This window comes from Nomascus leucogenys, chromosome 15 (genome assembly GCF_006542625.1).
Source record: "Nomascus leucogenys isolate Asia chromosome 15, Asia_NLE_v1, whole genome shotgun sequence".
NCBI lineage: Eukaryota > Metazoa > Chordata > Mammalia > Primates > Hylobatidae > Nomascus > Nomascus leucogenys.
The window spans coordinates 66,256,229-66,328,317 of record NC_044395.1 but is presented as its reverse complement, the minus strand read 5'-3'; the positions used below and the strand labels follow the sequence as shown (position 1 = coordinate 66,328,317).

Genomic DNA, 72,089 nt, shown 5'->3' with positions numbered 1-72,089 from the left:
CAGAAGTAATGGATTTTCCTTTTCCTCATTTTCTCAAAACTCCAAGCAAAAAAGCCTGACAAATAGTAAGTTAACAATAAAAGCTTGAGACTTAATGAAATTTAAATTTAAATAAAGCAAAATTCTATTTTTGTGGGTTAGGTAGGGATTACCTAACCCATATCTTCCAATTAAAAAAATATTATCCTAGGAACATGTCTTTGAGTGAGGTAAGCATACTCTCTGGTTTTCTCCAGATATTCATGGTTTACATCTGTTTTCCTTAGCATTATTATTAATGTTACCTTCTTTTACTCCCAAAAATGTTCTTGGTCAAACAATAAGTTGTTTATTTTTGTTTACATTTACCTATGAAGCAAATTCCTGTTATGTAAGAAAACAGACTCTTCCTAAAACTTGCTGTCCAGTGGTCTCACACCCAGAATTTATGACCATGACACTCTGAGAATGAACAGCTGACCAAAAGACCTCAACCGAAGCATGAAATAAAATATGAACAACCTCACAATGCCCAGGCTACAGATTCTAAGAATCTCAGCAAAAGCAACAAATTCTTCTTTAGTGGAATCCCAGGTTCTAATTTTAGATAAACACTTCTTGGCAAATAAGTCTGATATCACTCTTTCTGGCTATGCCCTTTTTCTATTTCCTCCCTTCCTTTCATGCTTCTGTGGCTTTACAATGCATGTGGTGCTTATATTCTTATCTGTTCCCCATCCTGCCCCTTCCTCAGCCCTGTAATCATGGGTCTAGTGGGTCTGCTCCCCTCTGCATCTGCCCATGTTTGCCTAGGCTTCCTGCAAACCTTGGTCAAATGGGAACGACCATCTTCTCATCTCCTAAACACACAGGCCTTTGTATAAAGTGAATTTATGGAACTGTGCTGATTGATCAGTGATTAGTGTCACTGATCATTCGCACTCACTTTGGGGCCTCCAATTACAATAAAAATATTGTCTTCACCACATATTATTCTCCTTGACTCATCCAGCTTACAAGGGTTGTCTTTGTAAGGTTGTCTGTGACTTTTTTTGAAATACTTAGTGTGTTTGTAGTCACTGATTTGTTCTTCCAGCCCACTGCACAGACTGAGACCCTGGTATTGCGGTGAAGAATTTATTGACACTAGCCACACAGGAGATGGAGTTATTACTCAAACCAGTCTCCCCAAATGCTCAAAGGCTGGGGTTTTTCAAGGATAGTTTAGTGGGCAGGGGACTAGGGAATAGGTGCTGCTATTGGTTGGTTGGTGATGCAATAAGAAGAATGTGGAAAATGGCCGTCATGTGCTGAGTCTGTCTCTGTGTGTGGTGGGTGCAGAGGACCAGCTGAGTCATGAGTTACAAGTCTGGATGGGGTCAGTCTGAAAAACATCACAAAACACCAATCTTAAATTCTACAGTAGCGATGTTAACTATAGGACCAATTGGAGAAGTCACAAATCTTGTGACCTCTGGCCACATCACTTTGAAGCAGTAAGGGACTGTAAAAACTATACCTACATTTTAGCAGAATTCAGGCCCCTCTCTTATTTCTAATCATGTGGTCTTTCATTAGCCTTACAAAGGTAGTTTCAGCCTCTGTACAAGGAGGTGATTAGTTTGGGGGAGGGACTATGATGGTCCTTGTTTATAAGTTAAACTCTAAACTAAATTCTTCTTATGTTTAGCTTGGCTTATGCTCAGAAATGAGTGAAGACAGCTAGCCTGTGAGGCTAGAAGCAAGATGGTGTCAGTCATGTCAGATTTCTCTCACTGTCATAATCTTTGCAAAGGTGGTTTCATATTTATGACAGTAGTCATCCAGTTTTTGTTTATGTACTTTCTAATATAAAAAACTAAAACTTCTATATATAAGCATGGATCATTTTACATGCTTTACTTTATTGTGCCTCATAGACGTTGCATTTTCTACAAACTGAAGGTTTGTAATAACCCTATGTTGAGCAAGTCTATCTGCACCATCTTTCCAGCAGCATATGCTCATTTTGTTAGCATTTTTAAACAATAAAGTATTTTTAATTAATGTATGTACATTTTTAGATATCATACTATTGAACATTTAACAGACTACAGTATAGCGTAAACATAACTTTTATATGCACTGGGAAATTTTAAATATGACTTTTTTTGCAATATTAACTTTATTGTGGCTGTCTGAAACTGTACCCATATTATCTCCAAGGTACACTTGTACCTTCTCAAGAATATTCAGATTGATATTTAAATTTTTTATGATAAATTTACTTAGCTGTTGAGCATGCCTTTTAGGATATACAGTATTATAAATATATTTAAAGTAAATTGTTGTATCACATCTTTAAATATCCAAGAAAATCTAAACATGTAATGTTTTGATATCTGACATGAATTTAAGAATACATGAACATGTTCTTTAACAGTCAGATATTTTACATCAGTACCTTTTTCCTCTAACTGAAAATTTTATTTTATCTCTATCAAAAAGTTTTGACCATGCAATGTATATTTATATTTGAAACTATTTTAGTATTCACTGTATCATAATTCTTTGCAATAAAAATGTACATAATTTAAATTTGATGTTTAAAAATAGTTGAAGTTGTTTTTATTTTCTAATATCATTCCTGTATGAAATATAATGCTAGAAAAACATTTTAATTACCAGAAGTTTTAGGTTTATTTTTCTCAGCGAAATCTAAATTTTGAGCTTCAATATTTTCTATGCTGGTTTTGTCAGATAAGTTAAAATTATTTCCAAAGATATTCAGCTTTATGTTAATTCATGTGTTTGTTCCTATTGGGTTGTCATCACTTCTAGGTGCTTCTAGCTTACAGAGCAAAAAAAAATATGTCAGCATACTAAACTGTGCATATACAAAATCTATAAATATTTCTGTGCCTATCTGCATCTATATTAGGCTAAAATGACATCATACTGATGTCTTCAACTCTAATTCATGGTTTATTCAAAGCTTTTCCCCTTGTGTCTGTAACCTTCTGCTTTAACTCTGAAAAACCTGGCTCATGCCATCTGTCATTCATTTATCTAACTGTTCAATTTCAGCACACATATGTAGGGGCAGGGAGAACGCTTCACTTTCATTCTCTGTGAAGATTCACTGGAATGACTGACAACAGACAGATTAAGAGGATAAAAGGCATATGAATTTATTAATGTGCATATGCATGGGAGCCATATAAAATATGAGACTCAAAAGAAAGGTTGGATGGTTGATATATACCATCTTCATAGGGGAGAAGGAGAAGGGGAAATGTAAGCAATTGTGAGGGGAAGTAAAGAATTTCCAGGGGAAATGAATAACTCAAAAGAACAATGGACTAGGACAAAGTTCCTCTGCGCTTTGGGGGAGGTGATGGGAAGAGGTGATTAGTGGAACTTCACTGTGAACAAAGGTTGTCTCATCATGCAGATAATGTCTCCCAGGTAATCTCTCAATGTTGTCTTCAGAAGAATAGATGGAAAGTTTATCTGGATGTGATGACAACTGACCTTAGTCTCTTTTCACCTGTGGTTAGTCTTTCCTGGTTATTTGATAAGAGTCCTAGAAAAGGAGTTTTAAGATAATTGCATTTTTTTTTTTCTGGAGGAAATTTCTTTAATCAGATGAGGGAACTTCAGATAAGAAAGGGGATGAGAAAAACAGGGAGACAGAGAGAGACCTTGGTTTTGAGGCTTATTTATAAGACTTTCAGTTTTGTTTAAAGCACTCAACATGCCAAAAAACTATACTGTAGGGGCTTGTTTTTTTGTGCCCTAACACATGTATAGTGGTTGCAGAAGTGTTAATCCACACCCCCATGAGAAACTGCTTCATTAAGTAGGGTAGAGTACATACTATACTTCCTTTTGCCTTTAGTCTAACATATTTCACCTATTTCCAAAGTTACTTAGGTCAGCAACTCCCCCCCCCCCCACTTATTTCAGTGTGGTTGTTTCATATATTTAATAACTATAAGAAAGATTTTTCTGGTCACATTGTGCATTTCATCCTGTAATCCTATAATGTCTTAAAAAAGTTTTAAATTTTGTTTCCATTAAACTTCATCCTGTAATGCTGTAAATTCCATAGATTTTGGTTAAGTGCACAGTGTTATGTGTGCACCATGACAATATGATAGAATGATTCCACCACCCTAAAAAAAAAAATCCTCGAGCTTCACCTATTCAGCACTTCACTTTCCCCAAAACCTTGACTACCATTGATTGACATACTCGCTATAGTTTTGCCTTTTCCAGAATTCTACATAAATACAATCATGTATTTTGTTAGCCTTTTAAGACAGGCTTCTTTCACTTAGCAGTATGCATTTTGGATTCATTAACATCTTCGTGCAGCTTGATAGTTCATTCCTCTTTAATTGCCAAATAATATTGCATTGTATGGATGTATTGCAATTTGATCATCCATTTGCTTACTTGGCAACTTCAAATTTTCTGTCTCTTTTCTTTTTACGCTAATTATTGCAAAATGATTCTTTGGTTGAAAATTTGTCCCTTCTTCTACAGTAGCAGCCTAGGCTATCTTCTATTTGAATTAATGGATCCATTTAACATTTCAAAAAATTAATATCCAATCTTATGTCCTCTTAAATAGCTTGCTTAAAATAATTTACAGAAGGTCAATAAGATATAAAGAATATTACATTCTTAGAATCATACTCTACATTTTATAATAAACACATTTCTATAATAAAATATGACCAGTATAGTTATTTGCATTTTAGGTACCCAATAATTTTGCAGACACATTTCTCAATTAAAAAAATTTACAAAAATGAAATCTATTTCAAAATCTAAACATATCATGATGTTTTAAAGTCATAAAGCCCTCCTCCCCTCGCCACACACACATGCAAAGGAAGAAGATAATAAACAGTTTATCTCAAGAAAGGAAACAGAAAAGGGAGAACAACAGATAATAAAGCAGATGACTTGATTTAATCTTCATCAGATTTCTAGTTAAGTTTTGACTTGTGAGGAGTTTATCTCTGACCACAAAATTGAATTGATAGATATCTGTCATCAAGACATTATTTATGGTAGCGTGTGCTCTTCTTTTAAAAAAATGACATAATCCCAAAATTTATTTGCCCCACATGCTGCTCTGGAGCATTTCCAAGCCTGTACATTGACAAAAATTTTCTTTTGACCCATATTTCTATCCATGTTCTTGACTTTTTTTCAGATTTGGATTTTCTGGTCTTAAATTCTATTGTGAGAATGCACATATTCCATTTTGCAATTTATTTATGCCAGCAGACTCATGTTTCTATGAAAAGAAAAATGCTAATCTTTAGGCTCTAGCAGAGAAAAAATAATAGAAAAATAAGGAGGAAAGCATGTACGAAGAGAAAGAGATTCCTTTGGTATTTGCTTTCTGCCTTTTTTTTTTTTTTTTTTTTTTTTTTTTTGAGACGGAGTGTTGCTCTTTTGCCCAGGCTGGAGTGCAGTGGCACAATCTCGGCTCACTCCAAGCTCCACTTTCCAAGTTCACACCATTTTCCTGCCTCAGCCTCCCGAGTAGCTGGGATTACAGGCGCCCACCACCACGCCTGGCTAATTTTTTATATTTTTAGTAGAGACGGGGTTTCACAGTGTTAGCCAGGATGGTCTTGATCTCTTGACCTCGTGATCTGCCCGCCTTGGCCTCCCAAGGTGCTGGGATTACAGTCGTGAGCCACCGTGCCAAGACCTGCCTTTCACTTCTAATGCTACTTATAGAGACAGGAGGCAGCCAAGGGTCCCCAGTGAAACCCTGCCTTCAACCCTAAAAAAGCCTAAAGGCTGAAAAACCAGACCGTTGGTCCTGGATGAAGCCTGACTTTTCCTGACTGATTCTTTCTGAATAATGCCTACCTGTGTCTTGGGAGGACAGGGTGCAGCCTCAGGAACTTCATGCCATTTGCAGGGAGGAATATCCTGGCCTCTCCTCTTCCTGTGTGGTGACCTGAGATTCAATCTGTAAGTCGGGAAACCTGGTAGCAGGACTCTCTCTCACTTTGCTGAGAGGTTTTTTTTTTTTTTCTTTTTCTCTTTTCCCTGAATAAATTTCATTTTCCTCACCCTTCTCTGAGTCTATGAGCCTAATCCTTCCTGGTTGTGTGACAAGAGCTCAGTTTTAGCGGAACTAAGGAGAAAGTTCTGTAACACTACCTTCCTCTGTGCTCCCACTGCCTATGTTGATTCAAATCTAAGTGGATCCCAATATTGACCACCTGCACCATGAATCCAGCAATCAGAAGCTGTGATCAAATTTATAATTGTCTCTTCAAACTGATATTTCTGGGAAAGTTTATCTTGTTTCCACAAAATATTTTTTTATGATCCTTAAGGTCATATCAGTGTACTAGAACATTTGCTCGTGAAAAATTCACGATGCCCAAGGGAATCTGCCCGTAAGAAGCAGAGCTACATTAAGAACATAAAAGTACAAAAAAAGTCTGCTCTGGTCAGAAAAAAAAAATGAGTTTTTCTTCCCACAAGAAGGAAGTTTGAATTCTGAATACTGAAAAACTCTAGCAAGGTAGGAGCTGTGAAAAGTCTTAAAACCATACACTAATGTTAGACTTCTTGCATATGTTCATTTTGTTTGCTGAGTGTTTATTAGGTAAATTAACCTAAATTACTTGGGTGTTAGTTAGGTAAATCTGAATTTACCTAATTCAGAGTAGGTAAGTGCTGGTGTTAATTAGGTAAATCTGAATGGCAGAAAAACTTGATGTGTCTATCGTCCCTCAAAATGTTATCATTCCTTTGCAAAGGAAAGTCCGATCACCTGTTAGAGTGATCCAGAACAAAAGATCTAAAGTTTACCAAATGCCTAAATGGAACTGCCTAAGAGAATAGGTGATGGGGCAACAACAAGATTTCCTTTAAACTTCTGGGAGTTTAAGTTTAAATAAGCCCATAGGAGAGAAAAATATCCAGAAAGAACGATAAGCTTCGAGGGAACTTTACTCAATCGATTAAACTCCTCCCATTGGGATAGCTGTTAAGATGTGCTAGAATTTTATCAATTCAGATCCATATCTCTTTTGTATAGAATCACTGCTGCTAGCTCACCTCAGCCAAAAATTCCATGCTGAAAGCCAGGGACATGTCATACTGCCTTAATATTATGATGAAGTTTTATTTTATAGTTTCCTAATTCTGAATATATTCCCCCCTTAAGCCTATGACTCATACTTCTCAGTAATTTAAGAAATGCATTCCCTCATCTTGAATGCATATTTTTGAGGGAAAGGAAATTTAACATTCCCCGTTGGATCTGCTTGTTCTTTACACTATAAATGATGGGGTTCATCACTGGGGGTGCCAGCAGGTAGATATTGGCCATGATAACATGGACCAGTGGAGAGGCATGCTTGGCAAAGCGATGAGTCATAGATACACCAACCGTGGGAATGTAGAGGACCAGGACAGCTAGAATGTGGGAGAGGCAGTTATTGAGGGCATGGAGTCGCTCAGCCCAGGTGGCTGTGCCCGATATTTTTCAGAGTAAGTGTATAGGAGATCACAATGAGCAGAGGATCCATGATAATAATGAGGAAGGCAAGAGCAAATCCATACCAGCTGTTGAGCAGCCTGATGTCAGCACAGACCAGGCGGATCATATCCTGGTGGAGTTTTTAGGAGTGAGAGAGAAGATGGGAGTGGCAGAAAGGCAGTCGCTTGAGTAAGAAAAGGGAGGGAAGAACTGCCAGAACACAGTGGCAAATGATGGCTAACCCAATTTTACCAATGACTTCATTGGTGAGGATGAAGGCATAATGGAGGGGACAGCACATGGCCACATAGCGGTCAAAGGACATAGCCAGGAGGACAGAAGACTCCATAAAGGAGAATCCATGAAGGAAGACGAACTGAGCAATACAGGCCTCAGAGCTGATTCTATGAACATTGAACCAGAGAAGCTGCATGACTGGGGGTAGGGTGGTGAGGGTAAGACCCAGGTCCGTCAGTGCCAGCATGGAGAGAAACAGATACATGGGCTGGTGGAGAGATGGCTCTGTGCAAATGACAGTGAGGATGGTGGTATTGCCCATGATGGAGATGGTGTTGAGACAGCAGATGGGGATGGAGATCCAGATGTGGGAGGCCTCAAATCCAGGGATGCCCGTGAGGCTGAAGTAGATGCTTTCTTGTGTGGTGGTAATCACCTGGGGCATGACTGATGAATGTGTCTTCAGATTCAGGATCTTCACTCAGGGAGAAAAAGAAACATTAGAAATAGTATCTCTTTGCCCATTTAATCCAAATTCTACTCAAATAAATGTTCAGAGTTGTTGAGGGTAACTAAAGCAAGATTTAAGAACATCGTGATACATGATATCCTTTCCTTAGCCCAATTCTGCAGACTGCTCCCACACAGCTAATCTTCCCTTGATGACGGAATATATATTAATTCATGGGTAACTCTAATTTTTCCTGCCTCCATTTTCCCACTCCCATTCAGTTTTCAGCACATTTAAATCTGCCTTTCATACAAATCTCACTATCAATACTGTTCTCACAAAGGCTAAAAATGAACTCTGTTGTATAAATGTAATGCTTAATATTCAATCTTTGTCTTTTTTTGATATAAATCCAGTGTCTTTTTCCAAATATCTCCTTTGACTTTTGTAGCAGCATTCTCACCTATTTCACTAGTTCTAAACCTATTGCTACTTTTTCTTCATCTCCTATTTTTTCATTCATTAAGGTTTTATTACTCTACTGCAGTCTTATTTCTACTCTGTCCTATTCTCATTAGCTAATGTCTTCTGATATTATTGATTCTATTTCTATGATATAAAAAATAACGAAATAAAGGGCAAGAAACATAGGAAAGAAGAGGAGAAAGAGAGGCAACAGTCAAAAGTCTGTTTAACAGCCCAGGTGAAGACAATCACATTTATTGAGTACTATCTACATTTAGGCACTGCTTTAAGTGCATGACTCGTATTAATTCTTCTTATGTTCTAATAAGTCATGTGCCCTTTTCTTTTTCCTGATGATTCACAGAGGAGTCTTACCTGTGGTTTCTCCTGCCTGGAGGTACCCTCTCACCATCTGTGGCTTCTGTTTTCTCAGCTTAGCTCAGAGAGCAGGCGTGGTATAAGCCCCTTGCAGATCTCTAGTCTGGAGGGTGGAAGGTGTGGCAGGTCGCTTCAGGATTACATGGAGGCATCGCATCTTGAGACCTGGATCCCACAGGGAGGCCAGTAAATCAACTCTGGTGGTGAGAGCCTTTGCTGCCCCTGAATCCTCACAGAGCAATAAGTTAGCCATATTGAATCACAGTTTCATTAGCTTGTTGAATGTGATTTGAAACTGCATGCTTGTGCTTAAACTGTACAATCTCTCAAAATTAGTTCTAAAAGACTTCCTTCTATAAGTACTCTGAAGCTGGGATAGAGTTTACAGGGTCAAGAGAGCTGTAGCTGACAGAAATATTGTGCATCAGTTTCAAGGGGCATTCATCTTGAGCCTCTGGAAACACTAAGAAAAAGGAAATGTTTATATATATGTGCAAGAAATAAGAAAGTGAAGACAGAAATCAAAACTGAATTAGAAAAAAAATTATTCAATAGTTAGCTATTTGGTGGCTTATCTCTCAATTCCCACAAAACTAATTTCAAAATGAATTAAGTAACTAAATGAAAATCAGTGACAAAAAAGAAAATAGAGAAAATAATATAAGCATTTAAATCTTTCCTTTGTGAAGACTTTGTAAACAGCAGCAATAGACAAGAATCACAGAGAAAGACAAATAGATATAATCTTTAAAAATTAAATTTTCTCTGTAACAAAAATGGTAAAATTTAAACATTTCAAAAATATTTATAAAAATACTCTATGGAAGAGATTACTATCTTAAATATCAAAAATTAAATATCTCAATATTAAGATAAATACAATAGATTAAGAAAAACTGTATGACAAAGTTAACAGTAAAAGAAATACAACTACAAAGAAGCATAAAACAATGTTCAACTACATCCAAAAATGCAATAATGGAAAGTTAAATCGTATCATTGGTGTTTTAAACTTTCAAAATAACAGAGGAATTTTCATGACAACATGCTATGCAAATAAGGGCATGGCAATGTAGAAACATTCATACTTTCTTGATTTAAGTGTAATTTGTATGTTAATTTCTGGAAAATGATTCGATCATAGATGCCACTTTAATTCAGTAAATTTACTTCTGGTAGTAAATGATAAAATAATTTTAACTAAGGATAAAACCTTTTAATGAAAATAGCCAGACTTCTATGTAGTAACAAAAGAGTAGAAAGAGATAAATGGTTCAAATATTAAAAGGCCTATATATCTATCACCTATCATGATAATTAAAATAATATGCAGCATTTGTTTTCAAAATATTATAATTAGAGCTTATGTTTCTATTTACATTTCAATGTGCCTAAGCACATTTAAGAACATTGTGCACATTTAAGAACAATGTGCCTAAGCACATTGAAATGTAAATAGAAACATAAGCTCTAATTATAATCTTTATATATGTGCTTACATTCTATTGTAATCAGATTACAATAGAAATGTGCTTACCTGTGCTGGATCTATGGTAGGTGCTATAAAAATAATTTCAGTTAGTGCTAATTATGACCCTTGGAAAAAGGAGCTATTATCATGCCCATTGTATATAAACTGGGATTTAAAGAGGTTATGTCCCTTGCCAAGGTTTCAGATTTTGAAAAAGAGGCAGGAAAAGTATTTGAGGTATCATCGTTTCTCGATATCTGTGAGAGGTTGGTTCCAGGACCTCTCCTGGATAGCAACATCTGTGGATGCTCATGTTCCATACCTAAAATGGAAGTGTTTGCATGTAGCCTATGCACATACTCCTTTATGCTTTAAATACTTTCTAAATCACTCATCATGCCTGATACAATGTAAACGCTATGTAAATAATTGATATTCTATATTGTTTAGGGAATAATGACAGGGGAAAAAATCCGTGCATGTTCAGTGTAGATGGAAGTTTTTTTTCCAATATTTTTGACCCAAGATTGGTTGAATCCATGAATGTGGAACCCACAAATATGAAGGACCAACTGTAGTTCTGTTGAATTCCAAAGCCAAAGTACATTACCACTATGTTCTTAAAAGCACTTCTTTTCTCTAGGTATGCCTGATAACTCCTTATTACCTGAGATGCTGAAGACATTTTCATTCCTGGATATAGATATAAATTGGGCACTATGAGTAAAGCATTAGCTTATCATCATGATCTTGGGATGTCTGTGACACACACGTGTGCCCCCAAAAGTCTCATTATGGCAAACATAGAGAAGATAAATCTATATCATTTCAAAGATAAAGAGGGGAATATTTTAGACAGTTTGAAGGTGAAGATATATCAAAAGTAAGTCCTCAGATGTCATCTTAGGATATAGAATTCATATACCTGCACACGACTCAAAAAATGAGCACATGCCTCAAGAAATAATCAGAAACTGCCCTATTACCGATATCAAGAAACACTCACCAAAGGATACTGTGGTGTCTCAAGAACTTCTACTGAGACCAGATGATGCTTTTTTTTTTTTTCCTTAATACTTTAAGTTCTGGGGTACATGTGTGGAACTTGCAGCTTTGTTACATAGGTATACACGTGCCATGGTGGTTTGCTGCACCTATCAACCCGTCACCTACATTAGGTATTTCTCCTAATGCTATCCCTCCCCTAATCCCCCACCCCCCGACAGGCCCGGGTGTGTGATATTCCCCTCACTGTGTCCGTGTATTCTCATTGTTCAACTCCCAATTACGAGTGAGAACATGTGGTGTTTGGTTTTCTGTCCTTGCGATATTTTGCTGAGAATGATGGTTTCCAGCTTCATCCATGTCCCTGCAAAAGAGATGAACTCATCCTTTTTATGGTGGCATAGTATTCCATGGTGTATATGTGCCACATTTTCTTAATCCAGTCTATCACTGATGGACATTTGGATTGGTTCGATGCTTTTTAATGCTTTCACTGTTAATGCTTCCTGGAGCCCTGAAAAAGACCAGGCATCTAGGATTTACTCAAGAAGATAGAGTCATATTCTGGCAAATGATTTGCATATCAGAAGGACTACCATATCTGTCAAGATCCATAGAGTATAATGTCCCTTGAGCAGAGAAGCTTGAATTTGAGGAGGAGGAGAGAAAGGTCTGTGCTGTTATATTAGTTTTCTGTGGTGACCAGAGCAAATTGCCACAAACGTAACAGCTTAAAACAACATTTTTTTTAAATCTTAGAGTCCATAGTTCAGAAATCTGAAATAGATCTCACTGGCTAAAATCAAGAGATTGGCTGGACCACCTTGCTTTCTCAAGGCTTTAGGGAAAACCCATTTTCTTGCCTTTTCCAGCTTCTAGAGGCCAACCACATTCTTGGATTTTTAGTCAATTTCTCTCTCTACAAAGCCAGCAACATCAGGCTGAGTCCTTCTGACACTGCCTTTTCTCTGGTACACTTCGGCCTCTTAGGACATTTCCCTTCAAAGGACACTAGTGATTATATTGGGCTCACTTGATTACGCAGGACTTTCACCTTATTTTAAGGTTTGCTGATCAGCAACCTTAATTCCATCTGCAGCCTTAACTGCCCTTTTCCACGTAAACCGACGTATTCAGAAGTTCCAGGGATTAGGATTCGGACTTTTCTTATAGGGGTGGAGACATTATTTGGTCTACCACAATTATGTTCCTTTTAATCATCCTGAATGCCCATGGATGGGGACTTATTTCATTTTCCATTCATTAATGTATTGTTAGAAATACAGTCATGTGTCACTTAGCAACAGGGGTATGTCCTGAGATATGTGTTGTTAGTCAATATTGTAGTTGTGCAAACATCATACTGTACTCGCACAAGCCTAGATGCTACAGCCTACTATACATTTAGGCTATATGATGTAGCCTATTGCTCCTAGGCTACAAACATGTACATGCTGCTCTACTGAATACTGTAAGCAATTGTAACACAGTGGTATTTGTGTATCTAAACATATCTAAACATAGAAAAGGTATAGTAAAAAGTGCTACAACAGATAAACAATGATACCCCTGAATAGGGCATGTACCATGAATGGAGTTTGCAGGTGTGAAAGTTGCTCTGAGTGAATCAGTGAGTGAGTGGTGAGTGGGTGAAAAGTCCTAGGACATTACTGTTTGCTACTATGGACTTTATAAACACTGGACATTTAGGCTATGCTAAATTTACAAAAAATAGTATTCTTTCTTCAATAATAAATTGACCTTAGCTTACTGTATCTTTTCTACTTTATATACTTTAACTTTTTGACTGTTTTGTAATAATACAGCTAAATCCATGAATGCATTGTACAGTGATACAGAAATATTTTTTCTTTACATCCTTATTTTACACATTTTTTTATTTTTAAAATTTATGTATTTATTTTTACTTTTTAAACATTTTTGTTAAAAATTAAGACACGAACACACACATTAGCTTAGACCTACACAGGATCAAGATCATCAGTACATTGTCTTCCACTTCCACACATTGTTCCACTGGAGGATCTTTTGGACAATAACATACATGAAGCTGTCATCTCCTAGGATAATGATGCCTTATTCTTGAATACCTCCTGAAGGACCTACCTGAGTCTTTTTTACAGTTAACTTTTTTTTTCTAAGTAGAAGAAATACTCTCTCAAATAACAATAAAAGTAAAGTATAGTAAATAACAAGTGATAGGATTTTTCAGCTTCATTATAATCTATGGAACCACTGTCCTACATGCAATCCGTTGCTGATTGAAAAGTCATTATGTGAAACATAAGCGTATTTTACTATTCTTTTAGTGATTATCTCGTAGATAACAAATTGCATCTTGACATCTTATAGTCTACTATAAATTACCATTTTTCAATTTTCCCAATAATGCTAGATAGATGCTCAGAACTTTAAAAACTCAAATGATATCTTTCTTTTTGCATTATTCCTGCCACAATTATAGTTCAAAGAATGTTTAAACCCCAATACAACATGAGTATTACTGTTTTCTTCAGTCAGTGTTTGCTTTCTTCTACATATTTACCTTTTCCAATGCTTTTAATTTCACTCCATATTTCTGTGCTTGTCTCTGGGTTCATTTTCCTTTTGACTAAAGAACTCATTTGATATAACGCAGGTTTGCTGCTAACAAATACTCTCAGTATTTGCTTATCTGAAAACTTCTTTACTTTTTCATTTTAAAAGAATATTTTCACTATATACAGAATGGGATGTTGGTGGTTATTTTACATAGATAAATCTATTATCTGTCAGCGTCTTTAATTTCTACTGAGAAGCCAGCTGTTTGTACTATTTTTGACCATTTAAAGATAATGAGACATTTTCCTCTGACTGACTTCAGTGTCATTTCTCTTTGTTACTGGTTTCTGTTAATTTAAATATGATATGCTTATTCAGAGCTTTCATAAACTATGTGGACCTTCTTGAATATATGAATTGATGCATTTTACCAGTTTAGGGGAATTCTCAACCATTATCTCTTGAAATAGTGCTTCTGTGACTCCTTTTCCTCTATTGTTTAAGTTTCCATGAATATTACATTTTTTAAGTATGTCCTATATGTATTTCACGTGTCTTTATATTTTCAATTTTTGTGCTTTCATTTGGCTACTTTTTAAACTTTTATTATTATACTTTAAGTTTCGGGGTACATGTGCACAACGCGCAGGTTTGTTACATATGTATACATGTGCCATGTTGGTGTGCTGCACCCATTAACTCGTCATTTAGCATTAGGTATATCTCCTAATGCTATCCGTCCCTCCTCCCTCCACCCACCCCACACCAGACCCCGGTGTGTAATGTTCCCCTTCCTGTGTCCATGTGTTCTCATTGTTCAATTCCCACCTATGAGTGAGAACATGCGGTGTTTGGTTTCTTGTCCTTGTGATAGTTTGCTGAGAATGATGGTTTCCACCTTCATCCATGTCCCTACAAAGGACATGAACTCAACATTTTTATGGCTGCATAGTATTCCATGGTGTATATGTGCCACATTTTCTTAATCCAGTCTATCGTTGTTGGACATTTAGGTTGGTTCCAAGTCTTTGCTGTTGTGAGTAGTGCCGCTATAAACATACGTGTGCATGTGTCTTTATAGCAGCATGATTTATAGTCCTTTGGGTATATACCCAGTAATGGGATGGCTGGCTCAAATGGTATTTCTAGTTCTAGATCTCTGAGGAATTGTCACACTGACTTCCACAATGGTTGAACTAGTTTACAGTCCCACCAACAGTGTAAGTGTTCCTATTTCTCCACATCCTCTCCAGTACCTGTTGTTTCCTGACTTTTTAGTGATGGCCATTCTAACTGGTGTGAGATGGCATCTCATTGTGGTTTTGATTTGCATTTCTCTGATGGCCAGTGATGATGAGCATTTTTTCACGTGTTTTTTGGCTGCATAAATGTCTTCTTTTGAGAAGTGTCTGTTCATATCCTTCTCCCACTTTTTGATGGGGTTGTTTGTTTTTTTCTTGTAAATTTGTTGGAGTTCATTGTAGATTCTGGATATTAGCCCTTTGTCAGATGAGTAGATTGCAAAAATTTTCTCCCATTTTGTAGGTTGCCTGTTCACTCTGATGGTAGTTTCTTTTGCTGTGCAGAAGCTCTTTAGTTTAATTAGATCCCATTTGTCAATTTTGGCTTTTGTTGCCATTGCTTTTGGTGTTTTAGATATGAAGTCCTTGCCCATGCCTATGTCCTGAATGGTATTGCCTAGGTTTTCTTCTAGGGTTTTTATGGTTTTAGGTCTAACATGCAAGTCTTTAATCCATCTTGAATTAATTTTTGTATAAGGAAAGGATCCAGTTTCAGCTTTCTACATATGGCTAGTCAGTTTTCCCAGCACCATTTATTAAACGGGGAATCCTTTCCCCATTGCTTGTTTTTGTCAGGTTTGTCAAAGATCAGATAGTTATAGATGTGTGGTATTATTTCTGAGGGCTCTGTTCTGTTCCATTGGTCTATATCTCTGTTTTGGTACCAGTACCATGCTGTTTTGGTTACTGTAGCCTTGTAGTATAGTTTGAAGTCAGGTAGCATGATGCCTCCAGCTTTGTTCTTTTGGCTTAGGATTGACTTGGCGATGTGGCCTCTTTTTTGGTTCCATATGAACTTTAAAATAGTTTTTTCCAATTCTGTGAAGAAAGTTAGTGGTAGCTTGACGGGGATGGCATTGAATCTATAAATTACCTTGGGCAGTATGGCCATTTTCACGATATTGATTCTTCCTACCCATGAGCATGGAATATTCTTCCATTTGTTTGTATCCTCTTTTATTTCATTGAGCAGTGGTTTGTAATTATCCTTGAAGTGGTCCTTCACATGCCTTGTAAGTTGGATTCCTAGGTATTTTATTCTCTTTGAAGCAATTGTGAATGGGAATTCACTCATGATTTGGCTCTCTGTTTGTGATTGGTGTTTAAGAATGCTTGTGATTTTTGCACATTGATTTTGTATCCTGAGACTTTGCTGAAGTTGCTTATCAGCTTAAGGGGATTTTGGGCTGAGATGATGGGGTTTTCTAGATATACAATCATGTCATCTGCAAACAGGGACAATTTGACTTCCTCTTTTCCTAATTGAATGCTCTTTATTTCCTTCTCCTGCCTGATTGCTCTGGCCAGAACTTCCAACACTATGTTGAATAGGAGTGGTGAGAAAGGGCATCCCTGTCTTGCAGCCTAGGCACATTTTCATTAGGCAGTGCAGTGTGGTTAAGAGCAGTGTCTCTGGGACCAGATCTGTATTACAATCATAACTTCAATAGCTCTTCACTCTGTGATTGTGCAAATTATCTGATTAATCTTAGTTTCTTCATCTGAAAAATTGAGACAATACTACCTACTCCATAGATTAGAGAGCCATTCATATGCAATTTTAAATGGAGTACAGTTCAAATACTCAATGGACACATTTTATTAGTTGTACTTTCCAACATTCCAGTGAGCCATGTTGCAGTGAGCTCTAAGAAAAGATTGAAAATAATCTGACAACAATGAAGCATAAGATATTTGGAATGGGAAGCCATGAGCTCTTGAACAGGTTTTTGGACAATCCTTCCATATGGCTTTGGCAAAGTTACTGAATCTTTCTAAACCTTAGCTTTTTTACTATGTTGAAAGATTTCCACATGGGCCCTGCCTCTTTTTGAGATAAATTATTAGGTTTAATGGGGCTGTGGAAGAAAGCACTCTGAAATGTTAGAAGCCTCATCAATTGGAGCAATTGTTGAGATTATGTTTCCTTGCCTGCCACAACCCTGTATTACTCACTACAAGGCATAGTCCAGTAACAAGTCCAGATCTGTCTTCCCCATCAAAAACATCATGGGAGATATGACAGAACAGCAGCCCTAACAACAGATTGGCCATCTTCCCGGAAGCTGCCCTATTCCATAACCCTGCATATAGTCATGCTAGATAAGGGATATTAGAGAGGTCACTCCAGTGACTTCCTTTATCCACAAAACAAAGGACCTTCAGCAACTTACTGGTCCCTTCTTCTCTGTAGCTTGTTTCCCGTGCAGCCCTTCCACTCCGTGCCAGCATCTTCCATTTGACTCAGGATGCTGTTCTACATGGGCTGCACTGGCACTTATAAAGCTGTCTCTGTTCCTTGGGTCTTTGGCCCTCAAAGGAATCTCCCTAGATGGATGCAGACTTGATGAATGTCAAAGAGAGATTAGCATCCTCCTAGACCGAAGCATTCGAGATGCCCAGTTATCTTAAATGGAAATTTAGTGAGCCATGACTACCTCTAGGAGGTATTTCAGTGAGCCAGATAATCCTTCACTGTCTTCTCTCCCCAGCTGCCAACTTCATAAGAAAATTTATTGGGTGCTTCTCAATCCTCTTTTTTGTCTTTCTTTTCTTTTCTTTTCCCAGACAAAATTCCCCTTGAGACTGTCTTTACAACCAGGTAGTTATTCACTGTCATTCACTGAGCAAATATGTAAAGATCACAAGCTTTGGGTCAGATATTTGAATGCAAGCATTAATAAGACACAAACTCTGTCTTTCAGAAAGCATTGTCTTCTGCAGGAGGTTGATGTGAAAAAAACTAACTTTCCCTGATGAAGCAAAAACAGGCTTCCCAGATGATACAAATATTTAGCAAGCTTTCCTTACTAATGTCTGCACTATTATTCAAAATAGGGAACATTTTAGATAGAGGGGAAAACATGTACAAAGGCTCAGTTGTCACAAAGCAAGGCATAAAATTATGTGAACTTCAATTACATGAGCCATCTGTGTTTTACAAATACAGTATCAATTTCAAAGGCTTAGAGAGGCTTGTGGATATTAAATAACAGGGGATAGTTGTAAAGATTTTTGCCTGCAGGAATATAGGCTTGTGCTGAGGAATGGGCCAGACCATTTAAAGCAGATACTGTCATTAGCAGGAATATGTACAGCTTTGGCTGATTTTATGTTTTTGTTTGTTTGTTTGTTTGTTGTTGTTGTTGAATCAGTGGAGCCTAGCACCACAGTCAGAACTGTCAAACTTGGTATAATATTGGGCAAGATATTTTGTCTCTGAGCCTCAGTGTACTTATCTGTAAAATGGGTAATCTAGTAGTACCCATCTCATAAGGTTATTGTCAAGATAAAGTGACTTATAGTGTATTATGCCCTTAGAATAATACCTAGGTTATAATATGTGCTTAAAAAACCATGATATGCAAAATAGAAGGTACTCAGTACCTTCTACTGAGTTTTTCTGCGAACCTATAACTCTTAAAATCAAGTCTATTAAAAAGTATTTAATACAATAATTTTATGTTACTGTTTTCTGTTGCTATCTTTTCCTGATACTAAATGGAAAAATAGATAATATATTCTAGGAAAGGAAACAAAAAAGTTAGGGAGAAGCCAAGTGATAGGACTTCCTTCAGTGTAACATGGAAAACATGGCCCTGAAATGAGTGGCCCTGTTTGGAGAGGAGGTCCAGCATAATGGTTTAAGAAAATCAGACATGCTTGATATTGAATTTCAGTTCTGACTTATGTTAATGATTTGACTAAGGAAAGTTCCTTTCCTCTGTGAACCTCAGTTTCCTAATTTTAAAACATTGAAAATAATAATACCTTCCTACTTCACAGGTTTGGTGATAAAATTAAATGAAATAATGTAAAATAATGAAAATAAAAAGTACTCAGCCTTCTCTACCGTGACTTAAATGCTTAATAAATATTAGCATTTATCGTGATCGTAATTATCATCTTCATTGTCATCTTCAGCATAATCATATATAACCTTTTATAATCATTGTAAAATGCTCTTTTTAGATTATAAAACTGAAATGTCTTCTTCAGAAAATTTGTATACGGCAAAGATAGAGAATATATATAGAAAATAAGATTATGTATAACAGCTGTTTTTCTTTTGATACAAATATTTATAGCCTTTTACATAGTGATTTTTCTGTACATAATTTTGCTTATTGTTTTTATTTAATATTTTGCTAACACAGTTTCCTAAGCATTTAAATGTCATTTTAATAATAGTGTATCAAATGAATATGCTTTGATTTATGTAACATTTTTATTCTAGACATTTTGTGTGCTTACATTCTTAAAATTATGAACAATAACACAATTAAATTATAATATTCACTTATTAAATAGTTCAACACATATTTATTGATCACTGACCTAGGAGATGGATTTAGAACTGTGAGCAAACAGGAAAAAAGTTTTGCCACAAGCAGCTTACATCCTAAATTTTTAATTTGTCATTTATTTAGGACAGATTTTTAGAAGTGGCATTTCTGAGACACAGAGCATGAATATTTTCAAGTCTTTTGATGTATTTTGTTTTTTATAAAAGGCAAATTAAATTATGTTTTCATTCTGGTATGTGAAAATACCTCTTTTATCACATACTTAACAGCACAGATATTGATTTTTTTGTTTGTTTTTGTTTTTGAGAAGGAGTCTCGCTCTGTCACCCAGGCTGGAGTGCAGTGGCATGATCTTGGCTCACTGCAAGCTCCACCTCCTGGGTTCACGCCATTCTCCTGCCTCAGCCTCCTGAGTAGCTGGGACTACAGGTGCCTGCCACCACGCCTGGCTAATTTTTTGTATTTTTAGTAGAGACTGGGTTTCACTGTGTTAGCCAGGATGGTCTCGATCTCCTGACCTCGTGATCCACCTGCCTTGGCCTCCCAGAGTGCTGGGATTGCAGGCGTGAGCCACCGCGCCCAGCCAGATATTGATTGTTAACTCTATTCTTCAATATTCATTTAGTAACAAAATATGTTAATTTGCATTTTAAATTTGAGTAAGGTAGAAGTTTTCAAATATGTTATTACCTGTATGTATTTCCTAATTTGAAAAGAATGAAATTTAGATGTCAGTGGTCTATTTGTTAATAAGAGGCAAAATGGGACTTCAATGCTAATCTAAATCCAAATCCTACATTTTTTATACCCCATTCTACCAAATGAGAGCCATAGAATAGGAATTTCCTCTCAACATGGAGAAGAATATTCTAAGTCTCGGAACTGCTATTGAGTAATGTGGCCTACTAAGTGGACGTAAATTAAAGTTTAGAATGGAGCCTATGTTTAAGGAGTGCCAGCCTGTAAGGCTGGAGAAACTGCTGGGTTCCAGAGGACCTCCCAAGCCTGAGAGTCTGACAGCACCCACACATACAAACATGAGATACCGCACAAACATACATACATATTTTTAGAGTTTGGTTCTTTTTTAAATTTCACTTTGTAATTTTGTTTGTTTTCCTTTTTATTTTTGAAATGGGGTCTCACTTGTTCACCCAGGCAGTAGTGTGATTATGGCTCACTGCAGCCTCAACCTCCTGGGCTCAAGCATTCTTCCCACCTCAGCCTCCCAAGTAGCTGAGACTACAGACGTGCACCACCACACATGGCTAATTTTAATTTCTTTGTAGAGATAGGGTCTTGCTATGTTGTTCAGGCTGGTCTCAAACTCTGGACTCAAGTAATCTTCTTGCCTGAAGTTGGTCTCAAACTCCTGGCCTTCAGCAATCCTCCCACCTTGGTCTCCCAAAGTGCTGGGATTACAGCATAAGCCACCGTGCCTGGCCTCATGGTAATTTTAACCTGTAGGAGAATGGGTGGGAGGATCCAGAGGGCCTGAGTAAAGTAGAACTGGGACGATGAAGACACCACCTTGATGGATGCCAGCAGAAAGGTGTCTTCTTGGGCTTCTGACTGTGAAGAGGAGGAGTTCCTCGAGACAAGAAGAGAACTTCTGTTAGCTCTGGATCCCACTTTATGTACCTATATGTCCACGCATACATTTGATATTTATTGAGTATATAGCATGTGCTAGGCATTGTATTTATATACATTTACTGGTGAGCAAGACATGCATAATTCCTCCAAGGATCTTGATTTAGTCATTCTAATGGACACATGCACACACCTTCATAAACAGGACATTACTGTGTGACAAATGTTACAATAGGAAATGCAGGGCACCGTGGAAGGAAACCGATGGAGCATTTGGTGCTCCACCATTGGAAAGGGAGGAGCTATCTGTGAAAATGTCCTTGAGGAAGCAACTTCAAAGCTGAGACTCCTGCAAGGATGGCATTTAGTCACTCGTAGGGACAGGCTGATCAGCCAATGTAAAGTTTATTTCCTCCTGAGCATTGGATTGTGACTTCAATATGTTTGTGAGAGTTTCCCCGGCTGAAGCTTTCTTACGTTACATGTCATTGTTCAATATCACACAACTAAAACACCTACAAGTAAATACTGACTTTAGCTTAATGTCAGACTTGAGGTTGTAAGGTAAAATCAGAGATGCGAGGAGTCAAGGATAGGGTCAAAGTCTCTTCTTCTAGAGGAATATGGTCAGGAGAGAGCACAACCTCAGAAATTTGGAGGGGGGATGTTGCTTGAAACAGGTGTTGAGGAAGAATGCAGGAGTTCTGAGGTTTCTGATGTGACTTGGGGGTCTGAAAGTTACTGCTGACCAGGATAGAAAAAGATGAGAAGAAACTTGGCCAGGTAGAGAAGATGGAACAGTCCCAAGGAACCATGGAAGGAGGTGTATTTCCAGAGGTGAGTTAGAGCAAATGGCATTTACCTGGTCTCTGCCAGGCTCTCCTCTGGGTGCTCTGGTATTTATTGTTCTTTTTAGTTTTTATTTAGTTTCATTTTAGTTTTAGTTACATTGATGATGACCTTCAATAAAGTTGCCTTCTGGATAGCTTTGATGCTACCCAAAATGCCAGTTCTCAGCTGTAGGAAGAGGCATTAAAATTTAAACAAGAGACGTTCAGTTTTTTTAAGCCACAACTCCAGAAATAAATTTGCCCATATTTTATTTAGGACAGGTGCAAAAAATCTTTAAGAGCATGCTTATATACTCAATACTCCAAATTTTCAGTCCAATTTGGGGCCTTCTTATAGGGGGAGTTTTAGCCCCAGGACTCAGAACTGGCCTTTTTAAGACCTAGGAACTTGATAATGGCACGGCGGATCTCCTTGGTCTTAATACTGTATATGACTGGGTTAAGCATGGGAGGCACAAAAAGGTAGACATTGGCCATAAGAAGATGAATAGCAGGTGGGGCATGCTTCCCAAAACGGTACACCAGGGACAGCCCCATCATGGGCAAAAAGAATACTAGCACAGCACAGAGATGAGCGGTGCATGTCTGAAATGCACGGCGCTGCTCCTCTTGGGAGGCCAGGCCTGCTACTGTGTGCAGGATGAGTCCATAGGACAGTGCGATGAGCACTAGGTCCAGCATCACAGTGAAAACTACCACCATCAGTCCATACAGATTATTGAAGGTGGTATCTGTGCAGGCCAGCTGTATCACTTCCTGGTGCAGGCAAAATGAGTGGGAGAGGACCACAGATCCACAGTAGGGAAAAGCCTTCAGGAGGAGGACAATAGGGATAGTGGCCAGAGGTCCCCGGAAGATGACAATTAGGCCTGCCCTGACCACTCGCTGGCCAGTGATAATGACCGAATACCTCAGAGGGTGGCAGATGGCCACAAAGCGGTCAAAGGACATGATGAGGAGCACTGAGGACTCCATGAAGGAAAAGGAGTGGATGCAGAACATCTGGATTTGACACGCTCCAAAGTAGATACTATGGGAGTTAAACCAGAAGATCCCCATGGTGGTGGGCAAGGTGGACACACACAGCCCCAGGTCAGTGAGGGCCAGCAAGGATAGTAGATAGTACATGGGTGTGTGCAGACGAGGGTTGGTCTTAATAATGATCAGAATGAAACAATTGCCTGAGATGGCAACCATGTACATAAAGAAAAAGGGGATGAAAATCCAGTGTTTGAAGGCTTCCAATCCAGGAAAGCTGGTGAGATAGAATATGGGGCTAAACTGAGTAATGTTGGATAGCAGCATGAATTGAGGACTGAGCAAATATTGGGCTGACATTCCTTGGGGATTGAGCTGAAAATAAATGGATATTTCTGGTTACTAATTATTCAGCTTCACTAACATTCACATCACAAGCAGTACCATGTTCATCATCACCTTTAGTATTATCTACTCTACCCTTATGAATTCCGCCAATCTCACCACTTTACTGAACTTTCTTTGATAACATTGCCCTCACCAGTTTTCCTCTGTATTTCTATTATTTCAGTTCCTCTCTGCCTCTTTGCTGGTGTGTCTTTATTGCTCCACCCTTAAGTATAGTTCTTCCCATCCTTGGCAATTTTCTGGCCATATTCTATTATTTCTTCTTAATGTCATCCACTCCCATGATTTCATTTACCATCCATACATTGATAAATAACAAATATATAATTCCAGAACTTGTCTTTCTCTCTTTTGATTTCCAGACTCTAGCAACATCTGTACTTTTCATTATCTCAGTGGCACAAGTCAAATGTCATGTTTTATGTTAGACTTCTCCGTATCACATCTCTCCGTAGTATCTAATCAACCAATCACCAAGTCCTGGGGTTTCTGTTTACTGAATACCTCAAGTCTGTTTACTCACCATCACCTTCATTGATGCTATTCTAATTCAGATCACTCTTTCTGGACTATTCCAGTGACTCATCTTTTGTACTACTCTATTCAGTTGATTACTATATAGCAAGAGAGACATATACATAAACAAGTTTTTAATGAAGTAAAAAAGGTTTAAAATGTCATTCAAGACCCTACCTTATTTTCTCTCCATATATATCCTATTTTCTTATCTATCCTAATTTTCTCTGTATATTCACGGTGTTAATGACACTAAACAATTCTTCCAGTTTATCTAGTATTTTTGCTCATAGGTAAACATTTGTATTTTCATTCTTCCTGGAATAAAAACATTTTTTCCTGAAATAGCTTTCCCTTAATCTTTGTCTAGTTAACTTCTACTAATATAACCCACCTTAGCTTAGATAAGAGGTCCTTCAGAAGGCCTTCTTAAATTCCTCAAGTTTAGTTTGAATACCCTCTCCTATGTGTTCCTGTAGTTCACTATGCACTAATTACCATGATATTTTCCCTGCAGCATTGTCAATTTCTGTATTGCCTCTATAATGTGAATTCCTTGTGGACATAAACCATGACTGTCTCTTTTTTAATTTTAATATTAGCTCTAGGCATTGACTTTTTTTAGCCACCACATCATTGGAACCCTTTAAATATTATTTGAATAAATTATTAAATATGTATCATTACCATTAATCTTATTTCAATAATTATTAATTGATTCAATAAGTACATATTGAAATTTTATTACATGGCAGACATGATTCTATTAGGTTGGTGCAAAAGTAATTGTGGTTTTTACCATTACTTTCAGTGGCAAAAACCGCAATTACTTTTGCACCTAGGTACTGAAAATACAATGAACAGAAACAGAACAGAGACAAAAGTAAACACATACATACATACTACAATGCAAGGTAATGTAATGCAATAAAGAAATATGGAATAAAGGAGGAAGGTGAGAGTGATGCATTTTATATAGGGTAGTCAGAGAAGACCTCTCTGAGGAGGTAATTTTAGAGAAGCAATCAAAATCAGAGGGCAAGTGTGTGGCTATCTTAGAGAAAAACATTCAAGGAAGGAGGAAGAACAAGTGAAAGTTCCTGAAGCAGAGAGCAGCTTGACAAGTTTAAAAGACAAAAGAAGGCCAATGTATATTCAATGGAGGAAGCAAGGTGGGGAATGGTGGCAAATGCCCTTGAAGTAGCAGCTAAGTGCTACGTCATGTATGATCTTGCAGGTCACGCAAGCTACTTTGAATTTTATTATACTTGTGAGTTTTGAGTTGAGAGCAGAGGTGCTGCATGGATATAAGGCGTACATCACTTTGGCAAGGGGTAAAACAATAGTCCACGTTTATCTTTTCCGTTTCTTCACTTCTCAATTTACTACTCAACCAACTACCCTATAATGTTTTTTTTATAACCCACTTAGCTAAAGCAATGCTCTTTAAATTCACCAGTGACTTCTAGGGGCCAAATGCAACGGAGAGTCTTAATCATACCTGTTTTTATTGATTTTTTTGTGCAATAGTTGTGTGCTCTGATCATGCCTTCCTTTTTAGAGCTCTCTGTAGAAATTCTTAATGCCAAGATCTGCTGGTTCTCTTCTGATTTTTGTGATAGCTTCTATGCACTCTCTTATTTCCATTGCTCAAATATTTATGTTACTCAGTTTACTGTCCTTGAACACCTTGACTTCTCATTCATTATATTATCTATTATTACTTATACAGTGGTGGCTCTTAGACATTAATCTCTAGTCCAAATAACTCCGTTATATATCAGACCTGAGTTTCTGCCTTCTCACTAGGTGTTTCCAAAAGGATACTGATGAAACTCAACACGTCTAACATTGAGCCCAGCATCCATCTCTTCACACCTGATTCTTCTCATATTTATGCATTTTTGATAATATTATTCACCATTTCCTGTCATTCAAGACAACATTTTTGAGCTAGTGCTCTACTCGACCTTCTCCCTCTTTCTGTATCTAATTTTTAACTAAGTCCTTTTAATCTATCCCTATAATCTATTCATCTTCGTCTCTGTAGCCAATGTCCTTGTTCTTAGCTTTTCCACACCTGCTTGCCTGACCTGTCACTCAATATGCAAAGATAGGCTCCTTGTTCCCTTGGTCCATCCTCTACTGCAGCCACCGAAATTATGCAGAAAGTGCCAACTCTATGAATCACTGCACTGTTTTCAGTCCTTCAGTAGCCACCCCTGTCATTAGAATAAAGTTCAAACTTGTAAAAGATCTGTTGTGATAGTCCAATTTATTGAGGCCATGCATGATTTAGATGCTGTGAAAAACTTTACATAATCGTGAATATTTCTTGTAACTATGAAACATTTTATCCCTACTTCACAAGGAGAAAACTACAAAAAGGTAAACAACCATCCCAAGGCCTGGTAGTGAGCGAAAATCAGGATAAGATGTGAACCTTTGTCTCAGTTACGTCTAATTACAACATAATTATAATATTCAAAGCAGAGTAGATTCAGCTTAGATCACAGGAAAAAATTCCTGAAAAGAGAGATTTTCAGTATACAATGAGTAATTGGCTCTCTACCTTACCTATGTCTAAATATTCTTTTGTTTGAATTTAATATTATTTTTTAATGAACTATATTGGTGGAGGATACTGTTTCTTGTAAATAGGAGAATATGCAAAAGAAGCTGCACCTAAACACAAGGACTTGAACCAGATTATTCATTTTTGAACCCCTAGAAAACATTTCCACAGTGGTCAAACTCATCTGTAAACATGCCTGTTTTGAGTAAGGTAGAGGAGGATTTTGGAAGGGGAAGGCCATATCCTGGATATTGGGGAAGTTACAAGGTGTTGTTTGGATTAAAATAAGCAGATTGAGGATGGCGTCTTTTCTATGTTAACCTGACCGGCACATAAAATGCATTTAATAATTTGTTGAATAAGTGAATGACTTTTTCTGATGAGAGAAAGGAGAGGGTGTGTATACCAGATGGCTCGGCGGGAAAGAGTATAGAGATCAGAGGGCTTCTGCCACCCTGACCTCTAGACATGATCCAGGGAGGGGCTGGCCTGGCCTTGCAGGCACTCATCAGGGGAGTGAGGCAGCCCTGCCTCCTGGCCTTCCTAACAGAATACTGCAGATGAGCTCTCCTCTTTTCCAGCAAGAGAAGGTCCTGTTTTCTGTTCCTTTCTCTGGCTCTGGTTATGTGCATAGACTCTGAGTATATCAGAAGAGATTCTGTGAGAACCCTGGTTTCTAAGACTTCATTTTCCAAGTGAAAAGTCTAAGGCCCAGCCTGCTGTACATGGTGGTTCACACTTATAATCCTGGCAACTGGGAAGAATGAGGAGGGAGGATTGCTTGAATCCAGGAGTTTGAGTTTACAGTGAGCTATGATTACACCACTGCACTCTAGCCTGGGCAACAGAGCTAGACCTCATTTCTTAAAACAACAAACAAAGAAACAACAACAAAAGAAAACAAACAAAAATCCCATTAGGCCTAGTGCAGGGAATGTGGGGCATCCATTTGGCTAAGGACATTCAAACATTTGGGGGAAAAGCCATAATTGTAACTGAGACCAAGTCTTTTTGGGCTCACTGCTTTTGTGATACCTACGCATTCCCATTTTCCCGCATTTTCTCCCTCCTCTCTGCCCCTCCTCTCTCCTATGTCCCTCTAATCACCTACTCCTGAAACACCGGCACAAGACAGTAGTGAGACTCACCAGCAGGTAATAACAAAAATGTGAAGCCAAGGAGTGGGTTCCAAAGGAAGAAAGAAGAGTATAGATAAGGATGACACAAGGGTCACGGAGAGGCACCAGCCTGTGGCTCTCACAGAAGGATTTATCCTCCAAAAGACCATGGCTCCAGCTGGGAGAACTTAATGGTAAACAAAGGGTCCCCAGGGCTGGGAATCCTATGGGCAGAAGACTTTCTTTATGTCCACCCCTCTTTCTTGAAGCTGAAGAGCCCTAACTTTTTAGCATTCAGTCCCCAGGTTTTGGCTACACAGACATCTGCTGCAACAAAAGTACTACTGCCTTATCTGTTTATTTTTAATTTCATAAATCAATTCATATCACTTATCATTTTATTTACCGTCTTCTGTTATCCACTAGTAATGTACCTGTTGTTTTCCAGAGAGGCCAGATGTGGTATATGGAGAGGATTATCCATGTGATGTCCCCAGTGGCTTTTAAATTGCACATCTGCCTTGAAGCACCACAATCACCACTACTTCAAGATTCTCTCATTCCTGCACTCATTTTCCTGTCTATTTTTGTATTTCCATTTACCACAGATAATTAAATTGCCCTCCATCTCTGCCAGCCTCTATATCTTTGGACCTAGAAGTCAATCTTGCGTATTCAATCCTACCTCAAACAAATGTCCAGGTCAGTGTCTCAGGCTTTCCCAAAGCTCTCTACTTCATCTTTGAATGCACTGGACATTCCTTCAATGAGCCCTACAACAAGTAGCCTTTACAAAACTTTTTTCCTTCTTTACTTTTCTGGTAACAAATGCCATCAACGTTTAGAAAAAGAAAATAAATCGTCTTGTACTTCTTCCCCAGACTATGTTACAGAACCTGAGTTAATGTGATCAGGTCATGTGTATATTTCTCTTTTCTTTCAAAACTCACACACAACCTCTCCACCACCAACACACACACACTCTTGGAGACTGGCATGAAGCAAGGTATTACATCCTTTAAATAGGGCATGGTTGGTTAGAGTTGTGTGGGGATGAGCTCCAAAATGGGGCATATAGATCTAAAGTCAGGACAGAGACCCATGAAGTTTATGACATGCCATTGTGATCAGACCACACCCAGACAGAAGTGGCACCACCTTACACCAGGTAAGTAACTGGTTGTTAGGGCCAGAGTGTAGGAGGAGAGTCAGGGTGATAGGACAAGATGTAGAGAGCAGGATGTCTTACTAAATTGTAGTTATGGGGAGGGTTCTGGCTTGGGTACAATAGGAAGGAGCTGAGCATCTTCATTTAAGCTTGTAGGAGAGGGCACCGCTACCAGAAAAATTTGATAAAATCCTGCATTTATTAAGAACATGATTTTAGCCTATTTCACTGGGATCCTAGCCAAGGACAGTATAGCAGCAACAATGCTGCTATTATTACCAGCAACAGCAAATATTGCTATTATTCAGGGGCATCTATCACATATAAGATAGGAAAACAACTATCTTAAGTGTAATGTAAGAGACGGACATAGCAATTATATTAATATTTGTGGGTAGCACCTGGCCCACAGGTGAGGGCCAGGGAAGGCCCCAACCTGAACTATGAAGACTAGGTAAGAATCAACCACAGATGGGGCTTTATACAAAGGTATTTCCAAAAAGGAGGGGTAGTGTAAGCAAGGGCATGGAGGTGAGGAAAAGTTGTTTATGTGTTTTGAGAACTGTAAGATTTTCCGGTGCTCAAACATAACATTTAAGAGAGTTAATACCTTGGAATAAAACAGTAGAGGTAGGCAGGGGCAAGATCCTGAATGAGTTTATATGACATGTCAAACATGGTACACATTTTGATGGTTGGGTTTAAAAAGGCAGGAGATAACAATCATATTTTCCAGAGTACATTGTTAACAATATGCAGGAAGGATTTAAAGTCTGCACTGGAAACAGATGTTATTTTGGTGTATGGAGCTAGATGAAGATATGTAATTGACAGCTTTTTACGTAGATAAACAATACTGTTTAGTGGAAAACCTACCATTTAGAGATCTCTAATATTTGCTTACTTTTTTAAACTAACATCTGTATAATAGCTTTATACTCTATTTCTCTGAATTATATAATTGAAGGACCAGTGCCCAAGCAATAGATATATTTGAAAACCAGGTGAAAGAACTCAGCATTTTTGATTCTTCATTGCTCTAAATGATCTTTAGATTTGTTTTATCATATCACAAAATAGTCCTCTTTGAAGTTTGACTGAAATTACATTAAACATTCTCATCAATTTTCATTGACATGCATTCAGTGCGTCCTGTGAGAAACTCTGATCAAGAACCGGAAGATATACAGATAAACATGTCATGGTCTTGCCTCTATGAAGCTCACATTGAGTAAAGATGTTAGATTGTTCAACAAAGTTTCCAAAATAGGGTCACTAGCCCAGGCTAGGAAGGCAGAGGTAGTTTCTGAAGGCTGGAGGCCAAGAGGAGGATGATGGGGACAATGAAGGAGCAAGCCCTTGGACCTATCTCTATCACCGTGGGTAATTATGCGAATATTAGGTGAAGTGAATGTGGGTGCATGATGGTTGGGGAAGGTGAAGTATCAACACATTAGTGTGAGTCATTCAGGCCTTAACATTTAAGGTATCAGAATTCATTATTAAAGTATGTAAATCCATTACTAAAAGTGAAAAATGTCACTGTAACAGTGTGCCTATTTGTAAATGTGCAAATGGCTTTCATTGCATGTAATATTGTTTGGGTGTGTGTGTGTGTGTGTGAGAGAGACAGTGAACAAGCGAGAGACAGAGGTGGGGTTGGGGGTATGGTGTGGTGGAAAGCCTGGCTTTCAAGGGACCAGTATAAGTTTTATTTAAGGAACCTCTATCCTGAATTGATACCTAGCCAGCCCACTGAGCCAGGCTTGGTGAAGTAGGAGATTCCTCCAGAACTGAATTCCCAAGGTCTGTACACATGCTGTGGTTTTCCAATGTAGCCACCAGGGGGAGCATTCAGCCCAAGGATAGGCTTAAATTCTGACCAGCACCAAGGCCCTACTATCCTCAGGGCTCAAGAAAATGTGGCTTTTCTTCCAGCACCACCTTCCCGTGTCCTCAATACCCACTACACAGCTGAAAGCTGCCAACCAGTTCACTCTTCCTTTGAGGATGATCTTCCTCTCTCTCATGCACAAAATAGACACATCTACATCTTACAAACTCACATAAAAACTAAAATTGATGTAGAGAGAGAGGTTTTCTCGGCTTTTTCAGACGTTTACAGATGGTAATCTTACACAAATCTATGTGTATGGCCTTTAGTCTGAATCATATTGACCAAGCCTTAAATCCCCACTCTGACCAGACACAGACCTAAATAAAATCCTTACTCACAGGGTTCTCAATGTCTCCAGACTTACAACAGACTCTTTTTAGGTGTCTCAGTCACAGAAAATGGCCACAAGGTCACCTCACTCTCAGGCCTGTTAGAACAAGTCCTTCCCAGAAGAACTGCATTTTGTGGTGTGAGATCGATGTGGGTCTTTCAGGCTGGAAACACCCACAGAAGTTGAGATTGCCAAAAGGGTCTTCTGGACTGGTCCACAGCCCTTAAGAAATTTTCATGTTGCAATTCATTTTGTCCATCCCCCTGCCTCCCTGGACACCTGCATCTGTGTGTGCACAGAGAGTCTGGAAGGTTTACAGAGAAGTCTCCACATCTTCCCATAGCAACTCTTTCAGAAACACCTTCTTTCGTAACATCCTACCTCTCTTCAGTCATTATGAAAGGGAACCGATTTTCATTTTCATTGTGGAAACTTTTCAGAGAGACCCCTTTTGGGAAACCATCTCTTCTCCCCACTCCAAGTTGGGCTAAAGTTTTAGTGTATTTTGCATATTTTGTTTTGCTATAACAGAGTACCTGAGTCTGGGTAGCTTATTTTTTTTTTTTTTAAGTTTTGTTTGGTTCATGATTCTGGTGACTTAGAAGTCCAAGATCGGGCGGTTGCATCTGATAAAGGTCTCATGCTGGTTCCAAACATGGCAGAAAGCAGACAAAGAGCAAGTGCATGCAAGGAGATCATGTGGTGGGAAAGGAAGCCAGGGAGAGAAACCCAGAAAGCCAGACTCGTGGGAAAGTATCAAGCTGTCCACCATATATGAAATTAGAATCCAAAAGGAGAGAAAAAATGGGTTAAACATTTTTTTAAGAATTATTGACTGAATGTTTCAAAATTTGGACATAAAATCTATTCATATCTTTAGCAAATCTTGAGCAATGTCAATTAAAAAATAAAACATACAACTAAACGCATATCTTACAAATGGCATAAACAACAAATGTATACCGATCTTAAAAGCAGACATAGAAAAAGACACATTGCATACAAGAAAACTATTAGAGGAAACAACGGAAACCTGAAAAAAAAAAAACTGGAACTTTATTTGTGAAAGAAAAAATTAGTCAGTATAGATTTCCAGTGAAAATTTTCTTCAAATCAAGACAGTATCCAAAAAATTGCTGAGACTGATATCAAGCAGCTATCTCTATACATGTTCTTCCAGGAGTTCTGTGATTTCAGGTCTTACATTTATGTCTTTAATCTATTATGAGTTGACTTATGGTTTAAGGTAAAGGTCCAGTTTTATTCTTTTGCATTTGGATATCCAGTTTTCTCAACACTATTTGTTGAGGAGACTATCCTTCCCCTATTGTGTTGGTGGCCTTGTTGAGAATCACTTGACTGTATGTATGTAAATTTATTTCTGGGCTCTGTATTCTGTTCAATTTGGTCTGTGTGTCTATTTATAGTACCATAGTTTTTGATTACTATAGCTTTGTAATATAATTTGAAATCAGAAAGTGTGCTGCCATCAACTTGGTTTTTCTTTCTAAGATTGTTTTGGCTATTTGGGGGTGTTCTGCGGTTTCATACAAATTTTCAAATTGTTTTCTGTAAAATGTGCCAAAGCTCAGGTAACAAAAGCAAAAATAAACAAGTGGAGCAACATCAAACTAAATATCTTCTGCACAGCAAAGAAAACAATCATCAAAAAGAACAGTTTGGGAGAAAATATTTACAGATCATATATCTGATACAGGTCTAATACCCAAAATATAAAAGGAACTCAATCAACTAAATATCAAAAAACATAATAGTAACCTAAGTAAAAATGAGCAAAGGATCTGAATATACATTTCTCTGAAGACATGCAAATGGTCAGCAGGCATATGAAAAGGTGCACGACATCACCAATCATCAGGAAAATGCAAATCAAAACCACAAGTATCACTCACACCTGTTGAGATGGCTATTATCAAAAAAGACGAGATAGGGGTTGGAGAGGCTGTGGAGAAAGGAGAACTCTTGTGCATTGCTGGTGGGAATGTAAGTTAACACAGCCATTATAGAAAACAGTATGGAAGTTTCTCAAACAACTAAAAATAGAGTTATTGTATGATGGATGAAGAAATTCCTCTGCTGTATATGTATCCAAAATAAATAAAATCAGCATTTTCTAGAGATATCTGCACTCTCATGTTAATTGCAGCATTATTCACAATAGCCAAGACATGGAAACAATCTAAGTGGTATCTATATATAGATGAATAGATAAATTGTGACAGGTCTGTATATGATATTGTGATATATGTCATATGTATATATGATATAATATTATTCAGCCTTAAAAAAGGAGATATTGCCACCTGCAACATTATGTATAAACCTAGAGTACATTTTGCTAAGTGAAATAAACCAGACACAGAAACAAATAAAGGCATGATTTTACTTATATGTGGAATCTCAAAAGAAAAATAAGGTCAAATACATAGAAACAGTGTAAAAAGGGGAAGAAAGAAAGAGAAAATAGGGAGAAGTAGGTCAAAGGTTATAAACTTGCAGCTGTGTAGGATAAATAAGTTTAAAGATCTAGTGTATGGCATGAGGACTTAATACTGTACTGTAAACTAAACATTTGTTATGATGGTAGATGTTAGATGCCCTTACACAAAGAAAAGGCAAAAGGTAACTATGGAAGGTGTTGGATTGATGGATAGGTTAATTTGCTTGATTGAAGTAATCCTCTCACTATGTACACATATATCCTATATTTTTTGAACAAGCTTACTTGTTTTAGATAAAATATTTTAAAAGCTTTTATCTGAAGCAAGTCAAATTTCTGTTTCCTAATTGTTTAAGGTCCATCATGTTATTTCCACTCTTAAAACTTATGTAACCCTTTGGATATAATGAGATATATGTTATTCTCTATTTTTTAAGTCAGTACTCTTTAGATACAGCTATCACTGTCTCTCGGGGTACCTCTGCCTCTGGCCATTCTGTTCATTCTTTATGTTGAAATTTTATATCTTCGGGCTACAACTCAGGGTTTTACAGTTTCATCAATTTCTCTATTAAATGTTTATGAGCCACAGAGAATGAGAATTATATATTCAATTTTTTTTGAACTTCTGTGTTTAAGTTTTTAAAAAATTAACCTAATGTGAAAGACCCTAGATCTGGGGAAAGGTGCTGTGTGGCTTAGAGTATAAACATCAGAATGTGCTGTGGACTTTCTAGAATATTTCAGTGCCCTTGTGTATACTCAGAATGTGTGGAGAGTAATTCCAAAACAAAGCCCTTACTTCAATATCCATGGTGGTCCATAGCTAGGGCTAGCAGAAGGAAGGGTTCAAAATAACTATTTTTATCACTCAAATTATCTGCTCTTGGGAAAACCAGTCCCTTTGGGTAGCCCCAATCATGTGTAAGTCTTTTTCCTGAAGTATGATCATATGGTTCTCTTCCTTCTGTCTGCTGATTGAACCAGAGCTCCAGGACCAATACCACCGTGGCAATACTTCTTTTGCCTCTACAACTCTCAGGTCACAGCTGAAATATTACCTCCTCTCAGAACCCGCATTTGTCACACTAGCTTACGTAAATTTTGTTATTCTCTATTGCATCAAATTTTTTGTTTCTTTCATAGCAGCTATATGAGGTTGTAATTATTTTTGTTACTTTTTTATTATTTCCTTTCCCTGTTAAAATACAAGCTTCATAGAAACAGAGAATATATGCACCAATATATTCTATGTACCTAGTAGTTGCTAAAATAGAGTCCTCTCATTAGATAAACAACTAAACAATGACTGCTTGTTAAATAAATGTATTTAGTTCTTCTATTATTCATTTCTAAACACAGAAAGAAAGAGTGAGAAAGGGAGAAAGAAAGGAAGAATGAAAGAAAGAGAGTGAGATAAAGAATAGATATTTTCTGGCATTAAATTATTGCCCCCAAATTGGACAGGGACATATCAACAAATGCTCCTCCAAAGATTTGAATTTAATTTTCCCTGTAAATTGCTCTGACCTGAAAACCCAGCTATTTTAGTTTAGTCTTTGTAGATGATATACATAAAATGCCTATCTCATTTTGCTGTAGCATTTCCAATCCTGGACAGTCAGCATAAAAGATACTATCGTCACTTATTTAATATTTCATGGCATTAAACATTCAAACCTTCAATTTTAGGATTTACTATAAAAGACTGTGACTGTTAATGATAAAAATAACAATAAATACATTGATGATTATGATCATTATTTTTAAATTACAACTTGGTAGCCTCTAGCATTTATATATCTGTATTTTCTATAGAAGCAGCTTGCACATGCTATACAAACCATAAGATGGCAGGAGAGGTTTGTGGAACACTGACTCACCTGGGGCCACGCAGAGGGAGGTTTGAAGATCTTGTTGATACAGATTGACACAGGATACCAAAGCCTCTTTCCCTACTGCCTTTCCTTGAGTAAAAATCCTGAGAAAATGTCTTCCCTTTCTTTCTATGTTGATAGCAAAACCAATGAGGTCATCACTTTTAACAATTGTTGACTTATTTTGGATTTTAGTCTACATTCACTGTAACACACAAATGCAGACAAGCAGCACTGATTTTAGTGTGGCATCATGGAAATAACAGTGCTACACATAGCCCTTGCTACCAGCCAATAGGACTATTTGTTTGAATATGTTCATATATGTATGTATAAATGTGTAGAAAAGATGCAGAGAAATGTATGGCAGATTATAAAGGGAAATTATCTCCAGGGAGGATAGAAAGGTAAGGATAAAAGGTCTTTACTTTATATTTAATATACATGGAGTATATATAATTTTTTAAATTTATATCATAGACATATTTAGGATATTGAATGGAAAATTTTAAAAATTCAACTACTTACTAGTTGTATAATTTTAAAAATGTCTCAAATTATCAGATTTTATTTTTTATCCAGAAGAAATATGTAAAAAGTCTGTTTCATAGAGTTTTACTGAGGTATAATAGATGTGATTCTCCTAAAAGTGTTACATTTTGCAAATAGTGGCTGCTAAAATATTGTTAATAGTATTCCACTAACTAGTAATAATAACTTTAATTAATATTTGTTAAGCCGTGACTTTGTTTCTACTACCCCACATATGTGGGCATACATATCTTCTTCTATCGTGTTGGCCTAATTCAGTACTAGAAAATCAGTAGGTACTCAGGTTATACGTGTGAATGGATGAATAAATGAATGAATGCCTATTTTTAAAGACTTCATCCTTTCTGTATGTCTAACCTTAGATCCTAGTCATGGCCATATGTCTCTAGGTGGCCCAACCACCCTATCATAGATTCTGCTTCAAAGGCACTCATCTCGATGAATGAATATCTAGTCCCAGAAGGAGGCTAAAAACTACCTTGTCCACATGTAGTTGGCTGACACACATTTTAGGCTTCTTGGGTGTAATCAGATCTGTAAGCACGATCCGGAAGGAAAAAGTTTCTGAGCAGAGGCTTCCAACATCCTCAGGAGGAAACCTCTCTTAATCCACATGAGAATGGTATAAATTCCAACATTTTGCTCCTAAGAACACTTTGCCCTGGGAAAAAAAAAAAAAAAGCCATGATAAGCTTTCAGAAGGCCTATGCTGAGGTTTTGCTTCCTTCAGTTTTAAAGCATAATATTTTGAGTAAGTCAATGTTTAGAAACCTCAAATTTTTCTCATGACAGATAAAACTGAAACCTCTAATTTTTCTCATGACAGATTAAACTGAAACCTCTACTATGCTCTGCTTTCTCACAGGATGCATGTGAGAATAAAACAAAAGTCTTTATGTTAGAATATCTTGTGTAACCTGAAGTATTATGATTGTGAGAGAGCTTTTTAAAGGTTTTTATTTTCTTTGTCAGAGCCAGACAGAGTATCTTCTCAGCCCAAAGGTCAAATGGTCTCATTTTCACAAAATTTTCAATGATGATTACAGTAATAATAGCAGCAATGATTTCTATAATACTTACAATGGACCAGGCACTACTGAACACGTTAGACATATTAATGTATTTAATCATTAAAATAATTCAAGCATGTGGGTACTATTGGTATCTCCACTTAAAGATGAGTGGACCAAAACGCAGAAGGATAAAGTGCTTTGCTAAAGGATCTGCAGCCAATAAGTGGAAGGTGGGATTCTAAACCAAACTGTTTAATTCCCAAAACTACTGCATAAGACTGTATGAAGAAGCATGAAACAATGGGTTTCAAGAAGTCTACAGAACACATAACTGGATTTTTCACGCTGGTTCATAGTTAAGTTATTGGCTGAAGATGCAACAAATCTGAATGGCAGAGGAAAAAACAAAGAAAGATAGTTATGAGTGAGCCGGGGTCTCCATAGGAGCAAAGAACCAAGTGAAGCTTGGGTTAGTTGTGGGGTATAAGATATAATTAGAGAAGTAGCTCTACTCTGGTAGAAGGGAAACTTTGTCTGATTCCTCACAAACTGCTGAGTAAGGATAGGAAAATGCATAGCCTTGGTCATGATTTAAACATGAGGACATAAAAATAGACATAGGCAGAAAGCACAAGTGAAAAACATACATTTTTGAATGCATAGATTGTGCAAGTATCTCCATTCTGAGCGCTAGCATACCAGAAACAACATTTTTGTTCCTTTCGTCAGAGGCGTGTGAACCAGGGCAACTCCATCTTAAATAGGGGCTAAAATAAGGCTGAGACCTACTGGGCTGCATTCCCAGAAGGTTAGGCATTCTAAGTCACAGGATGAGATAGGGGGTTGGCACAAGATACAGGTCATAAAGACCTTGCTGAAAAAACAGGTTGCAGTAAAGAAGCTGGCTGAAACCCACCAAACCAAGATTGTGATGAGAGTGACCTCTGGTCATCCTCATTGCTACTCTCCCACCAGCACTATGACTGTTTATAAATGCCATGGCAACATCAGGAAGTTACGCTATGTGGTCTGAAAAGAGGAGGCATGAATAATCCACCCCTTGTTTAGCATATCATCAACAAATAACCATAAAAATGGGCAACCAGCAGTCCTCAGGACTGTTCTGCCTATAAGGTAGCCATTCTTTTATTCCTTTACTTTCTTAACTTGCTTTCACTTTTCTGTATGGATTCGCCCCAAATTCTTTCTTGGGCACGAGATCCAAGAACCCTCTCTTAGGGTCTGGATTGTGACTCCTTTCTGGCAACACTTTTAACTTCAAAAATCTCCTTTCAAAATGATTTTATTCCAGTTCACAATGAAATAACTAAAACTCTATGTCAGTCAGTGGCTTTGCAAGGTGGCATGGGTATGTGTGGCAGAAGTTCTCTTCCTTCAGAACCACATTCCTGAGACTTGAGAGACTGTCTTTGGTCACTGTTGCTAGAGAATTTTATCCTGGTTCATGGACTGCAGGGGGAGGTGGAAGCATTTTCAAACTTTGGGAGGGGAATATTAGGAGACAATCAGGCATGTGCTCAAGAGATGACACCAAGTCCAGGGAGGGAGTAAAACTTTGTGCCTGTTGTCTCATGAATCAGATAGCACCCTGCCTAAACCTTCCCAGTGCTGCATTGCACAGAGACCCTTGCTTGGGATTGGAATCAGTCATCAGTACAAACTTATTTTCCCAAATTTAAATTTTTATTCTAAAGACTTTGAATCTCAAGTGAATACCCTGATTTCCTTCCTTCCTTCCTTCCTTCCTTCCTTCCTTCCTTCCTTCCTTCCTTCCTTTCCTTCCTCTTCCTTCTCCTCCTCCTCCTCCCCCTCCTCTCCTTCCTCCCCCTCCTCCCCCTCCTCCTCCTTCCTCCCCCTCCTCCTCCTTCCTCCCCCTCCTCCTCCTTCCTCCCTCCCCTCCTCCCTCCCTCCCCTCCTCCTCCTCCCTCCCTCCCTCTCTCTGTCTGTCTCTCTCTCTCTTTCTTCTCTCTCTCTTTCTTCTCTCTCTTTTTCTTCTCTCTCGTCTTGCTTTTGCCTCCCAGGCTGCTGGAGTGCAATGGCGCGATCTCGGCTCATTGCAACCTCCACCTCCCAGGTTCAAGCGATTCTCCTACCTTAGCCTCCTGAGTAGCTGCAATTACAGGCGCCTGCCACCAGGCCTGGCTGGTTTTTTTGTATTTTTATTAGAGACAGGGTTTCACCGTGTTGGTCAGGCTGGCCTCGAACTCTTGACCTCAGGTGATCCTCCCGCCTCAGCCACCCAAAGTCCTGGGATTACAGGCATGAGTCACTGCACCTGGCCTCCCTTTTCTTTAACATGCTACCCACAGAGGAACCTTCCCTTGAGCTCCTTTTCAGATTCTTCCTTCTGTTTCTCTGGCCCTTTCTCCTTTGTCTTCTATACTTCCCTACTGATTTTCCTTCCTGTTTCCCTGATCCATAACTTCCTACTTAAGGCTTGCTCTATCCTCTTCACCCACTGTTTCTTATTTTGCCCACTGGGTTCACCTCTAAGTCACACAGAACTGGACAAGTAAGCATACCTTTCAGGAACTCTTCTATTAACAATTAGCCCCCAAACATGCTGATTACCTGGCTGCCCCATAGGGTGGTTGGTTGGTCTTAAGTCTCCCACTAGCCAGCACCTAGTAGTGCTTCAGTTTATGTGGTTCTCAGTGCTGGTGATCATGCTGAGCCTGCCCTCTTCATGCCTCCCTGGTCACAGTCAGACCCCTCAGAACCCAAGAGGTAAGCAGAGCTCCTCTAAGAATGGTTAGGAACTTAAGCTTCATCCTGCCATCAAGCCAGCACATACTACGCATCTATAATGTGCTAGACAATGTGAGTAATAGAGGTGATGCCTGGATTATAATATCTGCCCTCAAAAGCTTGTATCTTTTTTTTTATCATTACAGTATAATTTAAATGTATCAGTTTGGGTTGAATAAAATCAGGTGTGTTTCTCATTAGGGCCTCAACACATTTGGAGTGGTGTTAAGACACTAGTCAGATTCACACCAAGAGCCCTGTCATGGCACACCGATGACATGTGTATCTCGATAATGTTTTTGTGTATCAATATGCTTTGTGAAAAAACTTCAGGGTACTACAGCCATATCCTATCCTGTGCATAGATGGGAAAATGGTTGCTGACTGGCAGACCAGAATATATTAGGTTGCCCTTTCCTTTTTATCTGAATGTATCTGTTCACAGCAATTTCTACAGTATGCTTGATCTTGTCTCTCCCATATTTGGTTACTTGTTGCCATGCTGGGACCGGCCATGTATTAGTTTGCCTTTGGCATCAGTGTATGCTCTAACCCCATGTTTTCCACAGCTGGCAAATACCAATGGTATTCTAATAACACTGTTCTCACCACCAGCCCTTCTGGTTCACTAGAGGTTTCCATGGAGTCCTGATATAATAGAGAACTTATTTTAAACACAGTTGCCAGGCCTATACTCGAAATGTCTACAGAACTCACCAGAGAAGAAAAGTTATTTAGCAGCTGTGATAAGCTACCACTTGAATTCAAGGTTATTACAAGCATGATTATTGACACACTTGGTTTTATTGAGTGTCCCTTATTTGTCCAAGATTCACTGCTGTGACAACAATGACAAGAAGAAGCAATTGCTTGAGAAATCCCTTTGTAGTCTTCTGTTCTGTAATTTTTTCCCTCTCTTTCTGCTTCTCCTTGTGTATCCACCATAGAAGCTACAATGATTAAAAATTATTTACTAAAATCATTTCATAAAACTATATAAAATGGAAATTCACCAACAGAAACTTAGGAAAGATAACAAAGTCCTGTGAGGTTGGCTTCAGCATATCCAGAACACGTGCTCAGAAAGGAAGAGGGTGGGGGAACCCTGTAAACAAGGGACTTTGATCATTCACTTTGAAGAGTCTTCTATCATATGCTGGACGGGTAAACAGCTTAGAGGGATGCCTTAGAGTGCACAAAATCAGACATATCCAGAGATGCACATGAAGATGGAGTGAGAAGAGGAATAGAGAGACACAGAAATACCACTCACGCTTAGTTTATTTTTTCAATTAATACAGAATATTTTTTAAGCTCCTACTGTCTTCAAAGCACTGTGCTTAAAGCTGGCATATAGCTGAATTTATAGTCCAGCAAGGAGACTGTCTGTTGAGAATTACAAGTATGGCAGGAATTTCTAAACAGAAAGATGTGCAGATCTCATAGCCTGTCACACAAATGACACATCACATAGTTCCTAAACTGCATCACAGCATTACCATGACCTTCTGTTTCTACATTTGGCTTGCCTCCATGTCCCCCCAAATTCCAATGTTTTTGTGAAGTCAAGATTGGTGGTCAAGGTCGAGGGAAAGTGCACAGATCGAAAGCTCATCTATCCGTGTCAAACTTTGTCATAGCTAGATGAGCTTTTTGAACATAAAGTTTGTCAAAATTTAGGAAAATATTTTGCCCTTAGGTGGTCGCTAGTTGAGCCCTGGAAATTTTACTCTTTCTTTAACTTTGAGATACCTCTTTCTGTATTGAATCTATAATCAACCTTATTGCAACCACGGAGATGAGATATTACCTAGCTCAGAGGTCCACATCACATAATATGTGGGCAAATCTATCACTACCCTGTTGTGAAGCCCTGTTCTGCAGCCCAGGCATTCTTCCATTCCTAGCACAAGCTTCTCATCCTTTACAGAGATGGATCTGTGTTGTTTATTTTTACACCTCCCATGTCATGCTGAGTGGGGGCTGGGGTTTGCAGAGAGAGAAGACAGAGCTAGGGAACATAACTGCTATGGTAATTGCTTTCTATTGTACAATTAATATAGTCTGGATGTATTGCATATGGCCCCTAATTTTTAATAGAATCCTCACGAAAATGCTACTTTCCTGCTTTCCAATAACAGATTTAGAATGATGGAAAGACCTTCACAAGTCCAAACACAAGCAAATGGCTAAATGGCGGAGTTGTTCTTTTTCTGTGTCATGTAAGATTCCAGACAGTATAATCTTCTTAGTAGTATCTATGAGAAAAATCTACGTCAATATATCTTCTTTCTGCATTCACACTCAAAGACTTGGTATCTGTGCTTGGTTTAATAAAAATAGTGAGAGTATCTCATGGAGCTAGGTGGTGGTGATGTGTGTTTATGATTGTGTGTGTGTGCTTTTGTGTGAGAGAGTGTGTGTCAAGAGGTTAAGGGCTTGAAGGAACAATTAATTGGTGATTAGGATCATGTACTCAATACCATAGCTTGAAGCAAAAAAACAAAAAACAAAAAACCGTAATTCCAAGACTGCTGCTTCATGACTTGAAAAACGATATCTGTCCACTAACCTGTGTGTGTGTGTGTGTCTGTGTGTGTGTGTGTGTGTGTGTGTGTGTGTGTGTGTGTGAGGGGTTGCGTTCATTGCGGGGAAACACTTGAGATCCTGTATTAATGAAAAATGATTTCTCCAAACTAATCATTCTGTTCGTAAAACTTTGAGTTTTCAAGACACTCAGGGTCTCTTTCTTCCCTTAAGCTTTTTCTCATGGAGGAATGCCGCCCAGACATCTACTTAGCACATTTTACAACATTTACATTTCCTTGTGCTCGTTTTCCTTCTTGTTTTCAACCTTCATGCCCCAATCCCTGCCTAACTTCTATTATTTCTTTCTTTTTTTTTATGCCATACATCTGCCTTTATTATGAGCAACGGGTGGGACACTTCCAGCAATAGTAAAAAAGGTAATTTACAAAAGCAGGGATTCAGAGAAGCTGCCTGGTTGTTACTCTTGGGCACTCACACGTAGATGCCAACCCAGAGCAGCAGGAAGAGGACTTCAAAGCCCATGAAGAGCGAGGCCACCAAGGAGATACTCTTTATAGATATCACAAGGGTACTTGGTAGAGGTGACCTCGTAAACAAAGAACCAGGTGGTGAAGAACATGCCGATGGCCAAAAGCACTACAATCAGATGGGGGAAGACAGCCGGGTTCACTGGACTGTTGTACCTGCTCATGGCCTTGAGCTCCATTTTGCCCCAACAGGCTAAGCCGCCACTCTGCTACCAGAAGACTTCTGTTATTTCTTATCTTTTGCTTTCCTGACTTCATCTCTGCTCTCTGACTAGGTAATTATATCTAACAATGTTATCTATTCTGATTGATAGTATCCAGTAGACCTGATTTAATCATCACATTCTCATTATAAGGCTCAACAACTAATATTCACAATTTTCCAAAGCCACAGACTGATCATCTGACCTACAAATACACTAAATTCCTGACCATCTTCGTAGTCGATTATGGCTCTGAATGCTTTTTGCCCAAAGCATCCAGCACCATTTTCATCTGGGTAGTTTCCCCTGCTGGTAAAAATAGTAAATACTTTTCCTTATCCACCCCCATCCCCCGACAGAGACACTGGTCCACTATCACTCTCTGTCTGGGTGTGGTTGAGATCTTCAAAATCTGCAGTGCTGATAGCTCAGCAGGGAATGAAATGAACCAACAACCTCTCTCTGACTTTGGTTTATAAGGATTTGCATATATTTTCTGATGGATACTAGGCTCATTTCTGGGAATATGCAGCAATTTAAAGCATTGTGCCTCATGTCAAAGTTTGCTTTACTCAATCTGAGACTAATCTATTTGGTAAGTTTTTCTTTCTGTTAGTCTATACCCTTGTCATTACAGTGCCCCCCATCCTCACTCTAATTTCATCTTTTTTGGGAGTAAGTACTTGGTAGAACACATAGAGGCAAAGAGGAAACTGGTTTATGCAGCCTGAAGAGAGCAACAAAGGAAACAGATAATCCAAACCAGAGTCTGGAACTACACCAGAGATATCATTCTGTATTCCCATGGATTTTCAACTTGATTTTTTCCTAACTAGATCTCTCTGCTAGGGAACGAAAAAGGAGATCTAGGATTTTCCCTCTTCTAGGAATTTGCAAAAGACATTATTCAGAAGCCAAATTCTAAAGATTTTAGGGAGTCTTTGGGATGATACATTCTTACACCCCATCACATCTTGACTGATATATTACTGCATTTCCCTCTCTGCAATCTCTAATAAGCCAACTGTCTACTGCCCATTCTGCCCTGCCATGCCCCCTATTCCCTATGCTGAGCCTCTAGGCCAAGACAAACTGGAGTCCTTTACCGACCTGTTCATAAGTCTGTTCATTGTTGCCATAGATGTTACTATGAACCCCTAAGCCTGGTCAAGATATTGGATCCAACACCACCTTTTTAGATTATACTCAGAAGCCAAGCTGCAAAGAACATTAGTTTCAGAAACTCCTCCATTAGGCCCACTCCTCTCTCCTCCCTCCTTCTTCATTCTCCCGGCCTGAGGGATTTGGAATTTTGGAACAGGAGTCGCTAAGGTTCCTTCCTGCATCTAGGTTTGGGAATTAGCTTCATCTCCAGAAATAAGATTTATTTTAAGCATCACATAGGGGTAGAGAAGAAAATGTAGGGAAGATGTCCTTTTTGCAGCAGATTTATTTATTTATTTATTTTTATTATTATACTTTAAGTTTTAGGGTACATGTGCACAATGTGCAGGTTAGTTACATATGTATACATGTGCCATGTTGGTGTGCTACACCCATTAACTCGTCATTTAACATTAGGTATATCTCCTAATGCTATCCCTTCCCTCTCCCCTGACCCCACAACAGGCCCCAATGTGTGATGTTCCCCTTCCTGTGTCCATGTGTTTTCATTCTACAGTTCCCACCTGTGAGTGAGAACATATGGTGTTTGGTTTTTTGTCCTTGTGATAGTTTGCTGAGAATGATGGTTTCCAACTTCATCCATGTCCCTACAAAGGACATGAACGCATCATTTTTTATGGCTGCATAGTATTCCATGGTGTATATGTGCCACATTTTCTTAATCCAGTCTATCATTGTTGGACATTTGGCTTGGTTCCAAGTCTTTGCTATTGTGAATAGTGCCACAGTGAACATACGTGTGCATGTCTTTATAGCAGCATGATTTATAATCCTTTGGGTATATACCCAGTAATGGGATGGCTGGGTCAAATGGTATTTCTAGTTCTAGATCCCTGAGGAATCGCCACACTGACTTCCACAATGGTTGAACTAGTTTACAGTCTCACCAACAGTGTAAAATTGTTCCTACTTCTCCACATCCTCTCCAGCACCTGTTGTTTCCTGACTTTTTAATGATTGCTATTCTAACTGGTGTGAGATGGTATCTCATTGTGGTTTTGATTTGCATTTCTCTGATGGCCAGTGATGATGAGCATTTTTTCATGTGTCTTTTGGCTGCATAAATGTCTTTTTTTTTTTTTTTTTTGAGATGGAATCTTTCTCTGTCCCCCAGGCTGGAGTGCAGTGGCGCGATCTCGGCTCACTGCAAGCTCCGCCTCCCGGGTTCATGCCATTCTCCTGCCTCAGCCTCCCGAGTAGCTGGGACTACAGGTGCCCGCCAACACGCCCGGCTAATTTTTTTTTTTTTTTTTTTTTTTTTTTTTTTTTTTAGTAGAGACGGGGTTTCACCGTGTTAGCCAGGATGGTCTCGATCTCCTGACCTTGTGATCCACCCGCCTCGGCCTCCCAAAGTGCTGGGATTACAGGCTTGAGCCACCGCGCCCGGCCATAAATGTCTTTTGAGAAGTGTCTGTTCATATCCTTCTCCCACTTTTTGATGGGGTTGTTTTTTTCTTGTAAATTTGTTTGAGTTCATTGTAGATTCTGGATATTAGCCCTTTGTCAGATGAGTAGATTGCAAAAATTTTCTCCCATTCTGTAGGTTGCCTGTTCACTCTGATGGTAGTTTCTTTTGCTGTGCAGAAGCTCTTTAGTTTAATTAGATCCCATTTGTCAATTTTGGCTTTTGTTGCCATTGCTTTTGGTGTTTTAGACATGAAGTCCTTGCCCATGCCTATGTCCTGAATGGTATTGCCTAGGTTTTCTTCCAGGATTTTTATGGTTTTAGGTCTAACATGTAAGTCTTTAATCCATCTTGAATTAATTTTTGTATAAGGTGTAAGGAAGGGATCCTGTTTCAGCTTTCTACATATGGCTAGCCAGTTTTCCCAGCACCATTTATTAAATAGGGAATCGTTTCCCCATTTCTTGTTTTTGTCAGGTTTGTCAAAGATCAGATGGCTGTAGATAAGCAGCATTATTTCTGAGGGCTCTGTTCTGTTCCACTGGTCTATATTTCTGTTTTGGTACCAGTACCATGCTGTTTTGGTTACTGTAGCCTTGTAGTATAGTTTGAAGTCAGGTAGCATGATGCCTCCAGCTTTGTTCTTTTGGCTTATGATTGACCTGGCAATGCAGGCTCTTTTTTTGTTCCATATGAACTTTAAAGTAGTTTTTTCCAATTCTGTGAAGAAAGTTGTTGGTAGCTTGATGGGGATGGCATTGAATCTATAAATTACCTTGGGCAGTATGGCCATTTTCATGATATTGAGTCTTCCTACTCATGAGCATGGAATGTTCTTCCATTTGTTTGTATCCTCTTTTATTTCATTGAGCAGTGGTTTGTAGTTCTCCTTGAAGAGGTCCTTCACATCCCTTGTAAGTTGGATTCCTAGGTATTTTATTCTCTTTGAAGCAATTGTGAATGGGTGTTCACTCATGATTTGGCTCTCTGTTTGTCTGTGATTGGTGTACAAGAATGCTTGTGATTTTTGTACATTGATTTTGTATCCTGAGACTTTGCTGAAGTTGCTAATCAGCTTAAGGAGATTTTGGGCTAAGACGATGGGGTTTTCTAGATATGCAATCATGTCATCTGCAAATAGGGACAATTTGACTTCCTCTTTTCCTAATTGAAAACCCTTTATTTCCTTCTCCTGCCTGATTGCCCTGGCCAGAACTTCCAGCACTATGTTGAATAGGAGTGGTGAGAGAGGGCATCCCTGTCTTGTGCCAGTTTTCAAAGGGAATGCTTCCAGTTTTTGCCCATTCAGTATGATATTGGCTGTGGGTTTGTCATAGATAGCTCTTATTATTTTGAGATATGTCCCATCAATACCTAATTTATTGAGAGTTTTTAGCATGAAGGGTTGTTGAATTTTGTCAAAAGCCTTTTCTGCATCTATTGAGATAATCATGTGGTTTTTGCCTTTGGTTCTGTTTATATGCTGGATTACATTTATTGATTTGTGTATGTTGAACCAGCCTTGCATCCCAGGGATGAAGCCCACTTGATGAAGCTTTTTGATGTGCTGCTGGATTCAGTTTGCCAGTATTTTATTGAGGATTTTTGCATCAATGTTCATCAAGGATATTGGTCTGAAATTCTCTTTTTTGATTATGTCTCTGCCAGGCTTTGGTATCAGGATGATGCTGGCTTCATAAAATGTGTTAGGGAGGATTCCCTCTTTTTCTATTGATTGGAATAGTTTCAGAAGGAATGGTACCAGTTCCTCCTTGTACCTCTGGTAGAATTCGGCTGTGAATCCATCAGGTCCTGGACTCTTTTTGGTTGGTAAGCTATTGATTATTGCCACAATTTCAGAGCCTGTTATTGGTCTATTCAGAGATTCAACTTCTTCCTGGTTTAGTCTTGGGAGGGTGTATTTGTCGAGGAATTTATCCATTTCTTCTAGATTTTCTAGTTTATTTGCATAGAGGTGTTTGTAGTATTCTCTGATGTTAGATTGTATTTCTTTGGGATTGGTGGTGATATCCCCTGTTTCATTTTTTATTGCATCTATTTGATTCTTCTCTCTTTTCTTCTTTATTAAGTCTTGCTAGCGGTCTATCAATTTTGTTGATCTTTTCAAAAAACCAGCTCCTGGATTCATTAATTTTTTGAAGGGTTTTTTGTGTCTCTATTTCCTTCAGTTCTGCTCTGATTTTAGTTATGTCTTGCCTTCTGCTAGCTTTTCAGTGTGTTTGCTCTTGCTTTTCTAGTTCTTTTAATTGTGATGTTAGGGTGTCAATTTTGGATCTTTCCTGCTTTCTCTTGTGGGCATTTAGTGCTATAAATTTCCCTCGACACACTGCTTTGAATGTGTCCCAGAGATTCTGGTATGTTGTGTCTTTGTTCTCATTGGTTTCAAAGAACATCTTTATTTCTGCCTTCATTTCATTATGTACCCAATAGTCATTCAGGAGCAGGTTGTTCAGTTTCCATGTAGTTGAGCGGTTTTGAGTGAGTTTCTTAATCCTGAGTTCTAGTTTGATTGCACTGTGGTCTGAGAGACAGTTTGTTATAATTTCTGTTCTTTTCCATTTGCTGAGGAGAGCTTTACTTCCAACTATGTGGTCAATTTTGGAATAGGTGTGGTATGGTGCCGGAAAAAAGGTATATTCTGTTGATTTGGGGTGGAGAGTTCTGTAGATGTCTATTAGGTCCACTTTGTGCAGAGCTGAGTTCAATTCCTGGATATCCTTGTTAACTTTCTGTCTCATTGATCTGTCTAATGTTGACAGTGGGGTGTTAAAATCTCCCATTATTATTGTGTGGGAGTTTAAGTCCCTTTGTAGGTCACTCAGGACTTGCTTTATGAATCTGGGTGCTCCTGTACTGGGTGCATATATATTTAGGATAGTTAGCTCTTCTTGTTGAATTGATCCCTTTACCATTATGTAATGGCCTTCTTTGTCTCTTTTGATCTTTGTTGGTTTAAGGTCTATTTTATCAGAGACTAGGATTGCAACCCCTGCCTTTTTTTGTTTTCCATTTGCTTGATAGATCTTCCTCCATCCCTTTATTTTGAGTCTATGTGTGTCTCTGCACGTGAGATGGGTTTCCTGAATACAGCACACTGATGGGTCCTGACTCCTTATCCAGTTTGCCAGTCTGTGTCTTTTAATTGGAGCATTTAGCCCATTTACATTTAAAGTTAATATTGTTATGTGTGAATCTGATCCTGTCATTATGATGTTAGTTGGTTATTTTGCTCGTTAGTTGATGCAGTTTCTTCCTAGCCTCGATGGTCTTTACAATTTGGCATGTTTTTGCAGGGCTGGTACTGGTTGTTCCTTTCCATGTTTAGTGCTTCCTTCAGGAGCTCTTTTAGGGCACGCCTGGTGATGACATAATCACTCAGCGTTTGCTTGTCTGTAAAGTATTTTTTTTCTCCTTCACTTATGAAGCTTAGTTTGGCTGGATATGAAATTCTGGGTTGAAAATTCTTTTCTTTAAGAATGTTGAATATCGGCCCCCACTCTCTTCTGGCTTGCAGAGTTTCTGTCGAGAGATCGGCTGTTGGTCTGATGGGCTTCCCTTTGTCGGTAACCTGACCTTTCTCTCTGGCTGCCCTTAACATTTTTTCCTTCATTTCAACTTTGGTGAATCTGACAATTATGTGTCTTGGAGTTGCTCTTCTCAAGGAGTATCTTTGTGGCATTCTCTGTATTTCCTGAATCTGAATGTTGGCCTGCCTTGCTAGATTGGGGAAGTTCTCCTTGATAATATCTTGCAGAGTGTTTTCCAACTTGGTTCCATTCTCCCCGTCATTTTCAGGCACACCAATCAAACATAGGTTTGGTCTTTTCACATAGTCCCAAATTTCTTGGAGGCTTTGTTCATTTCTTTTTATTCTTTTTTCTCTAAACTTCCCTTCTCACTTCATTTCATTCATTTCATCTTCCATCACTGATACCCTTTCTTCCAGTTGTTCGCATCTGCTACCGAGACTTCTGCAATCTTCGCGTAGCTCTCGATACTTGGCTTTCAGCTCCATCAGCTCCTTTAAGCCCTTCTCTCCATTGGTTATTCTAGTTATCCATTCGTCTAATTTTTTTTTCAAAGTTTTTAACTTCTTTGCTATTGTTTTGAATTTCCTCCTGTAGCTCGGAGTAGTTTGATCATCTGAAGCCTTCTTCTCTCAACTCGTCAAAGTCATCCTCCATCCAGCTTTGTTCCGTTGCTGGTGAGGAACTGCGTTCCTTTGGAGGAGGAGAGGTGCTCTGCTTTTTAGAGTTTCCAGTTTTTCTGCTCTGTTTTTTCCCCATCTTTGTGGTTTTATCTACTTTTGGTCTTTGATGATGGTGATATACAGATGGGTTTTTGGTGTGGATGTCCTTTCTGTTTGTTAGTTTTCCTTCTACCAGACAGGACCCTCAGCTTCAGGTCTGTTGGAGTTTACTAGAGGTCCACTCCAGACCCTGTTTGGCTGGGTGTCAGCAGTGGTGGCTGCAGAACAGCAGATTTTCATGAGACCACAAATTTAGCTGTCTGATAGTTCCTCTGGAAGTTTTGTCTCAGAGGAGTACCCTGCTGAGTGATGTGTCAGTCTGTCCCTACTGGGGGGTGCCTCCCAATTGGGCTGCTCAGGGGTGAGGGACCCACTTTAGGAGGCAGTCTGTCTGTTCTCAGATCTCCAGCTGCATGCTGGGAGAACCACTACTCTCTTCAAAGCTGTCAGTCAGACAGGGACATATAAGTCTGCAGAGTTTCCTGCTGAATTTTTGTTTGTCTGTGCCCTGCCCCCAGAGGTGGAGCCTACAGAGGCAGGCAGGCCTCCTTGAGCTGTGGTGGGCTCCACCCAGTTCGAGCTTCATGGCTGCTTTGTTTACCTAAGCAAGCCTGGGCAATGGTGGGCGCCCCTCCCCCAGCCTAGGTGCTGCCTTCCAGTTTGATCTCAGACTGCTGTGCTGGCAATCAGGGAGACTCTGTGGGCATAGGACCCTCCGAGCCAGGTGCGGGACACAATCTCCTAGTGTGCCGTTTTCCAGGCCCGTTGGAAAAGCGCAGTATTAGGGTGGGACTGACCCGATTTTCCAGGTGCCATCTGTTACCCCTTTCTTTGACTAGGAAAGGGAACTCCCTGACCCCTTGCACTTCCCGAGTGAGGCCATGCCTTGCCCTGCTTCGGCTCGCGCACAGTGCACTTCACCGACTGTCCTGCACCCACTGTTTGGCACTCCCTGGTGAGATGAAACCGGTACCTCAAACAGAAATGCAGAAATCACCCGTCTTCTGTGTCACTCAGGCTGGGAGCTGTAGACCGGAGCTGTTCCTATTCGGCCATCTTGGCTCCCTTTTTCAAGGTTTTTAACTTTTTTGTCATGGGTTCGAACTTCCTCCTTTAGCTCGGAGTAGTTTGATCATCTGAAGCCTTCTTCTCTCAACTTGTCCAAGTCATTCTCCATCCAGCTTTGTTCCGTTGCTGGTGAGGAGCTGCGTTCCTTTGGAGGAGGAGATGCGTTCCTTTGGAGGAGGAGATGCACTCTGATTTTTAGGGTTTCCAGTTTTTCTGCTCTGTTTTTTCCCCATCTTTGTGGTTTTATCTACCTTTGGTCTTTGATGATGGTGACGTACAGATGGGGTTTTGCTGTGGATGTCCTTTCTGTTTGTTAGTTTTCCTTCAAACAGTCAGGACCCTCAGCTTGCAGCAGATTTTTAAAACAGCTTCCAGGACCTTGTCTCTATATTGAAGCATATGTCCCTAATGGGAATCAGAGCAGGGCATTACAATGATCTTTTAAGAAAATTTTGCTACCCTATAGCCCTTGATCCTACTCTTTTTTTTGTTTAATTTTTTAAGGTAATTGTTAGAGATTTCCCAAGGTTTATTTGAAATGACACACCACTGAAAACTGTTACAGATGATTTGTTGATACAGTACATATCACCTATCTTACTTTAGGAAAGTCTGTGGAGATGATATTTTTCCTGCTGCAGTTCCTTTGTCAAGTGACTTTAGACAGAGATGGGACTGCAAGGGTGACTCTGGTCATGCTGGCGTAGGAGAAGCAGGTGCTAGTGTTTCATTTGAACTAGTTGTTGGGCTGGGGTGGAATGAAAGCTCCCTAGGCCATGAGGACATCTTTGCAATGTGGAGAGGACCCAAATCAGTGGGTGTTGCTCTTTGAATGTTGAAGGCCTTGTACCAAAGCACCACAGTTTCCTTATGAAACTTGGCTTCAAGGCTGGAGACGTTTTTGAAAGTATTAACATAAAATCCAATTCGTCTTGACTATAATAATGGTAACTTTTCTTGTAAGTCAACATTAAACTCTTCAAACCTTCTCTATGCTTTCTGAAATTCTACTTCTGCCTTAGACAGAGGCTCTCATCCTTTCTCCTGAAGCTCTGCTGAGCCTGATGGAGGCGGGCAGGCACTGTCATAGTCCACCAGCTTCCTGCTGCACTTGGTGATGCGATTCTTGAAGTCAGGAAATCGGTCCAGGTAGTTTTCCAGTGTTAGCAAGGATGCATCCACGAGTTTTTTGTGGATATCCTCCCAGAGCACATCACCTTTCTCACCAACCATTTTCACACCTTCCTGCCCAGACCAATCCAGTGCACAGACTTCACACAGTGACTCAGCTTCGTCAGGGTCTCTTGAATGCCTCTGATTGCTTCTAAACATCCTCAGAGTTCTCTCAGGTCTGGCACCCTCTGCTTCTTGTGGCTTGAAGTTCTGGACATATTCTTCAAACTGTTTTTCTTTTGTCTCACCAGCTTTCCCTGGCTTCTGGAGGACCTTTTCCTGTGAGTGGCTGAGTCTCTTCCAGGCATTCTTGGCAAAGATGCCCTCTTGATGTTGGCCGGGGCTGCAGGTCCAGGACCTGGGAGGAGCTGAGCGCTCAGTGTGGCTGGTGTCACGGAGGGGCGGGAGGGAGAGGGGGGAGGATCATGAGGAGGGGTGAGGTCTTTGACCCTACTGTTGATATGTTCTTCTGGGACCATTGGGAGCCCAGAGCTCTGCTCTGTTTCACAGGACTCCACAAAGAGAAACTGCAAGTCCCAGTCTTTCACCTCTCTTGGACTTTTTATCGTGTCTCTTCATCACATCTCATCAGTATAAGGAAGAACAGAAAGGGAGGAGAGAAACTCAGGGTTGTCAGTCAAATGTGTCTATTTACAGAATTTATAAAATGTATTGTTATCCTAGTTATCTTTATACTAGCCTGCTATGGCAGGTTTCAGGATCACTGGACCTGGAGGGTGAGTCAAGAAAGATTTTCTTTGAGGTGGCTTAGATCCCCCTGAATTCATTCCCAAAGGCCCAAGGGAAGAAAGAACAGGATTAAGTATACATTGCCCATATCTTGGAAGACAATACAGAGAACAATAACAGACAGAAGAACTAACAGACACACAAAAATACATGGGTCACTTTTGATTTTATTTATTCATTTTAATGAAAAATTATATTTTGTTAAAAATGGTCTATGTGAGAGGTTCTGTAATACAGTAGGGAATAAGAACTATGTTGTATTTACTATCCTGGAGCACACAGTCAAGAAGCTACAGAAGAGAAAGGCAAATTTTACACATACTACAGACAGACACACAGCCAAGTTGAATAAAACAAACAAAATCTTTTGGCCTAATCAGATAAAGATCATTTACTAGATGGAAACTATTGTAAAGATATTATTTTATTTTTGTTTTCTCCATGTTATTTATACTTCCCAAGAATTCTAAAAAATCCCCACCTTTCTGTGATGAAGAGTAGGTGGGCAGCCATAGATCACTGAGTGTCAGTATGACAGAGGCCAGAGATGAGGGACATCCAGCTGACTGGTCACTGGGTGGCCCCTTGTGTAGTCCAAGCACATCATACCCTGTATTTTGGTCAAAAGAATATCTTTTAAAATTAATTTAAAACTTATCATTTGGGTCATGGATACTGGCTCTTCACCTGGCCATAGGACCACAAACCCCCTCTTCTCATGCCTAGACTCTGAACAGAATCAACTTCGAAAAGTATTTGGAGCCAGAAAAGGCCATTTTATCTTCTAGTTATGAGCATTGCCTCTGTCCTCTCCCTTCCTCCCCACCCTCCACATATGACCAACTGTTTGTTTTTCAACTCTGCTATTTTGCACATGCCAGACACCCCATCTAGTCTTACCTCTGATGTACCCCTAAACCAGACCTCTCATACCACTTTATGAAAATGCATCTCTCTGTTCAGTAGTAACTGGAATTAACTATGAAGACAATGGTCATCTGAATTAGAAATTATATCTCTGTTTTCAAATTATTTTCAATATTACTTGATAAATGTTAATCAAAGTTTTAACTGAACACATTTCTCATAGAGATACTTTCCCTAGACTCATCATTTTGAATTGAGGGAAATGGTTTACTCGCATTGAAGAAAGTAATTGAGGGAAATAGCTTACTCTCATTGAAGAAAGTCTCATTTCTTCATGTGCAATTTTCTAGAAACAGCAGCCAGCTCCATATGAACAAGAAAACTGGATGTATGTCTGAGGTCAAAAATGCCTTATTCCTATGTATAACAGGGCTAATACATGCAGGCCATATGGAGAGCAATGGGCATTGACTGAAATACAGGTGACCCAAATCATAGACCCAAGAATTATATATATAATCGGTTTATATATATTATATATAATTTATATAATATATATAAACACATGCACAGATACACTATTATATATTAAATATTAAGTATATATAATAGTGTGTATTATATTAAATATATATAATTGTATGTATCTGTGTGTGTGTATATGTGTGTATGTGTGTAAGTATGTATGTATGTATACGGTGCCAGCCATAGGCTAATCAAACAATATGAGTTAAATTACCTGGGAAAACAATATCAGTTGAGCACTGAGATATGTGGTTAGTGTTGTACATATATTATATCATATACAAATCAGCAATAGACAGGCAGGGTAAAATGATGTTCTAAGTAGCAGAGGGATTGGTTGATTTCCACTGAAATGCTGAGGGATTGAAATGACTTTCCCTAGTTACTTATGCCAGCAACGTTGTCACCCTGTCCAGGTTCCCTGAATTATTCCTCAGAGACCAGTGAAACAATGTCATGCTCTAGAGTGAGGCAGAGAGAATAAGCGAAGTATGCCACTCTGAATCTGCTTAGTTTTAATGCTATAGATAAATGGGTTCATAAAAGGTGGGAAAAGGACGTAGATGTAGCTCATTGTGATGTGAACGACATGAGGAACATGGTTTCCAAACCTATGAGTAAATGTCAGACAAACTACAGTGACATAGAAGACCAGGATGCAGCAGATATGAGAGACACATGTGTTGAGGGCCTTGGCCCTTTCTTGTCCAGAAGCAATGCCCATGACAGTCTTGAGAATCAAAATGTAGGAGAAAAAGATGATGAGAAAGTCCAACAAGACCATTGCAAATAAACCTACAACTGGATAGAGATGGTTGAAGGTGATGTCAGCACAGGCTAGCTTGATGACATCTTGGTGTAGACAGAAAGCATGGGAGAGTACATGGGATCGACAATAGGGAAACCAGTGTAGGCGAACAACTATTGGCATAATGGATAGACTGGCCCTTGTCAATACCCCCACACCAATCTTCATTACCTGGGTGTTGGTCAGGATAGAGGTATATCTTAAGGGGTTGCGGATGGCAATGAAACGGTCATAAGCCATGGCAAGCAAGACACCTGACTCCATGACAGAAAGAGTATGGATAAAATAGGCCTGAGAGAAACAGGCTCCATGGCCAATCTCCCTGTGATTTAACCACAGAACACCTAGCACTGTGGGCATTGTGGTCAATGTCACTCCGAGGTCTGTAGCTGCCAACATAGCTAAGAAATAGTACATGGGCTCATGGAGGTTATGATCATTCCTGATGAGAAAGAGAAGAGTGCCATTGCCAAGAAGTATGGAGATGTAGGCTACCAATAATGGGATGAATATCCAGTGATGTGCTTTCTCCATGCCTGGGAAGCCAGTAAGCTGGAAGGTGGAAGCAGACTTATTGAGCCCCATTGCCAGCTTTGCAAAGAGGAAAATATTTACTCCAGGTAAAGTAATAGTAATCAGTTGTATAAAAGTTGCTCCTTGAGAATTCTACCTGTTCATAAGATGTTCACCAGTCCTGACTTTCAGTGACAGCAAGGATGATGATTTAGTCATTCCTGGGAGATCCTAGGTATGGGAAAATAGAATGTATAAAGAAGATATTATTTAGGGTTTACTCTATGTAAGATTATTGGATAATACGTTGGAGATACAGCTATTCATGCAGAATAAACGTTGTTGAATTCATTGTAAATCATATAACCCAGAAAATAAAAACAAAATGAAAGAAGAAATCACTATATTTGAATAGTGCTGTAATGGGCTGAAACTTACAGGTGACTTTTCATGGTGCTCTTCATCCTGACTGGTGGTATTATAGGGTGGATGTAAAGGTTTCCCAGACTATGTGAGACCTAAAAGATCAGTAGAAAAATGGTTCTAAGCACTATTGGAAAAGCAGATATAAACATTATATGGGAAAAACAAATACACAAGAAAGAAATATATGAAAAAATACAATAAAATAGTAAATTTCAGAGATTGACTTTTCTTCAGTGTGCCTGGAGGGAAAATTGAATTGATGAAGCTCCAGAGACTTTTGGGTAGTTAGAAAATGACATAAGAGTGACTTATCTGTGTGTGTTTCCAAAGCACATAGAACTCTACGTTGCCCAGCTTTATAACCCTAGTTATTGATATGCTGCTTCAAAGAATTCAAATTTTCATAATATAAATTGAAGAATAAGCAGTAAAATGTGGATTTGATGATAAGTATTTGAAGGCACTAATTGATAATAGCACCAAACTACTGTTGCATATCACCTACTTGGTGATGCAAAAATAAAAATTGGTAATTTAGGCAAGATCGAGGAGAATTTTTTTTTAAAACTATGGAATCTGATGGGATTTCACAAAAGTGAGAAGGCTCTGTGACTCATCAGAATTCTAAGATTTCAGCTGGTGCAGGCAGCCAACCTCTGAGAATACATAAATTGTGTGTTGGTGGCATGAGCCAGAGAAAATAGACCCACCTTCTCTTATGGTTGGTTTGGACTATACATCTCATATACTATTGAAAGAGCATATTGATGTAAATTCATGCATGACTTACAAGACCTCTTTCTGTCCATGAAAAAAATGCATCCAAGATTACTGGACTTTCATCTTCAGAAGAATTTGTTGAAGTTTGAGCTCTGCTCTTTCTAACAATAATGATCTTGGGAAAGTCATTTAATCTTGAGATTTGGTTACATAACCTGTAAACACTGCTAGTGATTTCTGTCTTCTCAGTCATTCTCTTGACACAAAGTACAGGGAAATGTTTTGTGAAGAGTGGATAATTTTTTTATTTTTGTGTTTTTGTTATTGTTTCAGAGAAGCACCTCCTTTCTCTTTCTCTAGTGAGTACATGTCAGGATTATTCACCCAGAGGTGTGTCAAATGATTTCATTTTTTTTTTTATGGAAGCTTTGGGAACAGATATAAGATGATGGATGATGGGGTTTTTAGGAGCCTGTGTTTGACTTTAAATAAAAATATTAAACTATAGTTTCTCTAATCAGCAGATAAAAGGTGATACGTCTGGGCGGGAAAGGGAAAGGAGAAAAGATTGATGAGCCAGTGTGGGAACTTCTGACATAGCTAAAAGTAACATTGAGCCTGGGGCATTGGGACTGAGGGAAGTAGAGGGGAAAGCAACTCTGTCCTCAAAAAGTGAGAAAAGGAGGTATTATTGCTCAATCTGCCTGCCAGTGAAAGGTTCAGACAATACTCAGCTTATGCAGGATTAAAGAAGCAGGTATGGCAAATAAAAATTGTACATAAGGTATATAACTTACTGTTTTTTTATAGGTATTCATTGTTAAATGATTACCATAATCAAACTAATTAATATATCTATCACCTCACGTAATAACTTTAATTTTTTTGGTAGTAAAAATATGTGAGGGCTGCTTTCTTAGCAAATTTTAAATATACCTAAATAAAGCTGGGAGGGAAAAGATAATACAGAACATTAATCTAGTTAATTGTGTTATATTACTACTAAATAAACATATAATGGATAAATAAATTAAAAAAAGGAGTAGGAATACCAGATAGGGAAAATAAAGCTGAGAAACAAATGTATGGACCAAATAATTGTTGAATTTCTACCATGTGTCAAGTATTGGACTGGGGCATTATATACACCTCATTTTTTGGGTAGAATCCTTAAAATAGCTGTTTGTCTTGTCTGTTTTCATATTGAAAACTGAGTGCTTTCACTCGATTCCCTCAGTTGCTTTTGTGGTACATGAGATGATCTGTGAGTTTCAGAGGGGATAAAAATCTAAAACCTTTGCCTCATCCCTGCAGCCATTCACCCTCTTCCAGGGTCTCTGTCATAGAATAGACTTCAGTTTTTATTAATGAGGAACTAATTCTCAAAGTCTCAAACTCTGCCGCATAAACTGATGGCTCTATGCAGACACCTCAGAGGGAGCCCATTCAGATGTTAACTTTCATTTATTCTCTCACCTTCCCTTCGGCTTTTTTTCTTCACTTTTCCTGACACTCTTTTCTGTCTCGCGCACTTAATGTCTCCATCCTTTTTTTTACCCCCTTACCTTTGTCTATTATCCTTTCTGTGATGGTTAATATTGAGTGCAAACTTGACTGGATTGAAGGATGCAAAGTGTTGTTCCTGGGTGTGCTGTAAGGGTGTTGCCAAAGGAGATTAACATTTGAGTCGGTAGACTGGGAGAGGCAGAACCCACCCACCCTCCATGCGGGTGGGTACTACCTAATCAGCTGCCAGTGCGGCTAGAAGAAAGCAGGCAAAAGAAGATGGAAGAGTAATGGATACCTATTACACAATATAAACTTTTCCAGGTGCTAAAGCCACACAGCTATGTGAATCTCCACCCCGATCCAGAGGCACACATAACCCAAGCTCCGTCCAAGCTTAATTTTGAATTGGTTTATTAGTCACATGGTCAGATAGTGACTTTTTTTCTAGAAAGTATTTGAATCTCTGATGATTACAGAGGTATACCTCCTCAAGAATTTGGAAGAGTTGATTCTATATTTGGCACTTATCTGGACTTCTAGGGTAAAAGACATGGGGTTGGGGGCAGGGGGACTCTCAGGGTTAGAATGGAAGCCAGAGAGATTAAAGAATCAGTCAGGTGGAGAGAAATTACTACAACCCCAGAATTCATGCCTGAGTCAACACCCGTGCTCTGGTTTGTTCCTAGAATTGTTTGCCTTATGTGTTCCAGAATCTATCCTTCACTTTTTTATATTTGAAGAGGTAACTCTCAAAGAAACCAAGTTTTAGAGATGTCAGGGAGTCTTTAGGACCCATGCCTACTATATATATCTACTCTTAGCAGAAAACACTATTACTTTTCTCTTGCTAAGAAATCAGCTTCGATTTCCCTGTCTTTCTTTGCCTTGGTTCCTGCAATGAGATCTTACAGAGGAGATTCATTAAATACCCTCACTGACCTGAAACTTTGTTTCCTTCCATTCTTCAGTTCCATAGTCATGTATCTCACATCTTTAGCCGTATGAAAGATTTGGGCATCATCTTTTCAGAATCTGCACATGAGCCTGGCTGGTAGGAACATTTATTTCAGAAGCTCCTCCCCAGAGACCATTCCTGATTTAGATAATTATTGTTCTTCCCTCCCTCCCTCTTCTGCTCCCTCCTTTCTTCCCTCTCTCCCTACCTCCTTCCTTCCATCTTTTCCTCTATTATTTGTGCCCTCAGCCTTGTGGGTATTGGGCTTTGAACAGCACAACCCAAGATCTCTGTCTCTGTCCTGGCTTTTACTGGAGGTTTTCCTCTGTTGGAAGTTGAATATTTTGTCTACATTGTGGCCTTGGCTCTTGCTGTGCTACTTTGGAATTATTTTATCTCATTGCATTTCATAGTCCTTACCTGTAAAACACATATAATAATTGCCATCACATAAAGTTATTGTGTGGTGTGGTTTAAAGAGAAAGCACTTGAAACGGTACTCAATATTTAATAAACAATTCATGTCAAATATTGTCATCTCTGTCATAACCAATTAAACTTATTTTAATTATTTGCATTTTGGATTATCTTCCTTTATTGCACAGTGAACTGTGTGAGAAACAGACTCTATCTTTCATAATCTTATGGCACATAGATATTCAAGTGATTAAACCATTGAATCAATGTTATATTCCCCGATTTCTACCATTGGAGATAGATGATCTTACAGGCAATTTAATATTTCTCTGATTGATACAGAGAAATTTTCACTTCCAAATTAAACCACTGTCTCATGAACACTATTCTGCTTAGCAAATAGATTTTTTTAAACATCTGTAAGTAGTAGTACAGATGTATGTATAAAGGATATACAATGAACACACAAATACATTATTTTTCTCATTCAGCAAATGGTGAGATTTAATTTAGTGGTTGATAAATTAAATATTTGGTTACTGATACAATGATGATGAAAAGACTATTGAGAAAGTATATTACAGAGGGCAGAAAGGGCTTTAATGAACCTCTTGTTATTTAGTAAAAAAAATTATTAAGGTTAATTTACATAAAGAAATGTGAACACATCATAAAGGTCTAGCTCAATGAATTTGTTGCAGAAAAAGTTCACTCACATAGTTGCCACCCAGAACAAGAGCTAGAACTTTACCAATACCTCAAAAATTCCTTTGCACTCCTTTCAAGTTCACCTTCCAGATTAGTTTTATTAAGTTGTCAACTTTATGTAAGTGGAATTATAGTCTTGATTCTATGCTCATCATTATGTTTTTGAGAAATACCTGTGCATTTTTATGTAATAGTAGTTTGTTCATTTTCATTCCTATATGATATTCCGATTGTATAAATATACCCCATATTTACTCTGGTGCTCTTGATAGTCAACAGTAATAGTTGGGGCTGTCACAGAATGCTACTTAGATAATTCTGCTACATGCTTATTTGATTGTTGTTTTTTGCGCATATACGTATGAATTTCTATTAGGTCTCATCATAGGAATACAATTCCTTGGATAAACATATGCTTATCTACAGTAGATACTATCAAATACTTTCTAAAGTGATAATTTGTTAAAAATATATTCCACTAACAGTTCACAAGAGTTTCAGTTGGTTTACAACTTTAACAACACTAGGTGTTCCAGGGTTTTTTAAGAAGTGATTCTACTGCGCGTGTACTGGTATCTCATTGTAATTTTGATTTGCATTTCCCTGATAATTAATAACATTGCACACATTTTCATATATTTATTGATCACTTGCCTCCTTTGTAAAGTAACTTTTTCAGCCTTTTACCCATTTCAGAAAACAAGTAGATTGTCTATTATTCTTTTATTGATTTTGGGGTTTTATTTATAAATTATTGATACAACTCTTGTGCCAGATATGAGTATAGCAAATTTACAACTTATACCCGACATTTGTGTTCTCTTAATAGTTTTCACAAAAATAAGTTTTTAATTTCTATTCAGATTTATGGTTTTTATTTGTGTGTAATAGTTAAGGCATCTTAAATTCTAAATAAATGAATAAAAATCACTCTGTTACCTTATAATGAGACGGGGATCAAAAATTTTCACGCCCAGATTAGTTTTGTGCCTTTGATTAGCCTCCATTATTTTTTGCTCCCAGAATGACCCTGGAAATCACAACCATAGCTGGATCCACCCTCTTGCACCATTTCACATAGTTACAACATTATCTTGTTAGCAGAAACAGGCATGGTATCACCTGTGTGATGATATATTTTATAGTAGCTCCCTATCCAGAACATTTATATTCTCGTTAAACAACCAAATGTATGCATTCACAGATAACCAATCCATGTGATAATTGACTTTGTTCCTGACACAGGCTGGGCTGTCCAGAAGTAGATACTGATACTTTTTAAAGTAAAATGTATTTACTAGAAAGCAATACCTTTGAAAGAAAGGAGGAGGTAGAATTGGTCAGAGGAAGAAATCAAACTGAGATACAGGCTGGCAAAGGCTTGACCAATCTAGGAGAAAGCTCTGGAGCGAGTATTACCCAACAATATTACCCCACATTGGGGGAAATGGCCAGGTTTTCAAAACTCTGCCTTACTTAGTCATCAGATGTGAGTTGCCCCAGGGAGGTCTTGGCTTTGGGCAAAGTCGTTCTGTGCAGCTGAGGGTCCTGTATGAGCTGAGAGTTGAAGACTGTCTGCTGACCACATTCCCAGAGCAAGGCAGGAAGTCTTTCTCTCTCTCTTTTTCTCTTTTTTTAAGAGTCTCGCTTTGTCGCCCAGGCTGGAGGGCAGTGATGCAATCTTGGCTCACTGGAACTTCCGCTTCCCGGGTTCAAGCAATTCTCCTGCCTCAGCCTCCTGAGTAGCTGGGATTACAGGCGCCCGCCACCATGCCTGGCTAATTTTTGAATTTTTAGTGGAGACAGGGTTTTGCCATGTTGGCCAGGCTGGTCTCAAACTCCTGACCTCAGATGTTCCACCCGCCTCGGCCTCCCAAAGTGCTGGGATTACAGGCTTGAGCTACTGCGCCCGACCAGGAAGTCTTTCTCTAAAGGGGATTCTGGACTACATATCTCATGTCTACAACAATTTCTTTGTTAATATCTTATATTTGGAGGCCATTTTCCAAGACCTTTCAGATTGATATGTTCAATCTAATTTCAGTTCTCATCACTTACAGGCCAATGAACATATTATCTAGATATTCCAAAAATATCTGCCGGGTTTTACTGGTTTTCAGCTGCACCTGTGGTCACCAAAGTTTCACAGAGACTGATGCTTACCTGGAGCTTCAGTAAAGTTTTCATATAAAAAAGCAAAATAAATAAATAAATAAACCCTTCACTTTAAGGGCATTTGTTTTCTTAACGTTTTATTTTGAAATAATTATAGATTCATAAGAAGTTGCAAAAAATATAAAGGGAGATCCTGTGGACATCTCAGTTTTTACCTAGTGGTTACATCTTGAATAACTATCGGAACCAGCAAATTGACATTGATATGATCCACACAGATTATTTAAATTCCATTAGTTTTACATGCACTGATATATTTGTGTATATGTATATAGTTCTATGCAATTTTATTACCTATTTAGATTAATGTGCATACCACAACTGTCAAAATACAGAATAAACCTATCTCCACAAGGCTTCCTCATACTACTTCTTTTTAGAAACATCTACCCTTCTTCCTTTCCCTTCTCCCTTTATCTCTAAACCCTGGCAACTGCTGATTTCCATATCAATAATTTTACCATTTCAATAAAGCTATATAGATGAAATCATTGGCTTTTTTTTTCACTAAGCAGAATTTTTCTAAGATATATCCACTAGTTCCATGTGTTAATAGTTTGTTATTTTTTATTGCTAAGCAGCAATCTCTTGCAAGTTGTACCACAGTGTATCTGTTCACCTATTGAAGAACATTTGGGTTGTTCCCAGTCTTTAGCAATGATAAAAAAAAAAAAAGCTTTTATGAACACTCATGTGCAAGTCTTTGTATAAACATATGTATTCATTTCTTTGATAAAATGTGCAAGAATGTCTTATAAGCCTGTCTAGGTCTATCATCAGCATTTTGTAATAGGCAGCATTAATTTCTAAACATATTTATTAAGTTTATGCCTAAATATACATTCAGTATTGAAAAGGTTAAGTAGCTTGCCCATGTTTACATTGCTAGAGAATTTTCTAGCGCTTCCATAAAAAAGTACCACAGACTGCATGGCTTAAACCACAGAAACTAATTTTCCCATAAGTTCTGAAGGCTAGAAGTCCAGAGTTAAGGTGTTGGCAGGGTTGGTTTCTTCTGATGCCTCTCTCCTTGGCTTGTAGATGGCCATCTTCTCCTTGTGTATTCACATGTTTTCCCTTTGTATCTGTCCATATCCAAATTTCCTCTTATAAGGACAGAAGTCATATTCAATTAAGATACACCCTAATGACCTCATTTTAACTTAATCACTTCTTTCAAGACCCTATCTCTAAAGACAGCCACATTCTCAGGTACTAGTGGTTAGTACTTTAATATATGAATTTTGAGTTGGGACATAATTCATAAGTTAGTGATAGTCTTTTATTTGCATTGATCATTACATTAATTATAGGAAAGCATAGTAACATTATAGGAAAGCATAGTAACAGCTGAATAATTTATTCAGCTGTTTATTGAAAGGAAATTTGTTCTTCTGGTAGTATATGTATATTTCCCCTTAAAACCAGTAATAGGCAGAGTGGTTCCTGTCAGGATTGGAGGGAAAACCAAAAATATTATAGTCCCTGGGACTAAAGTGATGTGGTGTGCTTGGCTGAAGCACCATGTGATGAGTGTGCCTGCTGCATCCCCTGGAAAAGAGAAAAGTTCTGGTAGGCTAAACTCAACAAGGGAATAGTTAGTGATAACTGCAGATTGTGCGTTCACATTGGGTACTAGAGAAGGCTGCCTGAATTTTATTATATTGACTCTAGTCTATCTAGCTCTCTGCTTTCAAGCTTTCTCTGATCTAAACCAAGCAGGAAATACAGTTGAAATTCAGGTTACATAGGCCAAGAAGATATATAGCTTTCTCTTGGGATAAACTGGGAAAGATTTGACCTTTGAAGTAAATGTAGGGAATAAATTACTTCCCAAAGGTGATGCCAGAGTCTGTTGGGGCTGTGAAGACAGGCTCTCTGATTCCCCACACATGAAGTTCCTACCAGTGGCTTGATTTGGCCAGTAACTTATTTGGAAAAAGATTATTTAAAAGCTTGGGGGGTCTAATTAAGTGTTCCAGCTCCCTCCAAGGAGGAGTTAATACAGAGTAAATATTTCTTAAGATCCAAGTTGGCTATAAAAGGGAGACATCTGGGAAGGTGCTGTCTTTATTAATAACCACAGTGACTGCTTCTCTTAACAGATGTTGAGAAGGAACAACATGATCTGAGTCTTTAGGTAAGACACAATAACCCTGCTCCTCCTTACCATCAATCAATTTATGGTACCTGGGAGTATGGTGAAATACTCCTAGATACACAAAGAGTGTACTAGGAGACTCCTCTATAAGCCCTCCAGAGAAAGATAAGGAGAAGAAGTGAAGGATCTCAATGGTCCACAGCTTTGGATGTGTGTGCAGATTTCAGTCTGAAGTTGATAGAACTTTAAAAGCAATTCCAAGTGCTACCAACCAACTACCTAAGACCTTCTGTACTCAGTGATGTGAATATGATTGACCCTTTCATATGTCTTCTTTCTAAGAGATGAACAGGAAGGCACCTCTTATTCTACTAGATTTTACTTTTTAACAAAGCAGAGAAAAATTATGGCTGTAAATGTTAGAAGTTTATCTGATTTTCTAGGTGTTCCATTATAGAATCTTCTTCTTGCTTCTATCCTCAGTCTTTGTGATCTCTTTCCTTCCCTATATTTTTTTCCTCAGCTTTTATCTCTTCTCTCATTTTCTTTGTTCTCAGAAACCAAGAGCCGCAACTAGCTGAGGACACAAGAATTTTCCACAAAACAAAGTAGAGTGATTCCATAGATCACTATTATAGCTGCATTACCAGGTATGTATGCATGGAATTCTTGGGAATGGAGAAGGGGAAACTTTAAGTTGCAGGTTATTATTGGCAAAATACAATCATTGCCTTACACTTTGGTTAGCTTTCCCTGTAGTGATTCATCACTTGTGCTGCATATTCTCTTATAAGAAGGAATTTTTCACAAAGTTGAGATACAGTGAAAGATTAGGTTAAAGGAGATTATTGCTGAAACATCAGAGAAGAGTGTTGACAGAAATGAAGTTGTACATAGAACAGAATGGGAGGAGCTAAGCTGGATTATCTTTGTGTCTGGTAACTGAAGAGTACACATCACTCATTGTATGTTCAATAGGCACTGAATTCTGGTTTACGTCTCTCAGTCCTAGGACAGAATATGGATGCTGAAAAATGATTCTTTCAATTTTTTATTCCTTAACATCAAGCCAAAAGTGCCAAGTTGTTGCCTCATGCCCAGTTGTCTGGCATCTCTTCACTGAAACTATTACAGTTAGATCTCATCTCTCTGGGTGGAAGGTAAGAGGATCATTTTCTTTGGTGGCATCTTTAGGGTAGTGCCTTACACTGACAAAGTAACTCTGAAGGGGTATATTTGGATATGACCATCTTTTTAATTTAGGATAAAAACAACTTCAAGAAGCTGTTCTGGTATGTGACATGAAAAAAAAGCAAGGGATGGATTTGCTCTAATTCAGCTTTATTTACTAATGACTCTCGATTTCCTCACAAGTAAATGTGTATCCCCCTCAGACTTCTGTTTTGAGTAAATGGCTTCACCATTTTTTCATTTGTTCAGACAGAAATCTAGGGGAAACCTCATTTCATTTTTCCCTCACTCCAATTTTTAATATATTAGCAAATCTTGGCACTACCTCAAAAATGCATCTGTATCTGTTTAAGTTTTTCTATTTCTCTCTTTTTTTCATTTCCCCTGCTTCTCTCCTAGTCAAGGTCACCATCACTCTTCATATGGATTTTCAAAATAGCTTTCTAACTCATCTCTTGTCTCTTGCTTAGTATTCTTCACATAGCAGTCTAAGTGAGTAATTTAAAAATACGAATCAGAATATATCACCACACTATTTTCTATTGTGATTTTCAAAATGTCCTAATGTCTTTACTACATTTATAGTAAAAACAAAACAAAACAAAAATTCCATGGTGGTCTATAAGGCCCTGTGACACTTGATTACTACCTGCTTCTTTGACATTATCTATTGTCCCTCTCCTGTTTTCTTACCAAACAACAGTCATGCTGATTTTCCCTTTGGAACAGTCTTCCTCTAGGTCTGTAGATGGTCAGGTTTTCTTTTGTATTGAGGTCTCAGCTCAAATGGGACCTCCTCATAGGTGCAGTTCTAGGTCCCTCAAACTGCTATACTATCTTGTATACAATGCCATCCAATTAATCTACATTAAGTAGTACTGTTTTATGTTAAACTTGCATTTATATTTGTTTAAAGTTGTCATTTATTTTTCAACTTAATTTATGGTTTATAAGATTAGGGACTTTGTCTTAGTACCATTTAATTCCAGAGAGCTTTAAATGTCATGGCTGTCACATGATGCATGTTCAAAAATATTAGGTGAACTAAGAAATGTATATCGGTCACATGTTAGATACTTTGCAAGGTGTTGAGCAAAGCAAATAAACACCATGTCTATATGCAAGAAGCCCCTAGTCTAGTGGCAGAAGGAATATTAAAACCTTCTCAAAGGACTCTTCTCTTCAGTAAAAGACAGCATCCTGTTTAAGCAGTGAAATAGCTCTCACTCAGTATTGGGGAGAACAGATTCAGAAGCCTATGGCTGGGGATAAAGGGAAGGAAACCAGGAAGATGGATGTTTAAATACAAACGGAGAACTTGAAATGCGAAAGGTCAGATTCTAGGGAATTACTTCAGTAGGCCTACGGAAAAATAATTAAAAAAGAAAAAGACACTACTTGTAAATAAGAAACAGTAAGATGTTTAAACTGAAGGAGATATACTATTATAAGTGATGTCTTTGTCTGGCCTAATCATTTATTCCAGCCCTAAAGTCTATGATTATCTAACTTACAATTAGACTGAGCCATTGTCACAAGTAGTGAGTAGTACTGAAGGATTCTACAAGAGGGTAATTCACACTAATCGTGAATGTCTGTTCCCCATCACTACTCTATGAAATCTGGAGGCCAAGTGTCTCTTTCTCAATCTGTCTGCTCCTTAGCTACAGTGATAGTGGCAGAGTTTCTCTTCCCACACTTTTCTTTCTTAGGCTGTTGAGACCTTAGCTGATAATTCAGATAAGTCTTTATATGCAGGAAAATGTGGATTAGGGATCACTACTGTGAAGGCAATTACAGATTTAGGTGGTAGACCAGAAAAAAATTAGTGTTAGCTTTCTTGAAATCCCCTTGAATGCCCCATAGAATATGAATTCTTTAAAATCTGCATAGTTAAGGGTAACAGTTTAGAAGTTGAAGTTTACATAAATTTTTTTCTGAAGAGAATGCTTAAATGCATATAAACAGTTGAAACTCCAAGAATTTGATTAAGTAGGTAGGAGATAGATCCTGGAATGTGCAGTTAAGAATACAAATAGTATGGGTAACCCTAAGAATGTATTTTGAGAAACAATCACATATTGATGTCATTATTGTCTTTAGGAAAAAAATCTGAGAATGATATAGTCTCAGTGATACCTTGAAGGTAGAACTGTGCACTGTGGTAATAACGGAAACAGAAAGATATTTCTTCTATATAAACCCAGGATGTCGTCCAACGGCAGCTCCCATCCCTTCCTGTTGACTGGTTTTCCAGGCTTGGAGGCAGCTCATCACTGGATTTCCGTATTTTTCTTGTTCATCTATATATCCGTCCTTTTTGGCAATGGCACCCTCCTTCTTCTTATTAAGGAAGATCACAATCTTCATGAGCCCATGTACTTTTTTCTGGCCGTGCTGGCTGCCACAGACCTGGGGCTGACCCTGACCACAATGCCCACGGTGCTGGGAGTCCTCTGGCTGGATCACAGGGAGATTGGAAGTGCAGCCTGCTTTTCCCAGGCCTACTTTATACACTCACTTTCCTTTGTCGAGTCTGGCATTCTGCTTGCCATGGCCTATGACCGTTTTATTGCCATCTGCAACCCTCTTAGCTATACCTCCATACTTACTAATACTCGAGTACTGAAGATTGGGCTGGGAGTTCTGATGAGGGGATTTGTATCTGTTGTACCCCCAATCATGCCCCTCTATTTTTTTCTGTATTGTCACTCCCATGTTCTTTCACATGCATTTCTGCCTTCACCAGGGTGTCATTAAACTGGCCTGTGCTGATACCACCTTCAACCGACTGTATCCAGTTGTGCTTGTAGTCTTTATATTTGTGCTGGATTCTCTGATTATCTTCATCTCCTACGTGTTGATACTCAAGACTGTCCTGAGCATTGCCTCCAGAGAGGAGAGGGCCAAGGCTGTCAATACCTGTGTCTCCCATATCTGCTGTGTCCTGGTTTTCTATGTCACAGTGATTGGATTTTCTCTGATTCATCGTTTTGGAAAGCAGGTTCCACATATTGTTCACCTCATTATGAGCTATGTCTATTTTCTGCTCCCTCCACTAATGAATCCTATAATATATAGTGTCAAGACCAAGCAGATTCAGAATGGCATTCTTCAGCTTTTTACTACCCATAGAATTGGAACCTGATCTCCGATCATCACAGTCACTCTCACAGAATGTGAAAACTCTAATATTTAGCAGGAAAGCAAAGAAGTCTTATATCTAGCATGCATGCTCATATGACTTGGTAAAACAGGTGTTAAAATAGAGCTTCAAGTTTCCCTAAGGTATCTCTTTAAGCCCAACTCTTTAGCTAAATGTAGTTTGTACAAATTTTTGTTGCATTCCTGTATACAGAATATTTCTCTAAGCTTTCCACTAAATTATTGTGATAAGAATACCTTAGACATCTTTGGTATGTCTGTAACGTAACTAACATATGTTTATTTCCTGGTATAAAGTTAGCAGATAGGAACAGTCATAAAAATATGAAATTATTAGTTGGTTCGATATGAAATGGAATAGAGTTTGGTTTACTATATCAAATCCAATTTCCAACTCTTATGAATTTCTCTGCAGATGTCCATACAAACAATGGGAACCTATAAATTTGGTCACTGAAGTCCAGGAATTTTCCTGCAAAAAAGAATATAATCTTCTTTGATCAGTGACCTAATTACTTATCATCCCAACAGTCTAGTTGGTTCCTCCTCCCTCCATCAAATGATAATGAATTTGTCTCAAAAACGATAAACTCACATTTATTCCCCAAGACAGTACCTTCTGACAAACTTGTAACAAAAAAATGTGAGAAGAGAAATCATGGATAAATGAGAGGACGTAGACACAGTCAGTACCTCCTTCTATCTTGCTCTCATTCTTATTCTACTACCCTAGTTGCTAGCTCTGATGTTGAGGCCTTCCCCAGATATCTAGCCTGGCTGACTAGTCTGAATTAGTGGAAGAGACAATTCCTTCACCCTCCTTTTGCTATGAAAAATGTCTGAAAGAACAAAAAAAAATAGGTTTCTGCATTTTTTTGAAGAATGATTGCTTTCTGTACATACATTCTGATTCCACGTAATAAGTATAAATTTCCCAAAGAATACAACAATTTCATTCTCATTTGATTAAAATTGTCTGATGAGTTAGGAAGGGGCCCATAACTCAATTTAAAATATCATAGAAAGAGGGAGGTTTTGTGTTAATTATACCGTAATCAGAGCAAAAATAATACTTCAGTGAGACAAGAGAGGGGACTACATAGAAGATATTTTTTATGTCTTTGGTGTTTTACCCTGATCATTTTACAGAACTGCACCTGTGAACGTTGGCTGCTCATTGTTCATGTTTCTGCTTTCTGCAGGTTGCTGTTCTCAACTCAGTAGGAAATGTCTCATGAAGCAAATGGCCCCTGCTCCTCAGGAAGCAGGCCATAGGCAAATACTGACCCTCTTGCCTTCTGAAGTTAACTCCAGCTTGAGTATGCACTTGCTTACCTCCTTCCTCTCTCTACACTGCTTTTCCTTGCTCCCTGTCTCCTGAGAGCATTCATTAATAAATTGCACACATATGAATCCCTATCTCAGGCTTTGCTCAGAGTCCAACTTAAGAAAAACTGCAATACTCATTTATATTCTGTTTCATTAAGAGAGGTAATTGTGAAAGAACTGGACATATAAATTGTCATGAGCGTGAGTGCATGTAGAGTTTTGTCCTGCTTTCAATCATTCATAAAACCAAACGTGTCCCTTAATTATGCTCTACTACATCCACAACTTATTTTATTCTTAAAAATATTATGAGGTAGATACTATCACTGTTTTCTTGATTGGGAAATTTAATATAAAAAAGTTAAATACTCCCTCCAAGGGCATAAAATATATAAGTGATATAGTCGTGATTCAAATTTATGTCTTCTACTTATAAGGCCAGTGTGAATGGTACTCCACTAAAATAGTCTATCCTTAGTGGCTTCTACTTTTTGCCTTGTATTCCATCATGCTTATAGAAGTAGTACCTTCTTCCTTTTTCTGAAAATTTCTCCTCCTTCTGCTCCAAAAATATTGTTCCCTATGAAAACTGATATTTTGCCTTGTATTTCCAAACTCCTAACTGCAGTGGAACTTTTTAAGAAAGAATTTTTCAATATGATGTTGAAAAAAAAAAGAGTAATGCTTTTATTGTGGTAGAAGTACTAAAATGCAATGCTTAGAATTGTTAATGACAATGTTTTTCATCATGCAAGTGACTTCAAACTATAATAAGTATTTAGAGTAAATTATAGATAAAGAAATGATAATAAAAAGAATCTTCAAATCCCCAATTCCATGTTTTCCTGAGACTCAGTGACAAGGAGGACCGTTTGAATCTTTCTTTGATTCCACAGCCTAATAAACTCCTCTTCTTGTAATTTGTTTTGTTCAGCCTAGTTTCAGTTGAGTTTCAGTCACTTATAACCAAGGACTATTAATATTGATATCATCTCAGTTCTAACTAATATTTAAAACTGGAAAATACTATCAGGTAGAAGACCTGCCCCTTTTTCTAAAATACAGGAAATGGAACCTAAAAATGGCAGGAAGGTTGACCACTTGGTGAATGATTTATGAAGTTATTTCCCTTGTTTAGAAGTTCATTTCTGACTTGAAAGAAAGTGAGAAACTAAATCCATTGAGAAGATGCTGTAGGATGAATACAGACACAGGACATTGAGGGAGAAGACTAAATAATTATCTCAAACTTATTTATACAGAAGGCTACATGGTAGAAATCCACTAAGACATGTTTTTCTATTCAAAACCCATTTTAACAATCAACATAAATGCAATATGTTAGTATTATCATAAAATTTAGAACTTTCTGCGATCTCCTACACGTCTTCCTGTGGTAAAATGCTATGTACTGTTAGAAACCTTAGCAAATTAATACAGGAACAGAAAACCAAATACCATGTGTTCTCACTTATAAGTGGGAGCTAAATGATGAGAACACATGGAGGGTAACATCACACACTGGGGCCTGTTGGAGGGTGGTGGGTGAGAGGAGGGAGAGGATCAAGAAAAGTAACAAAAGGGTACTAGGCTTAATACCTGAGTGATGACATAATCTGTACAACAAACCCTCATGACACAAGTTTAAATATGTAACAAACCTGCTCTTGTACTCCTGAACCTAAAATAAAAGTTAGGAAAAGAAGCCTATTTATAACACTATCTCCCAGGAAACACTGCACATACGTTTGTATTCATAAGAAGAAGAAGCCTATT

General features: G+C 38.4%; 4 protein-coding genes and 1 pseudogene across 5 annotated transcripts; 1 reads left to right on the top strand and 4 right to left on the bottom strand.

Moving 5' to 3' along the window:
- Positions 1-7,216: 7,216 nt before the first annotated feature.
- On the bottom strand, positions 7,217-8,177 carry LOC100606704 (olfactory receptor 51Q1). The gene is given in 2 exon segments (XM_030794761.1): positions 7,217-7,487; positions 7,489-8,177. Coding segments are annotated over 2 exon segments (954 nt in total). The 5' UTR covers positions 8,172-8,177.
- Positions 8,178-22,427: 14,250 nt separating this feature from the next.
- On the bottom strand, positions 22,428-23,464 carry LOC100584309 (olfactory receptor 51M1). The gene has a single exon (XM_003254830.3). It carries the CDS (start codon positions 23,446-23,448, stop codon positions 22,456-22,458), a length of 993 nt encoding a protein of 330 aa, XP_003254878.1. The 5' UTR covers positions 23,449-23,464; the 3' UTR covers positions 22,428-22,455.
- A 19,251-nt stretch (positions 23,465-42,715) lies between these two features.
- On the bottom strand, positions 42,716-43,029 carry LOC101179198 (annotated as a pseudogene).
- An 11,721-nt stretch (positions 43,030-54,750) lies between these two features.
- Positions 54,751-61,791, bottom strand: LOC100583649 (olfactory receptor 51B6). Of its 2 annotated transcripts, XM_030794760.1 has the most exons (2): positions 61,777-61,791; positions 54,751-55,674 (listed from the first exon to the last, which is right to left on the bottom strand). In XM_030794760.1, exons 1-2 carry the CDS (start codon positions 61,789-61,791, stop codon positions 54,751-54,753), a joined length of 939 nt encoding a protein of 312 aa, XP_030650620.1. The 2 variants fall into 2 exon arrangements, with proteins under 2 accessions (XP_030650620.1, XP_003254877.1); XM_003254829.1 differs by lacking the exon at positions 61,777-61,791 and having other exon boundaries at positions 54,751-55,689.
- Positions 61,792-68,027: 6,236 nt separating this feature from the next.
- On the top strand, positions 68,028-68,967 carry LOC100583317 (olfactory receptor 51B5-like). The gene is given in 2 exon segments (XM_012503668.2): positions 68,028-68,552; positions 68,554-68,967. Coding segments are annotated over 2 exon segments (939 nt in total).
- The last annotated feature ends 3,122 nt before the right edge of the window (positions 68,968-72,089 follow it).

What these genes read in the sequence shown, in the direction of transcription:
- LOC100584309 (XM_003254830.3), bottom strand. Translation starts at nt 23,448, where the DNA reads ATGTCAGCCCAATATTTGCTCAGTCCTCAATTCATGCTGCTATCCAAC.